This window comes from Streptopelia decaocto (assembly GCF_964273445.1).
Source record: "Streptopelia decaocto genome assembly, chromosome: 9".
Taxonomy (NCBI): domain Eukaryota; kingdom Metazoa; phylum Chordata; class Aves; order Columbiformes; family Columbidae; genus Streptopelia; species Streptopelia decaocto.
This window is the reverse complement of record NC_138664.1, coordinates 5,448,562-5,518,572: the sequence shown is the minus strand read 5'-3', so window position 1 is coordinate 5,518,572 and position 70,011 is coordinate 5,448,562. Positions and strand designations below refer to the sequence as shown.

The 70,011-nt window shown below is 50.3% G+C and overlaps 3 protein-coding genes across 4 annotated transcripts; 1 reads left to right on the top strand and 2 right to left on the bottom strand.

The window, feature by feature from the left end:
- Window positions 1-31,513: 31,513 nt before the first annotated feature.
- Window positions 31,514-34,733, bottom strand: MRPL46 (mitochondrial ribosomal protein L46). The gene is made up of 4 exons (XM_082060531.1): window positions 34,542-34,733; window positions 33,461-33,650; window positions 32,675-32,848; window positions 31,514-31,998 (listed from the first exon to the last, which is right to left on the bottom strand). Exons 1-4 carry the CDS (start codon window positions 34,704-34,706, stop codon window positions 31,748-31,750), a joined length of 780 nt encoding a protein of 259 aa, XP_081916657.1. The 5' UTR covers window positions 34,707-34,733; the 3' UTR covers window positions 31,514-31,747.
- A 13-nt stretch (window positions 34,734-34,746) lies between these two features.
- Window positions 34,747-38,492, top strand: MRPS11 (mitochondrial ribosomal protein S11). Its single transcript, XM_082060532.1, has 6 exons — window positions 34,747-34,836; window positions 35,020-35,127; window positions 35,348-35,437; window positions 36,192-36,321; window positions 37,626-37,691; window positions 38,137-38,492. Exons 1-6 carry the CDS (start codon window positions 34,796-34,798, stop codon window positions 38,242-38,244), a joined length of 543 nt encoding a protein of 180 aa, XP_081916658.1. The 5' UTR covers window positions 34,747-34,795; the 3' UTR covers window positions 38,245-38,492.
- A 9,050-nt stretch (window positions 38,493-47,542) lies between these two features.
- Window positions 47,543-61,625, bottom strand: DET1 (DET1 partner of COP1 E3 ubiquitin ligase). Of its 2 annotated transcripts, none has more exons than XM_082060697.1 (5): window positions 61,508-61,625; window positions 59,679-60,787; window positions 56,510-56,700; window positions 54,679-54,870; window positions 47,543-50,995 (listed from the first exon to the last, which is right to left on the bottom strand). In XM_082060697.1, exons 2-5 carry the CDS (start codon window positions 60,759-60,761, stop codon window positions 50,806-50,808), a joined length of 1,656 nt encoding a protein of 551 aa, XP_081916823.1. In that variant the 5' UTR covers window positions 60,762-60,787; window positions 61,508-61,625; the 3' UTR covers window positions 47,543-50,805. The 2 variants fall into 2 exon arrangements, with proteins under 2 accessions (XP_081916823.1, XP_081916824.1); XM_082060698.1 differs by having other exon boundaries at window positions 61,550-61,600.
- Window positions 61,626-70,011: the final 8,386 nt, after the last annotated feature.

The window sequence follows — 70,011 nt, the reverse complement described above, 5'->3', positions numbered from 1 at the left end:
CAGGCTATGAACAAGATTATATCACACCCCCAGCTCACCAGTCCTTGTCCTGCTGGTTTTCAAAATCTGGCAGCATGGAGGAAGCCCTGGTGCTGCTGAGTTCTCTGCAAGAAATGGTCAAATTGGTCCCCATCCTCTCCGCCCCAGGAGCTGTAGCCCCACCACCCAGGCTTGGAGCAGAGGCTGCTTGCAGGATCAGTTCCTGCTGCATCTGGGAGGGCAAAGAAGGGTTAAATCAGCCTGGTGTGGGTCGGGATGGGACCTTGTGTTTCATATGGGTTTTGTTAATTTGAGTCACAGCAGGTTGGGGAATGGGTGGTCAAGAGTCAAACCTGGAGTTATGCAAATGAACGGCTGGGTCTGACCAAACCCATCTCCCGCATCCCACTGTTCAAAAAACTTGGATAACAATTTCTTAATGAGAATATCATCTGCTCCTTTCTCTAGTCACCTGTGGACCAGAGCCCCTCTGTTCCTTCCAGCAGATAATCCATGCCATATTCTAGGGCAGGCAGAGACCTTAGGCTGAAATTACAGCCTTGCTTACTAATTGCTGCATGTTCTCTCTCCGTAGGTATATCATTGCCAGCAATTAGTGCAAAATCCTTTCCCACTCTTGTTAAGTTCCTGTGCTGCAGTTAAATACTCCCAGATCCCATTTAAATGATTTCAAATGCAATTCATTCTGGCTCATTAAATAATTCCACAGCAGTGTTTGTCGTCTTCTCTCTCTGTTTTCCAACAGCCACTTTCTACAAGAAAGAATACGATGACTGAAGAATAGAGAATGGGGGAAGGGGAAGCAATATAGAAACTGAGAAATTTGGTGTCCATCCTCTGCACTCACATTGTCACTGTTTTTTTCCCCCCTTCTTGTCAGGCTGAAACTTGTCCTGATAGCTGGATTTGGGGATTTTATGTCCCAGGGAGAACAGGTGCCCATGACATGCTGCACCATGTAACCAACACAGGGAGCTGCCTTGTGGTTCGCTCTGTGTTTTCCTGAGTTCAGGGCTGTGGATGGGAAGGGTTGAGGGTCAATGTGACAACAAGCAGCTGCTCAGGGCCAACTCAGGTTGCACTGAGGACAACCTGCCTGTTACACATGTGTTTCTCCCACTTCTAAGTCTTAACGCTCCTTTCCCCATCTTCTTCTCTTTTCCCTCCTGCACCGGCCAGCTTCTGTCCCTGCAAGCCCATGCTGCTGGTCCAGTGCCCCACTGCATTGCCCACCTCACCTAGAAGATGTGACCTTTACCTTTGCTTCCACGTTAGGTGCAGAGGTAGCAGATGGGGGATGGGCTGAGCTTGGTGCCTGCCTGACACCACCATCTGATGTGGCATCCCATGGCATTCATCTGTCACAAGTCACAGGACACAGAGTCCTGCCCTTTGACCAGGGGTGTGCACACCCCTCAAATACAATCCTCATCCTTCCAGACATGGCCATATTACATCATATTTTGGTTTCATCTCCTGGTTGTGCTGCCAAGTCTCACGCGTACACTGCAAACTTCCCAATATTGGATATTGTCCTTAAAGCCCCAGTTCCTGCAGACAAGTGATTCAGCGAGACTCTCAGCTTTCAGTTTATACTGAGAAAAAAAAAAAAAAAAAAAGAAAGAAAAAAAAGTTCTAGTTCTTGTGGCTGGGGGGGAAAATAAATAAAAGCTCTGAGTGTTATTTGAGTGCAGCCTACTGGTTCCAGAGCCAGAAGGCAAGTGGAAAGAAAACAGCATTTAATATCTTTGTTTGAATTTGGAGACCAGGCTGGCGAGCTCTGAGTGTCTGGGGTCAGCGGTACAGCATCTGTTGTGCCTCTGCACTGGAGAGGAGGCGAAGGAGCCTGGCTCGTCTCCTTAGGCAGATCTTTGTGGCTCCACAGCCAGGGCTCTGCTCACCACGAACAGGGACACTGCGGTGGGGAACAGCTCCGCGTCTCCATCAGGATCATCCAAACTCCCACCGCAATTTCAGTAGCTTCTCATTCCCTCCTGTATCTGTGTGAAATGCTGGCGCTTGCTAAATTTGACAGCTAACCCATTCCCACCCAGAGACATTACCCGAAGTGATCTCCATATGCAGCTTGGTAAGTCAGTGGCTTTCAATCTGTAGTCCTTGAGGCCTGGGAGTCCAGCGACTACTTGCAGGGAGCCGTGGAAAGGTTGCAAAGAAAAGCAATTTCCTTTCTGCCATTCAGCGGTTCGCGGCTGCGTTACTGTCGGAAAATTTGTAGTGGTCCTTGAGTTGATGAAGCTGAAAGCCGCTGTGCTAAAAGCATTAAAGATTCTGCGGGATGAAAGGTGGCAGAACAAGAGAGCGCTGTCAACAGGAGGGCAGCTGCCGGACTGCCTGTCGAGGAAGGAGGAGAAGGACACGTGGGCAGAGGGATTCACAGAGCACAAACCCCAACTTTATGTTTACTCCCGCATGCTTTTGTTTGTTTATGCCAGAATGAGTTTGGAGTGAGTTGCATGAACTCCTCAAGCTGCTTTGTTTCCAGGGTGGGAGCCAGCGACATCAAGTGCTCACAGCTAACGATCCTTCCTGAAAGGCCTGGATGGGAAAGATTAGCTTGGTTGGAAGGGAAATAGGGATGCAAGCAAACCAGAAATGTCACTACAGTGTTCACGCAGTAAACTACTTAAAACCAACTTGGCCAGCCACAAACCTCAGGCTGGGATGGCATCTTATTCCCTGGCAGCCATGGCATTGCAAGGATGGTCCAGAAAAACACCCTCTAAAATAAATGGGGCAATGTAAGGGAAATCTCTGCTTGAAAAATGTGTGTCCCCATCTGTTCAACAATATTCAGGTGCTCCCGCATTTATGCTTCCTCCAGATTTATGCAGCAATGGTTTTTAAGGCAGATTGTCTATGAGAAGAACAGATGGAGGGAACAATACTCTCATCCAAGTTTTGCACCAGAACTGAAGAAGTTCATAATCTGTTTTTTGTTTACAGAGCCAAGGCTTCAAATTAAGCCCTCTCTGGTCTGACACACCGGGTAGCTCAGGAACCTATGGCAAAGCCAAGATACTCCTGGTTTTAATAATTATTTTCCGCTGGTGTCTCATCAAGGGCTTTTTTGTGAATGTAACAATGGTGTCAGGGATGTTTTCTGCATAAGCACCCACTGAGGCCGGCACAGGCCAAACATAATGGGGTGGCCAAATCCAAATTTCCTTCTTCACCACAGATAAGGGAGAGAATTTCTTCAGGTGTCCCAGGCTTCATGACCAACTGGTGAGCAAAGTCTCTCCATCACTCTGAACCTTTTCATCAGCACAAAATTTGCTGTAAAATGAGAGAAGTCATTTCATGGAAGCAAAATAATAGTCATATCGGCATCTGAGCTCCTAATCTCTCTGTTTTCTGCATCTCTATCGATGTTCAAAGCAAAACAATGTGATTGTTAATTACAAACTGTTTTGAATGCATGAAAGAAACTGTCTCAGGGCCAGAGCCAGCCGGAGGCAGGAAAGCTGAGAATACATGTGCCGAACTGCTTAAAAGGGCAGAAAGTCCCATTGTAATTAAGGCTGATGCAATCGTTATAAAGACACAAGGTGGAAACAATACCTTCCTTAGTTTCCCACTTGTCTCTTCTCTGCCTGTTGAGTTTTGCTTTGGACTAGGTGGAAAATGCTGAAACATCAGGGGAGTGCTTTGCATTTCAAATAAGTTAATGCTTAAGTGATGTTGCGATTCATTAGTTGTCTATTGATGCGCTGGTGTTCCAGGGTCCATGGATAAATCGGCAGCCCTTATTGATAGCCGGTGCTCCCCTATGCTCATCTTCCACTGCCAGGTCAGAGGTGCACAGGAGAAAAGAGACCAACTCAAGACTGGCAACTCAACTTCGGTGGGAAATAAAATGGAGCTGGACCTTGGTGCAACAGTTAATGCCCAAAACATAGTTGCTTTTCTCTGCTTTATATGATCTTTTTAATCCCTTCATGATCCAGCCAACTGCGGGGAAAGCAATCACAACAAGCTGGTGATGTATAGGATGAAAGAGAAGCACACAGCTGTAAACAGAGAAGGAGCCTGGATGGAGTACATATACAAGGTAAAATATACATACGCATGGAGCGAGGAGCACACAGAACAGCCATGGATACTGGGCAAGGTGGGAACAGGCTCACATGCAGGCACACAGACACGCACTACATAGATATGGAGACAGCAGGTTCCCAGAGGTGCTCCAGATGTGTGGCATGTGGGCTGCTGTGAAGCGGCAGCTCACAGGGGAGGGATGCCCAGGACTGGGCTCCAGGCACAGTGCATTCCTGTGTTGCACACTCCTAGCTCAGTTCCTTGGAGAAGGTCCTACTTGAATAGGGCCACCCTTCTTCAAGCCCATCCGGGGTTGGAGAAAAAGTGATAAAGGGATAGTAGTTCACAGCAGAATGTCTGTGAGGCAGGGGAGAGGGGACAGTGGCTGGAGTATGGGTGGGAGAGAATAAAAAGGATGTAAAAGATAAGCTGTATTAAACACCCAAACTCAAGGAGGCTTTTGGACAGAGTCATGTGGAAGAGCTGTGGGAAGGTCCCGGGATGGCTTGCAGCACCAGTTCAGAGCCACCTGCTCATCACCAGAAAGGGACAGCAGAGACATGTGCTTGTGCCTGCCCAGCCTAGGACAGCCATGTCACTGCCACTTCTGACTCCCCTGGCCCAGCACCACTGCCAGAAATCACCAGGACCCCATAGCCAGAGCTTTTTGCCTGCTGGCTTGCAGTTCCACCCGCCCTGAAAATAGGGCAGCTGCCCTCTTTGCAGTTCAAAGGCAGACTGCCTTCGCTTACCAGTTGGGCTGAGGCTAATTCCTAGGGAAGGAGATAGTGCAAGTCAGTGTCTGTGGTTACTCTCTCCTCTGATCTGCTGCCCACACGCTCTGCGGGGCTGGGAAGCTGCGGGTGGAAGGAGCTGGCGCTCAGGGCTCCACACTCCCCAGCCAAGGCTGCTGCTGCTGGGACCCCTCTTCATGACAGCCAGCCAGGCTGTCTTCTCACTGTCACCTCTTGGAACCTACTCAAAGGAAAATGACCCATTGCTCAACTCTGCTATGCTCCCTTGGAGTCCCCCCACAATGCTCTCAGTCCCCCCATGACTGCCTTTCTCTGCCCCTGCCCTGGTTTCTCACCCACATGAATAAGCCAAACCACCTGGGGTGCTTTGCTCTCCCCTCTCCAGTCCACCATCTCCTCCAGCTTTATCCCTCGCACTCCTTCGCACCCAGTTCCTCCTCCCAAAAAAGGAATGCTCAGAAATGTGGTGGCACCATTGCAGGCGAAATGCTCCGATGGCTCTGCCCCTCTCTCGACCTAGTCCAGCCACATGTCCCCACATCAGCAGCTCCACGCGTGGCCCAGTCTCTTCCCTCCCAGGGGACTGCAGCTCTCCCAGGGTGGTCTTTCTCCTCTGTAGGTGCCCGCAACATACACTTACAGCCCCCAGCCAGGAGCCTGCCTGACCGCAACCTAGCCACACAATTATTTTGTCCCCCTTCAGCCCTGACCGCGAGGAGTGGGACAGTCAGCGGTGACACCACGCCTGTGGCTGTGCCTAGGGCTGTGGTCTTGCTCCACATTGTGGCTCTGCTCCTCCTTCTCTGCTCGCAACCTTCCTCCTACGGAACGGGTGACTAATGCTCATGGCACACGCTCCTCTTGGCGTGCATCATCCCAGCGCGTGGGTGTGTGAGGGTGAGAGAGCGAGCGCATGGAGCACGGTTGTGTGAGACGGGCTGTAGGAGCTTGTGTGTGACACTGGAAAGAGGGGACAGCCCAGGGACCACAAAGGCAGCTGGCCTTGCTGGCTGGGCATAGTGACAGCTGGGGATGTAGAGGGACATCCTGGTGGCACTTTCTAGGAGGACATTGTTCCCAGGGTCTTGCTCACCCAGAGTGAGTGGGGACACGGACCTGAAGGAGCTGGAAGCACTGGGCACACTGGGACTCCTGGGTTTCTCTTACATGAAAAACAGAGCAGGAAGGTAAGCAGAATAGCTGAGATCCTTAGGACAAATCATGCCCCAGCTCCCTGCCTCAGTTTTCCCCAGGTAATGTTAATACTGCCAGAGCCATTATTTTTAAGCGATCTCTCGGGCTGCCATTCTCTCACTGGCACGGTGCAGTGCCAGGACTCATTACAGCACAGCTTGTGATGCACCAAGCCATCAGCAGTGACCGTGAAGGTCAATGTGTAAGAATAGGAAGGAGACAACAGGGTGGCCCAGCATTGCCCGATGTCCCATTCATGGGCTGCTCCATCACCCGTGAGGTGTCAGACCATCAAGAAAAGGAGCAGCTCTGGCACAGACACAGGGGTGCCCTGCCCTTCCCCAGCAATCCCATTTGTCTCCATTTAGCCCCATTCCCTGCTGGTGGCTGCTGGGGGACACAAGGTGCTGAGGGATGCAGGATGCTGAAAGAGGGAGCCTCAGGAAGCCAGATCCATGCAAACTGCCAAGCAGCCACAAAAAAGCACATTGCACTGAGGTCTGTCCTCACCTGCTCTGTCCTGGCCAGCTTTGGGTGCCCATAAGCAATTTAACTGTACATGAGTGTACTCATGGAAGCCTTGGATATTGCTCCCAAAGGCTGCAGGGCTCTAGCCAGGGCTGCTCTTGCTCTGTAGAAGGACTCAGCTGGCTTTTGTGGCCAGGATGCTGCTGTGATCTCAGGCTTTACCTGAAGAATAAATCCCAGCATCCTGTCCATCAGGTACAGTAAAATCCCTAGGGTCTGCTGTCCACTTGGGCTGGTACGTTATATCATTTCTGGCAGCCATGAACTGGAACTGGGGGCTTGTGCCACATCTGCCCACCTTCATTCACTGCACCACACGCCTGCCAGCCGTGCAAAGCCAGGACAGTCAGGAGTGCCCTCATCTCCCCTTGTCATCCCAGGTGCACCTTCTCATCACCCTGCCGCAGGGAGACCAGGCACGGCTCTTAAACAAGACAGTTAACCATGCCTCTGTTTTCCAGGCACACAGGCATGTGGTTTGTTGTTTTACAAGCCTACTTAAGAGGGGAGGAAGGGGCGATCTGCCGGCTGCCGTGCCGGCATCCCAGCGGGCTCTGGCGCCCCACGCTGCCAACCACAGCCCGGCAAGCCTGGCGTAATGGCCTAAGGAGCGGCGGAGAAAGCCAGAGCAGCCTGCTAATGAGAGCAGAAGAGACAGAGCTACTCACGGGCTCCTCGCCCCCCTCCTCCTCCCTTCGTCAGAGCCCTGCCCAGATGGGGAGCCTGGGGAGGCTGGTTTTCTCCCTCCCTCAAGGAGACCCCTCGTCCTGAGACCCCCAATGGGGCTGGGAGAGGACCCAGGATCGATGAGGCTGGGGAAGCCTCTCCTCCCACCCTGTATCCCCTGGGGGATGCTCTGACATGGCTTCTCGCTCCCCTGCCCTTGCCCTGCCAGCTCCATCCCAGCTGGGCTGAGGGACATGATGTCCTGGAGCAGCAAGGAGAGCAGCAGGATCAGACCTCCACAGCCAGCTTGAGGGCTGGGAGCTGTCTAATTAACTGAGGGTCTTAATTACCTGTGCACTGAATAGAGCTCAAAGGGAAAAGAGTGATGGGCAGGCAGCTGGACTAGCAGGTAAAAGTCATCGCTGAAGATTTGGGTAGCGATATTATGAAGCGAGTGCCACTGAAAGTGCATCTAACAGGCCCTGTTCTGCAGGTGTGAGCCATCAGATGGGACCTTCTTGCACCTTCTCTTCTGCAAAGATCCCCAAACACACCGTACATGGGGCTGGAAATGCCACCTCATCCTGGCAGATATTCTGAGTCTTTAAAGACTGGATGGGAATGCTGGAAGGAGCAGCTCAGTGACAGGTAACCTGGGCAGGAGAGGAGAAATCTGTTTCCTTCCAAACAAGCAGAAATGAGTGGCAGCTCTTGGCAGCTGAGGGCAGGATGGACCAAGTCCACCTTACCAAGTAGGAGGCGGATTCAATGGTCACAGCCTTGGCCCTTCCATTTATCAGAAGTGTGTTGTCTTCCAAGGAAATGCGGATTGATCCAGAGCACAGAGAGCAGAGGTGGAGATCCGTCACCCAGATCCTGCCCGGATCTCACCAGAAATGTTCTATGGGACAAAAAGAACAGTTTTAGGGATGCTGAAGGTGTTCAAGCCTCTGTTTGCAGAGTTTCAATGTGCAACAGTCAGCAAATGTCAAGGCAGCAGTTCAGCATCAACATTGACTTAGAGGATCTCTCAAGACCTAAAGAATCTTCTCAAAATCTCAAGCCCCATCATCAACCCCATGACCACCAGCAGCAAGTTTCACTACCTGGTGACAGTGATGATTTGTCACAGAAACCTTGCTCATTAGCAGCAGGACGGAGCCGCAACCAGGAGATTTCATGGTGGATCCTGAGCAGTTTCTGGCACCTCCAATTTGGATCAGAAAAACAGTCCCCACAGGCACCTCCAATCACAAAAACAGACAGGAGAGTGTCCAAATAACAAACAACAAGTGTTCCTCAATCTTTGGCATAAAAGCACTCATAAAGGAGAAAGAAGATCACCTCAGTCCAGGTGGCAAGGACTGAGCATCTCCCAGCCCAGCCCCAGAGTCCTGCAGTACAGGTCCCCATGTCCCCACGACCCATCCTCCAGCATGTCCCATCCCCAGCTCCCCCACAACATCCATCCACAGCACTGGGAACATATTTCCAAACTATCCCTCATCCGGAAGAACCTAAAGACTTTTAGCAGCTGCCAAAAGCATTTTCCCGGCTTCTACGTGAACATCTCCATTCCAGGAGAGCCCGTAAACACCCGGCAGCGGTTTCAGCATCAGGGTAGACACGGGCTGGAAGATGCTCCTGCCAATTCAGCGGTGCTGCGCACGAACGCCTCAGAGGGGTCTGCTGCAAGCAGAACGCTGCCCAAATCCTGCTTATCAGATGGGATCTACCAATATCCCTGCTCACAGCGGTATGACTGCAGGGTTTTTTGTCAGCTGATGATATGAGGCTGAAATGAAGATAAATGAGAGCAAGGAGAAAAAAAAGAGAGAAATCCCTCATCAAAACACATTTGAACTCAGGATAAAAAGCAACTTGGTGACAAGGGTTGCTATTTTTTTTCCTACTCACCAAACTTTGGGAACTCAGATGTGGGTGGGAATATCACTTTAAGGATTTATAAAATGACACATGGCCTCACCTGTCAGCATGCCAAAATCTGAATGTCGGTTTTAATTACACCGAATATTTTACTTTCTTATGCAGAGGCATAATCAATTATCTTATTTAAAGGCATTACGATAATGTGTGTGTAAAATGGAGCCATTCCCTGTATTGCATTAGATTCTCTAATTATAGGAGAATGTTTGGAGCTAAAATGTCAGCCTGTCATCTGGCGGGTGTGTAATTCATGATCTGCATTCGCCGGCGCGGATGGAGCTGACAAAAATTGCTTCATTCTCTTCCACTGCTTTGGCCTCAAATTTGCCTGGTCTGGAGGTGACAAATCCTACCCCATCTCCCTTCCCAGAGCACAGTAGATCCATCCCATCCTGTCCTGGGTGGATGATGCCAAGGGCAGTGGAGTTTGACAGAGTGTTTTCTGTTGGTGGGTGTTTCTCAGTTAAACCTTGGCGTGCCTAGAGATCGAGTGTGGGAATAGATATCAAGCTCTCGGACAGCATGGAGCTGTTAGGATGTGGTCATGGGCTCAGCAAACATCTTCCTCTGGGTCCTGCCCGGTGGGAGGAGACCCAGGCGTGAGCAGATCTGGAGGCAGAAGACAAAACCCACCAGGGACTATTCAAAACACCCTCATCTGAATTATGAACAATGAAAGCCCTCCAACTCTCAGTTATTAAAGCAGAGGGATTAGATAAAAATAGTGTGCTTGTTTCTCAGGAGCCTAGTCCTTTTTCTAAGAGTTACCCAAGTGAGAGCAGCCTGGATGGCTTCACTGACAGTATTTTGCAGGATGGTTCATGATCACATCCATGTTGTTACTTCTAGGTGGGCAATTAGACAGAGCAGCTAGAGAGAGAAACACCTTTGATTTGGAGTGGGAGGAAAGAGGAATATGGGTTTTTTTTGAAGTCATGAAACTTTGTCAGTAAAGGAGAAACACTCGAGGGGGGTTGCACATACACACCACCCCCTCCCCGCCAAACAAACAAGCAAGCAAACACCAAAGCAAACAAACAAAAAAACCCCACCAGCAATCCTGAACCCCACAGAGTGAGGGGCAGCGAGAAGCATCACCCTGGAGGTGACACCTCGGCAACACCATCGCAAAGGGGATGGTCCCAATGAGGAAAACGCAGCAGCTGGCTTTGCCATTGACTAAAGAGACAAATCACACAGGGAAGTGCCATTTCTTTGTCCAGCTCTGGGTGATGCTGCTCCTTGGACAGTAACTACTCAGTCACTCTGAAAACAGACACTGTAGGACCAGACACGTCACACCACGCAATGCCACCGGCTGTGAACAGTGCAGTCTCCTGGCCTGTCTCTGTGTCCCAGCTTTCAGACCAGGTCACCTTCATGATTTTCTGCAGTGACCTGGATCCTTGCAGCAGAGCAGAACTCAGGTCCTCCCCGACGCTTTCCGCATCACCTCCCCAACCCTCCAGTTTCCCACACCGCCTTCCCTGCACGCGGGTATCCTAACTCAGGCATCCTCCCAAAGCTGCCAAGGATCCACACAATGCCATTAAGAGGCTTATTAAAAAGTGATGCTCCAATTTTACACCTATTAGCCAGCACAGCGCCCTTTAGCAGTGCGGGAGAACCTGCAAATGGAAGCCTGGGCTCCCAGCAGAACCCTAAGTGGCTGAGTTTAACTTTATGGCTCCAATTAGAGGAACACTAAAGCAGCACCAGCGCTGCAGATTTATTAATACTCATCCCATTCCCATACCACTGCTGGCCAATGCTAGCAGCAGGCACAAGCGGGTGCCACAGCAATGCTCCATTCACCCCAAGGGGAGGTTTTGGGGAGCTTCTAGGAAAGGGAAAAGGAAAAGGAATTGGGGAACTTCTAGGAAAGGGAAGGCGTCAAACGAAAGGGTATCGGGGGAGCAGAAGCTGAACCCATCCTGGCAGTTGCTGCGATTTTAGTTTCCTATTTTAGAGGGATGCCACCAGCTGGTGGGCTGTTAAGGCAAAGCAGGGAAAAGTCTCTCTGGATCCCAGTTCTTGCCTCAGTTTGGATGAGCGGGGCAAGAACGGGAGGGAGAGCAGCCACCTTCCTGCGCAATCTGGAGTTGTTTAAAAAGCCTGTTTGTTCCAGGAGGTTTATAGGCCGCCTTTGCCTAATAAAGTAATTTTTTTAGCATCTCACATCACCCTAATTACTTGTCACGGTAATGAGAGACAGCTCTCGCGTGCTGTGCTGGCTGGCCTGGCCAGGGGCAGGCACAGCCAGCAGGACACAGCGGGATGCACAAGTCTACGGGGAGGACAGAGATGTGGCATCTTGCAGTCCCACCCCTCAGCCCCAGTATTTGAGGTCATTTCCCTGCGCACCTGCTGTTTCCCTTTTCCCCAGCACAGCCCCCCAGTGCAATGGCTCAAACACCTCACAAAGGGCCCCTCTTGCTCAGGTCGCGTTGCCGGCGGGACCATGCTGGCAGCCCTTGGCTTTGCCAGCTGCAGGGATGAGAGCAGCATTTCAGCATCACTACTGCTGCTCCGGGACCACAAACATCCTCTCCCTGGGACAGAGGGATGTCCCCAGCCCTGAGCCACTCATGCCTGCTAAGGAGAGCCAGGGGTGAGGCAGGACAGCAGGACCAAGCAGGTCCTATTGTGGCCTCTCCATCAGCACATCGTCCCCCATGCAAACATCCCATGGGGCTGCGGTCACCCCACCAGCTCCTACATGCCCCAAAGAGCAGCTGCTGCCCGCACCAGCAGCGCGGGCAGGGAAGATCCCACCTCTCCATCTCTCCCACCTTTCCCAGGCTGCCCAGGAAGGATTTAATCCCTGCAATTTTCTCCCCATCCCCACTGCTGGCTCATTATCCTGCTGTCATTTCCTTGCCGTGAACAACATCTAACAGCTCTTTTTCCCCCTTCTTCATTCAGACAAACAAACAAACCAACCATTCCAGGCCTTCGCAACCAGAGGAAAATTAGTAGCAGGTGAAAGCAGATTTTAATGAGACCAAACTGTTCCTAATGTAGCCCAGGAACAGCATTTATTTTCCCTCCCTTTTGCTGTTCTGTGGTTTGAGTGAATAAAAAGCAAATTAGCATGGGGAACACTTAAGCTTTTCCTGAGCAAAGTACAGGTCTAACAGAGAACTTGTCCCAGGCATCTGCGTCCCCACTTGCTCCCTGTGGGGACCCCCCCATCATCCATCCTCTGCCTGTCCTCCACAGGCAAATCCAGGCCCTATTTTTGTGTGACACTCCGCAAAGTGGGAATTTTTCAGTCCAAAAACCAAAAAACCTCATTGCAATTCAACATGAAATGTTTAATTTCATTCTTGCATCACTTGACTTGTTTTTTCAAGCCTTTTTTTTAAAAAAAAAAAATAAAAATAAAAAGAAAAAAGGAGAATCAACAGCAAACCCCAAGATTTCGGAACAAAATGTCCCAAGTTTGGGTTCCAGAGAGGCTAATGAATTGCCTGCATGTGGTCACGCATTCCCCAAGAAACACCACATCTTTGAACCAAATCAGGGTGTTTGACTCAAATTCATTAGTACCTTTTGTTCCTCCCACCACTATTTTCTCTGTATTTATTTGCACGAAGAAAATCCCTCCCCCTTTCCATTCCCCAGCTCTCACATATTAGAGGAACATTATGGGATATTTATAGCTCAGCTAAGCTTGCTAAATGCCTTCTTTCTAGGAAAACAGTTCATCAAACTATTTTGACTTTTTCTTTAATCTCTCTTGCCCATCTGTTCCTGCTGCCATTGCTGGAAGCCCAGTCATGCAACGATGGGCACGGGTGCTTGGTTCAGTTTGGGGACATCACCTGGGTTTAGCGGGGACAAGCAAGTGTGAACCCCAGGCATGCTGCTGGCGTTGGGGACATCCCTTCAAAGTCTTTACACAGCAAAATGTCCTCAGTGCCACTGCACAGAAAAACACTTTTGCTGCCACTGCATACCTGCAGCTGGGCTGGGCACAATGGGGAGCTAAACCAGCCCCTAAATGTCCCATCACTGGGGTTTTGGGTGGCCATGGGGAAGTCCAGATGGCAATAAAAGGGCTTGCAGACAAGTTTGCCTTGCTCTGAGGGAAATCCCAGTCACTTGGAGCAGTTCTGGCTGAAGGAGAGATGATGCACTATCTCTGCAGGAGGGGAGAGCAACTTTTAACTGGCTGCACCCATTTACCATGGGCTGGTAATGCAGAAATGGATCCCTCAGGGCACATACATCAATGTGTATTCTCACCCAGCTGGGAAGGAACATCCAGGCACAGGGCACTTCACTGCACACCTCCATGTTCATGGAAAGTCTCACAAACTTGACAAACTGCAGAAAAATCCTTATGCCCACAGGCTACCTTAACATTTGCAAATCAGGGAGAGGGATGCCTCTGAGAATCCCACAGTGGCACAAGAGGAACAGCCCAATGCAGGAAACCTCCACTTTTTTCCACCAGAGATTTGGATAATTTCAGGAAGGTGCCAGAAGTGCCAGCCAGGGTAGGTCCAACGCCACATCTGTACCAGCACATCTGGCTGGTGCCCCTCAGAGCAAAAGTTTTTTCTCACTACCTGTGGACACAACCCTGAGGCATCTCCCTAATCCCCCCACATCCCACTTACAACTGTGCAGCCAAAAGCTCCTCAGCTCCTCTTTCTCCTAATATATAGGAGGGAAACATCTGAGATCACTGTGGTTTTATTGTCAGATTTGGCAGCCTTTTCATATTTGCTTGGATTGAGATATAAATTGAATTTGGTTTTCTCCCGCTGACTCAGTTATTTGTTATAGGAATAAGCATGTGGTAATGGATTAGACAGCGGAAGAGATTCCTCTTTCAAGCACGAGGTGGGATTTGCCATGCCCTGTCCCATGTTTTCCTGGTGTGGCTTTGCATCACCGATGACTTTGCATCACCGATGACTTTACAAACTCCTTCCCCTCGCCGTCCAACCACAGCTGGAGATGGGATTTTTTTCATGGCAAACTTGTGCTTCTTTCCCCAGACTCTGCAACGTTTTATTGTGAAGAAAATTTAACCAAAAGTGGAATAATTTTCTAAACCTGCTCCCTACCAGTTTCCTTCCCCGACTCAGTCCTTGTCAGTCACTTTGTTTGGAACAGTGCAAAGCATTTCTGGGGCTCCTCGCTGTGCCTGCAGTGATATGCCTTCACCCTTCTATCTTCCATTTCTACAAACCAGGAGTAGTACATGATGCTCTCCGCATCCCAGCCACATCCTTCCCACCTCCTTGCTCACAGTGGGAATGCACTGCAGGGACTGTGGCTGGGGAGGAGGGCAGCACATGTGGCATCAACCCCTGGATCTGTTCACCAGCTCTGGCATTTCCACGCTCCCCATCCCAGCATTGCACCTCCATCCGCCCTGAGCTTCCTCCAGGGCCCCCAGCCCACCCGGGGGCAAACAGAGCCCCTCAAATCCCCAGGCATGCTGCAGGCAGCAGAGGCCAGCTCTGGCTCCCCAGCATCCCTCCTCCATCACACCTGCAGGGAGTTTTCATGGAAAACCCACCAAACCCTCCCATCCCCGGCACTTGACAGGGCTGCGGGTTCACAGCATCCCTGAAACCACAGCACACTCTGCAGGCACTCGTACCGCAGCACCCACCCCAAACCCAACACTGAGTCCAGCCCCACAAGTGGTACCTCCCCAAGGCCCAGCCAACCAATGCACCCCCGTGGATGGTGGCACTGGGTTGCAGTAGAGTCTGTGCCCACTGCCCTGCCTGGGACCAAACAGAGGCCACATCTGCAGGCACTAATGGGGAAGTAAAGGCATCAAACAGATCCCATCACATCGGCCTCCCACCTGCCCCTGCAGCTCTACCTCCCCACTGCAACCCTATTTGCAAACCACAGAGCTCTTTCTGCCTACAGCTCCCCCACAGGGCTTTGCCCCTTCCAATGCTCATCCCAGCTGCAGGGCTCCAGTACAGCCCAGCAATGGCTCCACTAATTGTATCAGCATAAAAATGGTTTATAGCACTGCTGCTGCTCTGTGTCAGCTTTCCTAAATCACTCCTTGCATGGTCACCATCCCTCACAAGGGCACCAGTCCCTCTCCCAACCCTCCACTGAGGTTAGAGGTGTTGGGAGATCCCTCCCAGCAGCAAACAGCATTAAAGGAAAGTTTGCAAAGGGATGTCTGGCAGGGATGGGGCAGGCAGGAGGCACCACAAGCAGCCTCCAGCAAGGAAACCTCCTCATCAGCTGAGGAGCACATCATCCCCTTCACACCCCTGGTGCTGGGGGTCACTCAAAGCATGTCCTGCAAGAGGTCACACATGGGAGAAAAAACAAACAAACAACACACCAACCATAAAACCCACAACACAAAAGCCCCAAGAAAAAATAAAGGAGGAGCTACACACCTCCGTCAAGATGAGGAAAAAAAAAAATAGAACAGGCACAACCCATTATTCTCAATAATCGTTGTAAGCCCCTTCCAACTCAGGACATTCTACAAACCCACTTCCAACCCAGCTGCTTTCACCCAGGACTTTTTATACCCTTCCCAGCTCCCCCAAGACACATCCAATACCTGCTCCCAGCCCCTAAGAGCAAACACCCCTCCATTTAACAAGCCCACATCAAGCTGCATATGGAGCAGCTGGCCCTCACACCAGACCTAAAAAACCCTCACATCAGTGGTTTCACCTGAAGAAACCATCTGGCCCCAGCTCTTGGGCATCTCCCTGTCTCAATACCACGCTCCCTGGTGCAGGGAAGGAGGCCAGAGCTTGCCAGAAAGCAGCAGCACTTCTGAGCAGAGCCCTTGCAAAATCCCCATCCTTTCCCGCACGATGCGCAGCAGAAGCAGCCGCAGCGTTCCCACCTCAGAGGAAAGGAGCCACGAGGCAGACGGAGCCTCTCGGCAATGAAGTGCCGTGGTGGAGGCTGCCAGGAGCTGGCCGCGATGCTCCTAAAAAGCATCCGGCAAACCTCAATAATGTGAATCTGCTGCCAAAGCCCCACGAGGTGGCAAAGCCCTTGGCTGCGGTTCTTACTGGGGAACCCATCTGATGGGGGCTGTCCCAAGGCTGGACTGTTCCCATGGATGGCTGCTGTGGGGTGTCCCTTGAACTTGGTGTAGGCTCCCCCCGCAAAATGTGCAGGTCATCCCTGGAGACAATAAGGGTGATGAGAACTCTTGGGAGATGGGCACTGGGGAAAACTGGCTCCAGCAAGTCCACACGCAGCCAAGGGGATGTGTGGGATGCCAGCTTGCTGCCTGCAGCGCCGGAGCCTCCAGAGATGCACGCGTGGGGGCCAAAATGTGCTGCTAAGTCTGAACTTGCTGTAAGGGATGGTGGGTCCCCTGGGCTGCTGCATCCTCCCCGCTGGGGATACACATTGTGTGGGGAGGGGGAGCTCAGCATCCCTCCCGGGGGTACCCCCATCGCAGCCTGCATCCCCTAGAGTCTGGCATCTTCAGGGCACCGTGCCCAAAGTTGGTCCCAGATGTGAAAAACTGAACAGATAATGCAGCACTTTTTGGTCCCTTAGGGACTTTGTTGCTAAAGCTGCCAGGCAGCAGCAGGGCCGCTCGGCTGGCCCTGTCCACCACTCATGTCTCAGCTGGGCTGAGCCGCCGTTCAGGCACGTGTGCCTCTCACAGGTATTTAAAAATAGAAATAATAACAACCTTCTTCCCTCTTTCCTGCCTGGTTGGAGAAATAGCTTAATTAGTTAATAAGGGGTTTAATTTGTTGTGTAGCTGTATGAAGACTTGCAGAGGGTGAGCTGAGTCAATAAGTCAAAGCAATAAGACTTAGAGTAGGCTGGGGAGGGTGTCCCCACCGTGACCAGCCGTATCCCGTAGGGACACCTGGCTCTGCCTCCAGCCTCAGCAAGGACTCCCAGGCCAGGCCCAAGGAGCTTCTCTTGGTGGTGAAAAGATTGTGTCCCAGCAGAAAAGGTGGAGCAAATCAACGTTTTGTGTTTTGCCAAACGATTTCTACCTACTTGAGTAGGGCATGTAGGTCTCAACCAAGATGCCCTGGTCCCAGACATGGGGTCTCCTCTTTCCTTTCGCCTTCCCCACACTGGGATCTGGGGTTCTCAACAGCCCCACAGCACTGGGGAAAGGCAGAGAGATGACCAAAGGACGCTTCTTTATTCCTACACACTCAAACCAGGTGGCAACAAAGGTGCTGAGTCCTTAATACATATTTCAAAGGCTTTATCTCCAAGTGCGCTGGGCTCGCACACCCAGGGAGACCTCCTGTACCCCTGTCCCAGCTGTAGCAGCAGCACCTGGTCTCTCAACACCCAGTCCCTTTAGCCAGCTTGGCCAGTGAGCAACTGGCCAGGACATGCACTGTCACAGCAAACTCCTACCAGAACAACCTAGCAATTAGCTAAACCTTGTTAAGGGTGAGCTCTTAGACAGAGGTGAGCAAGGTAGAAGAGAAAGACTGAGACCTGATCTAGCCTTTGGCACAGGCTGTTTTGGCCAGGCTGCTGATGAAGCTGGAGGAGCTGTTGGGGTCCACCAAGAACCACACTGGGAGATGCTGGAGGAGCCAAAGGTTTCTCCTCTGCAAGCCAAGGCAAAACCACGGCAAACTTGTCTGTCTTCCCACATGGCAGCTCTCCGTGTCCATTTGGGTGTGTTATAGGTAATTCCCTGCTTGGTGCCTTGTCAGAGGTGGGGGAGGGAGGCATCATTTCAAGAAAAGACAAAAGGGCTCTTTCTTCATCAGCATTAACCTCAGGCAGCTCTCGAGAAAAATTCTGGGCAATTAGCGGAGCACAAGAAGATTTATAATTGAAATCTAGTTTGTAGCACTAGAGGCGGCTCCCTCGGAAGACATTTCTCAGAGACAAAAAAAGAAAAGGAGAGAAGAATACAGAGAGACAGAGGGGGAGAGGGAACTAGTTAAAGAGTTTTAAAATCTCGCTGAAAACTCCATTTAGTTTAACATTGCATGATAGCTTTCATAATTCAGAACAAAGTGCAAAGCTCTTTAATGAGGCCATTAATGACCCTTTAATTTACTCCACCAGGGCTGAATTCATAAAATATTTATGTTCCATTTACAGAGGATTTTCCTGAGACTCTTCGGGGCAAGTCACCATCACAGAGCAGGTGGGATGAAACAGAGGGCTCTTTTCTTCTGTTCCCTCTCTTCTTCACTCTGGTGCTGATGTTCCACGTGTCTTTTAATTCTCCTGGAGAAGCTGCAGGGACCCTGGAGGGAGAAGAGCCATTTTTGACCCTTCTGCACAGTAAACAGATGCAGAGCACACTCTTACATTTATGCCCTAGGAACAATGAAACTCTTTTTAAGATCTAGTTGGGACACTGACAGCCAGCCTTAAAAAACTTGGGGTTTTTTTTAAGATGCTAACAGCCCAGCTTGCTTGCATAGTGGGAGAGCTCTTTACTATCAGATTTGCTCTTCAGAGCATGTGTCCCACCAGATCTCCAGGCTGGTCTCCCTCGCTTTGGGCGGTGATGGAGGAAAGGATGGAGAAGGCTCAGAGGATGCAGGTACATATGCTGGTGCTGAGGCGGTAGCTGAGATTGTCTCTTGACATCTCAATATCTCCTGTTCTTGCAGCAGTAGGAAGCTCAGACCTGTCAAAGCACATGGGGAGCAGCATCCTGCAGTGAGATTGGAGCTGGTTCATCACCCCCATTCAGCATCCTGTGAAGGTCACGCCTGAGTTGCAGGTGATGGTCCAGTCTGGTTGTCCCTTGACCCAAACTAAGCTATTTGTTTCCCAAGGGTTTTTCCTCTGATACAGATCACAAACAGGGAGAGACACTCAGGAATGTGTAATACCTTGTATTGGCTGAACCACCATGAAAAACAAACCAACAAAAAACAACCAACCAGAAAACTCTTCCTAGTTTATTCATAGAATCATGGAATAGTTTGGGTTGGAAGGGACTCTCAAACCTCACCTAGTCCAATCCCCCTGCAATGAGCAAGGACACCTTGAACAAGAACAGGTTGCTCAGAGCCCTGTCCAGCCTGGCCTGCGATGTTTCCAGGGATGGGGCATCCACCACCTCTCTGGGCAACCTGGGTCAGTGTTTTACCACCCTAATAAAAAGTTTCTTCCCCACATCTAGTCTGAAAGACCAAAGACTTCACTCTTGTTTCTTCAGAAAATGCCAGTTTCTAAGCATCTTCAGAGAAAAAGAGCCATTAATCATTACAAATGAGTTCACAGCATCTTAAGTTTGCTTTTACCAGCTTTCTCATCTGATTTCTCAGCTTCAGGACTGTTTAAGCACTTCTGGTCTGCTTGTGTCCCTCTAAGGAGGGTTTCTTCCACCAACAGACACAACATTCCTGGCAAATACAGGAGGACAGAGGTGACAGCCCACAAGAATCAGTCCCCCAAAAGCTTCTGCAGAGACAGGGAAGAAGCTCTCAGGCTATCGGCAGAGGAGGAAAACATGTCACTGGTCAGTGTTTCCAATATCTATAAATGAGAGAAACCATTCATGCCAAAGGTCTGCAGAGCTGGGTCTCCCTGCAGCATGTGTCTGGTGACTGGGGACAGTCTCAGAGAGAGTTGCATTTTCCACACCACTTGCCCTCTCCCCCTCAAATTCAGGTTGGGTTGTCATTCTCATTTCCTTCTTCACCCCTGATTTTGCTGACGCAGGTTAGAAACCTGATGGACCATCAAGGTACTGACACCGCTTGCGTCTGTATGGTTCGTGAGTCATCCTCCTCGTTTCACAGCTAACAGGACTGCTGACGCTGATGCCCTCAGAAAGGACACATCAGAGGAGCATCAAAACATTCAAAACCATGTCAGTGCTCAGCAGCAGAGGGCTACGTGCACACTGGTTTGTTATTGTAGGGTCTCCTGTGTGCAGCAGGTTCTACACATGGAGTTTGTGTTTGTAGAGTCATTTTTTACTCGAGGGGAAGGAACCAGAAAGGAAGATTGCTTGACCTACCGGGTTCATTCATGCAGAACTGCTTTGCAGCATAGGGTCAAGTTTGTCAGAACACTTACATCACAAAAAGAAACTGCAGCCAAAAGAAATTTTAAACATGGACAAGGAAAAAATAACACAAACCCCACAGATACACACTCCAATGGAGAGAAAAAAAGAGACATCATTTTTCAAAGATTCCAAGTGATTTTGGAATCCGACACTCAAAAGTGATCTAAGCGCTAAAAGCACCAGGACCCTGATAGGATAAATAGTGTAACCAGTCCCAGTTCAAGCCCAAAGTGCCCGGTGTCAGCAACACAAGTGGTGTTGCAGGAGATCAGTGAATGAGGGGTGGGGAGGGAACCTGCAGCAAGAGGACAAGGCAAAATGGAAGCGGCTGCCCGAGGAACCAGCACAGCCTGCTCTGCCTGCCCTACGGGGATGCTCTGCATCCCAGTGCAGGGATGGGATGCACCTCTCTGGATACCTCTGGCCTTTGAGGACCACAGAGGCAGAAGAAGCCAAATTTCCTTCCTGAAATCATCCCCAAAGGAAGAGGCAGAAGATATGAGAGCACTGACACTAAGGGGACCCCATGGACAGAGCTGACTGTCCCTGGCGCTGGGGTCATTCCTGGGACACTGTCTTGTACAGTGATGGTTGATTGACAGAGAGAAGGGAAAGTAGCCAGGTCTGAGCGGCACAGGGACCTCCCGCTATCACACAGAGCTGCCTGGGGGCCGGGATGCACCGGGGGTTCTCACTACCTTTGACTCCAGCTGCAAACAGCTCTGGGCAGCTCCAGGAACAAGTTGACTTCGCTCGATTGTCATTTAATTTCCAGAAACATTGGTGCAGGGATCCTGTCCAAACCGGACCCTGGATTGTTTACTAAGCACAGGCTGCTATTTAGTTAGAAACACATGGGCTCTTATTATTACACTTCCCTGGGAAAAATTAAAAAAAAAAAAAAAAAAAGGTTTAAATTAAAGAGGAAAATATTTGGTAAAAATCAAAACTTGCACTCACACACATAGGGGCTCTGATGTTTCACAACCACTCAATTCCCTGCTCCTCCATCCCATTTTCCTGCTCAGCACATCTCTACAGACCATCTCCAGGGAAGCCTGCACCCGATGGCTTCACTTTGCTCAGGGTACCCACGCTGAGTCAAGATCAAGACTCGCAGCCTGTGAAGCACAGGCAGGCTCTGGAAGCTGCTGAATTCTGCACCAATTTCTTAATGTTTCCAGGTAGCTCATACACCTCAGGGGCTCCAAGATCTGAGACCTCGCAGATACTGCCCTTGAGGGCATGCAGCCAGCAGACACATCACCTTTATGAGGATCTTTTTGTACTTCAGCCAAGACTAGAAATGCACAGTCTTGGCCACAGTGAAAGACCCCTGCACATACATCCACAAGTGACCCAGGGTCCTCTGAGCAGTCCAAGATTTCTCTCTGCTACTATAATTGAGCATACAGACAACTGAGGATCCTCATGCACCCACTTCCCTTCTCCTGCGTTAAAACCCCCAAGAGAGGGCAGCTGAAACAGTTAAAGTCTCACTTCAGTCACTTCGATGGGAGATCAAAATCCTTCGGGAGGTGAGCCAGTGCTCAAAAGGTGTCTGTCCTACTGGTGGTGTTGATGCTGCTTGAAAAATTGAAATTTCACAGCCAAACCATAAGCTACGAACAGGAGAGGCTCAGCAGGCCAGAGGGAAAGCCCTGTTTTCCTTAGTACAGCTGCTGGATCTTATAATCAAGACTATCTGATACACTGATGTCATGCTAGTAATGGTATAACTCCATATCAGCCTAATGGCACAATGGGTTTACAAAAGGAGCAGTATATGCAAAAATAAGCATTCATGCTTGCTAATCCCTCATAAGCCTGTAATCCCGATTCTTTCCTTTCCAAATAATAAGTGCCAATCTATTAAGACCCTATCACTAGCTGCATGCTAAATTCCCTTCTTCCTGTCTGAAACCTGCTGCGTTACCCTACACATCATGGGGCTGGGGGAGACACCATCCCCGGCAGCCCCCTGCGATAACCACTGTGATGGTTTGTGCTTGAAAATCCTACCCTGCGGGTTTGTCCCTCACCTGTACCAGAGGAAGAACATGGAAGCAGCCACTGCTTCACTACCAGTTCCTTTCTGGAGCATCTGAGGATGCCTTCTAGAGGGCATTTCTGCATCAAAATGAAACATGTTTACTCACAGGCATGCACACAAGCAAGGGGATACAGAGTTTTTCACCCCATTTCTTGCTGGCTGTGTCCCAGCACTGCCAAATCCCAATGTCCACCAGCATCCCCAGCCACAGACAGCTGCTTCCAGGGAGTCTTGGTATCAAACACCATTTTATAACCATTTCCCAGCCACTGCATACATACAACCTGGAAATCACCCTTCCAGGAGTGACAAAGTAATAGTCACTAATTACACAATTAATTTATTCTTTGGCTCTAATTAAAAAAAAAAAGAAAAAGAAAAAAGAAAAAGAATTTGTGTTACAAAGGAAAAGAGAAAAAATCTAAGGATTTGTTTAATTAAAACTACAATGTATTGAAAACCCAAGTAATTATGATGATACGGACAATGCTGCGATTGTATGATTAGTAATTCACTACCTCCAGAAATGACATTTTCCTGTCTTTAAAGCTATACATTTTTATTTTTCTTTTTAAATCTTGCATGTGACTGTCTTCAGGGCACACAAATCATGGGAGAGAATTGCAGCGTGGTGCATCAGCTGCCAACCTGGCTCTATGTGCAATTCTTTACCTGCAGGCTGAGGTGCCGCGTCCTCACCTCTTGCATCCTGATCCTCACCGAGAAGCAACCACAGACGTCTCTCCCCAGCCTCTCTCTGCCCCAACAGCCGCTCTCTGCACTGAGAGCCGAGCAAAAGCAGCAGTGGTGCAAATTGTGACTCCAGCCACAAAAAGCTCCTGGGACAGAGCTGACAGGCAGAACAGCTACAGCTTCTGTAGAGGGAGTCGAGGAACAGACTGTTAGACCAGTGCTATATATATATTATGCTTATATGTTCTGATGTTAATCAATGTTATATATACATTTTAAGTATTCATGTATTCATAGCTATAAAGGCCTTTTCTCTGCTTGAGCTAAATTGTATAACTGTGACCTATTGTCCCAGAAGGCTTTTTATTCATGTTAAATGAGTGCTGATATTACAGTGCTCCTTGGTAGTAGGTGCAGAAGCATTCTGAAGGAGACAGGAGAAGATGGATAGTCCTATCGAGGCTCAGCAAAGAAACCAAGAACATGAGAACCAAGCAGCTCTGCAGCACCGCTGGCTTCACATCTGAAAAATCAGCTCTGGGGTTGGCTCACTCCCAGGAGAAGGACGGGTGTCACCCCACCTTGTCCCCTCCCCAGCGAGATGCTAACTGTACCCACAGAGTGGGGACACAAGCACCCAACAGCACAGCCCTCTCACACTCGCATGTCCCCAATTCTGGTGGCTCCAGCTTCCCATGGTGGTCACTGACGGCAACGCTTCACAAGTGCTCCATGTCTGATGTCCTCTTCCACCCTGCCCTGCTCCTTGTGGATGTGTGCCTGCTTGTGTTGTCCCCTGTGAAACCAAGCAATTCGTCACTGGCTCCCCGGTAACCACAGGAGCCTCCAGCCCTGTCACAGAGCCCAGATGCACCCTGGCAGCTCCCAATTAGTATTCACGGGGAAGTACAACCTCCTTGGAAAAAGCTCTGCATCAGCATCCTGCAAAGAGCTCCTGTGCCCTCGCGCCTCCCTGCCCAGGCAGGAGATCACTGCAAATCACGTTAGTGAGATTGGCAGGTCCCCTCCTCACATCTTCACCTTTATCTGAGGCCTGAGGACCCCTCTGGCTGCTCGATTTGAGTGTCATGGTCATACAGACACAAGCAGGGAGATGCTCCCAGCACATCCGCTTATTCCCAGTGCACACCAAGGAGAGCCCCTAGTTCTTCAGAGATGTGTTACCTTCTCACTGTCTTGGGAAGAAGTCAGGAGAAAGCTGGCCCGAGTGCTGGTGCCAGGACACACGGTGGTGGCCATGGACGCTGGTGTCCCCTTGTCCCCTCAGTGGCTCTGACACTACAGTCATTCCAACACAGTCAGGGTGGAAGCAGCAGTAAGCTGGATGCTGGCTGTTATGCTGGTGCCAGATGGTGGATGAGATTAAAAGAATTTGATTTTCAAATAATCCATAAACCTGGCTGAGCTAATGTCATTTCATATGCATTATCTTGTAATCCCAGGGAAGAGAACGTTTCAGAGCAAAGAGCCTTATTCTCCCTCCCTGCAAAGACTCTAACAAGCTATAGATAATCCCCTTTTTGTTGGAAGGTGCTTACAGGGGACCTACAACACCCAGAGCATGGCATGGGGACTGTGGTTCTGCAACTATGCCTGGAGGACAACCAGGCCCCCAGCACTGCAGGGACTGTCTTGCCCTTAGTTTCATAGCAGGGAACAGCACATAGCAGGTCCCAAGGACACCTTGAACTCAGACCCCTGGCTGATAAAGGAGGGATTTTGCCACTCCTGCCCTCTAACAGTGCATGGGAGCCCATGCTGCATCACTGGGGTAGCAGAGGGAGAGACAGCCCCTCTTCTTGTTAAACCCACTTTTGGGGATAAACCCCAAAAGCCCAACCCAAGTAAATCAAGGGCTGGCTGTGCCACCCCAGGGAGAGGATCAGGCCCTCTCTGGTGACTGAACTTCACAGCCGGGGCCTGGTGACCACACTCCCTCTCACAAGGTGAGGGACAGCACGCAGCCAAAACCTGGACACTGCTGGAAACACCTTCACTGCCCTCTCCCAATGCAACTGCTGCACAACCAGGCCATAAAAAAGTCATACTCAGGGATTTATCTTCATCCTCATGGACTTCGCATCTTCTCCTTACCTGTGTCAAACACCTGCAACCTCTTTTTTGCCTCTACCTCTACCCCATAGGGATGCACTCCTCCTGCATCTCCATCCTTCCTCACCCCTGCACAGCACCCCGGGCTGCCCTCAGCACCCACCTGCCACGCACCCTCCTTCCCCTGGTGCTGCTTGCCTGCTCCCTGCCCCTTTTCTCTGTCCTGCAGCCTCCTTTGAGGCTTTGGTTACTTGTCGAGCCTCCATGGAGCAAAGACGACCCTGTGCCAGTCACTGGGACCCTTTCAGGCACCAAGCTGGGGCATAATTTTTAAAAACTGGTGATACTTAGCCCATGCTCCACGTTCCCACGCTGGAGCATGTGAGAGTTGAAGCAGGAGGTGATTTTAAGGGGAAAGGAAAGGAAAGCTCCACGATAGGATTTCCTGGTCACTGCCTGCCACCTAGTGCCTGGCACTGAGCTGTGTCACAGGCAGCAAGTGACATCTGCCTCCTTCCTTGGGGGAATTTAGCTCTTAAATTAGGGCCAGCAACATTTACTCATCGGGCTCCCAGCACTGGGGTGTTTCCCGTCATCCTCTTCACTCTTGGCCATGGCCAGGGAGAGGGTTTTGGAGTCAAACAGCTGAAATCCAGGTAGGACCTGCCAGGGAAAACAGCCCAGGAGCGAGGGGAGGTGATGTTGTGTGCCCATCTGGGTTGCAAATGTGATGCTCATCTACAACAAGCTGCCTAAATACAACACATCTCGCTTCACCGCATGCTGTTACCTTCAAGGTCGTGTCATCATCGTCAGCAGCTCCGATCAAAGTGGTGCACACAGGCATTGTGCGAGGAATGCCACAGTCAGGCTAAAAATAGGGAGGCAAATGCAAGCGTGAGGGAAAGGGGCAAACAGTGAGGTTTGTCAGCTGTGCAGGAGACTGAAAACCTACAGGAAAACAGGAAACAAAGGAAAACAATCAAGAGACATCGACTTTGTGATTCAGATATTCCAGCACTTGGAGACACTGCTACAGTTTCCCACCCAGTTCAGTCCATGGGCAACCATTTCAGCAGGAACACAATCTCTACAAGCCACTGGAAACCTTTGGGTCAGCACCAACAGCAGGTGATTTGGAAGGTTTTACAAGGCGACTGGGGGGGCTGATGCTGTCCCTTCCCTTCAGTAGGGGTATATTTGTGCTTACTTTCGAGCTGATCATCTGGCAGCTTCTTGTCTTCCTGAAATGGCTCTGATACCTACCTACATACAAAGGCATGAGAGGGCACTCAAGACAGCTACAGCTCACCACAACTCTCTTTCCAGGCAGAGAAAATTAAGGGATATGAAACCTGGAAGGGTTTGTGATAGGGCAACATCTGTCCTGCTCGCTGCCTCCAACCCTGTAGGGGCCGATCATTTGGAAAAGGCGGGCAGGGCATGGCAGCAGCTCACAAACACGCAGGACCAGATTTACTGATTAGCACAGGGCTCTGATTTCCTCCAGTGCTTCCAGAAAAAGCAATAGGTGATATTAACAAAATGGTTACTCAGAATTCAAAAGTAGATGGGATTTGTGACCCATCATATTAACCAGGGAATGGGGAAAGCTCTACAGAGAGAGAACACTGTCAGCAGGTCACCAAACTAATTATTAAGAGCTCACAGATCACGAATCTAGATATATACACCCATCAAGATAAATTTCTATTTGCCTGCAGAAGCAGGACACTGGCTGAGCCACCCTCCCAACTCAGTGTACATTTTCTATGTGCCCATTAAACTTGGATTATATCTAGTTACTTTCCCCAATAACTCACTTCCCCCACAGGTTTAATGCCTGTGGAATAACATTTGGGAGGGTAAAGCCTGAAAGAAGAAATGTAATGGGCGCAATTACTTTGATAGATGGGAGAGAGCAGAAAGCAGGCAGGCAGCAGGTGGTGGGAGCAGGCCAGCAGCTCACACGCTCACCCCTGACACTGCTCACTGTCCTCCCAGCACCAGCGCTGGCCCCTGCCCTGATGTCCCCATGTCCCCAGGTTCCCTCTGCCCAGATGCCTGAGAGGCAGAGCAGCCCTTAGACACAAGATAATCTGCCTCCAACATCAGTTCTCACCTTAATCTCCAGCAGAAATCAGTTTAAGCTGCAAATTGTTAGCTATCAAAATCTTTACCTAAACGTTTTCCTCGGTTAATTGTGAGATGCGATGTTCATGGTAGCACCCTGCCCTGCTTCTGAAGTAAGCGAGTCCTAAAGACTTGTAGACGCTGCATAAAGGCTTTGTTGCCTTGCTTGGGTTTGGAAGAAGGTTCAGTTTAACGTTGCTCAATAATCCTTTATATTTCGATTGAGAAATGCCCCTGGGTCTCCGAGCATTGTCTGTGAAGTCCTGCCAAAGAATTTTATACCCCCCAAAATCTGTTTGGGAAAAGCAGCCTTGACAGCAAAGCTGCAACTAGAACTACCTGAAGGGGCTTCCTGCTGTCAGCATTTTGTACTTACCTCACAAATTCCTGGCTTTGCTTTGTGAGGGCTTGGTGTTAAGGACAGGGTATTATCAACAAAGCTTCTGGAGTAATTTTACTCTGAGTTCAAGTTTCCCAGTAGCCTCCCCTTCTCTTATATTTGTTCTTACCTTTGCAGAGATTCACCCAAGTGCTGCCTTCTGCCTGCCCCACTCTGCACCCTTCCAGCGTGCTGGTTGTGCCAAAACACAGGCATGATTTCACAAGAAAAGGGAGAAAAATGTGTCCTCAAAGCAGAAGGATGAGACCTAATCTACTCATATCACTGGTGATCTCAACCAGTTTCCCACACCATTTTCTTCTGGGTCTCTGGGCTGCCACAAGCAGATCTTCCCACACTGTTTGTCCCACGGGCTGCTGGGCACAGCAGGAACAGGCAGCACTCGCAGATAACCCAGGCACTGCCAGAGAAACTCCCTCCAAAGATGCAGATCCCTTCCAACACAAGCACAGAGGCTTGAACAGAACAAAAGCAATGTGACTGATGCTGCTGGAGATGCCTTATCCTCCAGGACAGGGTGTGAGGCCACAAGCTGCCCCAGCTGGGACTAACCAGCTCCCACCCTTCCTGAGCCAGCCCACCCCATGCCTGGGCTGGGAGAGGTGCCACAGGATGCTCCCTCCACCCAAGCAGCTCTCCCTGTTCTAACAAGCTCAAATCTGTATTTGGGAGCAACAGCATTGCTCCTCTACAGGTTCACAGAGAGCAGTGTAGCCCATGGCTTCAAACGCCTCTCCTGACTCTGCAGGTACTTACCTTCCAAATGTTGAAGCCTTTGGTTGCTCAGAGCCAGCCAGGAGGAGCAGCAAACAGCAGCTTCCTATTACGTGAAAAAGCGTGCAGTTCTGAACAGTCTGCAGTGTATCACAAAACATATGAGCAGGGCTCTGCTGAGAAAGCACCAATCACCAACACTCCCACAGACAGGGAAGGATATTGGGGAGGAAGGTATTTTGCGGGGGAAGTAGAGGAAAGCTGTATCGGTGAAGGTGAAAAGTGGTTTTATTAGGACTCGTTACCTCTCCTTCGCTGGAGGGGAGTGCAAGCATCAATTTGTCACAATGAAAACAATCTCTCTTCTAACATGGTGGTTTAAGCGATAGCTTAGATGCTGGTGTTTTAGACTGCAACTGATCCTTCCATTTGTCTTTGCTCCTGGAGGCTTTCATTATAGCAACAGTTGCTGGACTGCATCGCGCCATGAAAAGGTGATCCCAATTTGCCTCCTTCCTCCTTGGAGTGGGCGAAGGATCTGGCTTTTGGGTATCACCCTCATGAATGGAAGCGTCCTGTGCTGAAAACAGCTTTGAGAAGCAGTCTCCGCAGCCTGACTGCTCTCCAGCCCCAAGGTAACACTCAGACACTGGCCCTGGCAGCCACAGCACTGATCTTGTGTCAGACTTTAGATGAACCCCACGTTGCTGCTCTCAAAGCCAGAAGTCATAGGTCCTTTCCAAAACACCCCTCTCCAGTGCATGTTTCCCAGCAGAGCTCTTCAACTGACCTGACCGTGCCTTGCACTGAGGAGCCACAGCAAACTCGGTGCCCTCTCAAGTATTTGCTGCAGCTCCAGGTTCTAGTAGAAAGATCTTGTGTGAGGAAACCTTTGCCAAGGCGAGAAAAACCCTCCAGGCCTTGGGTGCAAACAACCTCCAGACTCCCTCAACACCCAGGCAAACAATCACGCAGCTCTCCATCACACTTGCAGGGGGAGTTTTTTATTTCATGCTCAACACCAACGAAATGCTCCCCCTGCTTTGTGCTGGACCCCAGGAGGCACAGCACAGCTGCAGCAGCTCTCCCAGCCATGACTCCACAGGTTTCATCTGTTCCAGGAGAAAAGCGCTCCCAGAAAAGGTTTTCAGGCTTTGTGCTATCCTTTCAATAGTTACCAGCCAAATACCACCAACCTGCCTTATCAGGCTTACGCAACTCTGCGAGGAGTACAGGTACAGGTTTGCACTGAATGGGAAAGAGCCTGAAGCCACCAAGTTCTCAAAAGGCAATAACAGCCTTTGTGATCTACTGCAGGACCTCTGGGAGCAGAGAGATGAGAAGATACAAACCATCCCCTCTGCTGCACGATATCCTTCTGCCTTCCCTCTCACTGAGGCTGGAGAGGCAGGGAACAGGCCACACAGAAGAACTGAGCAAAAGCTCTCAAGTTGCAGGATCTGGGATTGTTTAAAGCAACTGGTTGAGCTTTTTTTAAATGAAATAAAATGCAGAGGAGAAAGAAAAAAAAAAAAGATAGCTTTTCCCATGCAGGCTGTGAGCAGGAATTTGCAGTTTAGGTGATGAGAAAACAACAATTTCAGCTGCTAGAAAAAAACAAGCTTCTCACATACCTGCTGCTTAATAAGAACAAAGGCCTGAGCCTAAGGAAAAGAATTAAAAAAAAATAAAAAGGAGGCTGTTGATTCTGACCTTTCCATCACAGCAGGGAGCTACACCTCTCAGCACAGACAATGCCCAAAGACTGGTACCTTGAACAAGCCAGAGAATAAGAACTGCCTGGGTTTGAAGATCAGCAAGATTTCAGTACAGCCTTTTTTTCCTCTTTTGTGCTGCTGGTTTTGAGAATAAATAAGCACCAATTAAACAGCATTTTATATGCTTTGGAAATTTTTTCCAGCAACACATAACATGTCTTCGGTATGGCAAATGCAGCAAAGACCTTGGCACAGGGCATGCCCTAAACCTGTGCTGAGCTGAGCCTAAGCAGTTGGTGGGGCAAAGACCGAGAGGAAGGAGTCGCCTATCCCCTCTGAAGGACCTTTGAGTGCTGGAGAAGGCACCAGTCTCCCCTTCACCTGCGCTGACCTCAGGCAGCAGCCAAAAAACATGCATTTTTCAGGCATGTATTCTGTTCCACATTGATTTCCTCTTTGCCAGCACTCTCTGTTGCAGACACAGCCTCCCTGGCAGGCCTGTAAGGGTGCTGCAAGAAACCAAGTTTTGTTTTGTTGGTAATTTATGACAAGCCCACAGCTCCCAAACTGCCCAGTGTTAGAAAATAGAAGGCTGCTGTGCTACCCCTTCACCCCAATGGCTTGTGGAGTGATTAAGGATTGCTTTAATTTGAGGCCTGCAGCTCAACAACTCCCAAAGGATTGATAAAATAGATATAGCAATCTCCAGTTCCACCTCTGGAGGCTGAAATCTCTCTCAATGATTAACGACAGCTATTTCCTCCCTCTCTCCCTGCCACTGAAGAGGGTGATTCTCTGCAAGGTCCAGCCAGCACTGGCCCCACACTCTGACTATCAAACAGCAACATTTACAACCAGAAAAAAAAACCTCCAAGAAACAGGACTGGTCCCAGAGTGGTGAAAGCAGCCCAGAATAGATCTTCTAATAAAGAAATTCAGGTAATAGGATCAGGCTACCAGAACCAGCTGCACTGGGACCCTAATGCACTGGGAATGGGAGCCCAGGACTCCCCAAAGCCACCTCACAGGCTGCTCCCAGGAGGCAACAACACCACAGCAGCTTCCCCGTCAGGAAAAACGAGCCTCGCAGCCCAGAGAGCTGCTGCTCAAGTACTCCCCTCCTTCAGTGGCTGCTGCTATAGCCTGAGGCTCAAGGGGAGGGCAGCGCGGGTGGGAAAGCAGAACTCATATAAAGAGCGAGCTGCTGCCTGTTCCTCATGCGTCTGTGTCCTACACGTACCACAGACTCTAGGCCAGAGACAGCTCTAATACAGATTAAATGTAAATAAACTGTGAATATCCCAGCTTCCAGCTCCCCAGAAACCCACCTTTCCCAGCCTTGTATCCAGAAGGTTCTGTTCCCACCTACACATACAGACAACCCTCCAGTGTTGCTCTCATCAAAGAGCAGGTGCCAGAGACAAGGATTAGCCATTGCTTAGAAGAAACCAGTTGAGCTCTAGACTATGGCAGGAGTCTGGTGAGGAGAGCAAGGCTCCAAGCGCCCACAGCCCCAGGGAACTGAACACTTGGGAGAGGAAAAGATCACAACATGCATTTCCAGAACAGGTGGAGGAGGATTCAACAAGAGCAAAGAACTCCCTGAGGAGAGCTTCACTTCCTAGTGTAAGTTTTAATATTTATTTAGTACAAGCCTGGTGAAGAGAACTGGAAAATAAGGCAAAGGCAAATTATTCTCCAGAGCCCAAGTGAACATCTCATACACACAGACCACGCGAAGCAGCAGCTCTGCTCCTCCCTGGAGTCACGTCCCACATCTTCCCCAGCTGCTGGAGCACAGCCTATCGTCTATAAGTCCAGAAGGAATCCATTGACTTTTTTCAGGTATTCTGGCTTCAAGTAATCTCCCAGCTCATCCTTTGTGACCCACAGGTAGTCTTTTTTCAGCTCTGCCTGGGACAAATCGCTGCTTTGGAGGAAGGCTTTGAAGAAGAATACTTTGGCTCCCAAGTTATCCTCAGTCCTGATGGCCCTGGGGAATTTATACTTGTAAATCCCAGATGGTGCATTCCCCAGGATTTTGGCTTGAACGTGATCTCCTGCAAGACCCCAGCAATGCAAGAGAAAGAAAACAGAAAACAAGATGTAAGAACACAGAGCAACAGCAACTGCTCTCCTGTAGTAACAGAAAGGACAGCATAAGTCACTTCTTCTATCTGGTTCAGACCAACTGTTCCTTCTTAGCAGAAGTAATGCAAATTATAACCATTTTCTCATGAAATAAAACCAACTTGTCCTCGAGTCCAGCAAGTGGAGTGAGAGAGTTTTACCAGCTCACACAGAAAAGCAACAACGTGTGGGTTTGCCATCGCCCATCTGCCACAAAAGCTGCTACAGGGTGACAAGCGGGAAGGAGAAGCCGCACACCTGGAGCGAGCTGAGACCATTCAGAGGGGTGTCTGGTGATGCTCCAACATGCTCCCCCGAGGGCCAGACCTGGCACCACAGCTGCTGGCAGCCAGAGACCCCAACTCACCCCTTGCCAGCCTAGTTGGCCCCCCACGTGCTGCAGTTGCTCTGTGAAAGTGCACAGTCACAGAGCCAATTACCCAGTGTCACAGCTCTTGACAGAGAGCCCACATTTCACTTCTGCTCCATTTCTCTTCCATGAAATGCCTTTTCCCAGCAGATGACAAATATCCCTCAGGTAGGGCATGTGAAAAAGACCACTGGGACAAAAAGGAGGGAGGCCCAGGCAAACAGCAAACTACACACCCAAAAACGTAGCCATGGCTCTCTCAGCTGTGCTTCGCAGTGTCTCTCCAGGCTGCCATTCTGCTTGAGGCAGAAGCCACAACTCCTGATTACCAATTTTCTGTTTGACCAGGAGCATCAGGTTACTGTCCAGCCTTCTGTTCAACGATGTTCGATTGTTGTTTTTATCAGCATCTGCCAAAAACCAGCACATGATGGAAACAAAGCCTCCTGGTAGCACTGGTCTGATCCCCATGATTCATCACCCCTCTCCATTTCACATCCTTCCAGCAGTGACACACAAACATGGATACACAGAACAAAATAAAAATCTAGATGGAAATGCTCTCAGTTGCTCTGGAAGCCAATGCAAGATTCAACTGGAAACCACTGTTTCATTTCCAGGAGGAATTTATAGCAAGCTTCCTGGATCTCCAGCTTGACAAAAATCAACAAGAGAACCAGGTGGAGCTTGGGAACCAAGCAACCAAACATTCCTCTTGTCTGGAAACAACATCTATTTTTCTCATTTTGCTCTGGTAAGGTTGAACATGCACATCATTGCAGCACAGAAACACTCATTCCCTGGGCAGACAGTTAATTCCTTGTGTGCTAAAAGTGCTGCCACAGAGTAAAGACCCTCTTTAAAACAAACAACAAAAAAAAAAGACTTAGCAAATGCCTTCACTGAACTGCACTCATCTGTGTAAAAAAGACTGAGCAAATGCCTCCCCCTACTGAACTGCCTTCAGTTGTGTCTGCAGACAACCGGGGATGTTCCCGCCAACCACAAACTTCACCCCCTACCTGTTATCCGTGGAGCAGCCTTGAATCGCAGTAACTTCTGTTCCCACTTCTCCTCCAGGTCTTGAGCCATGATGACTGTTTTGCCAGTTGTTTCATCATCATACAGGCTTTCTTTCCTCTTCCTGAGCTGCTCCTCCTCCTCCAGCTTGCGGATTTCATGGTCTGAATATTGGCTTTTCTCTAGCTCGATCTAAAAGGGCAACGCAGAGAACTGGTCAGGCACCAGCAATACGGGCTGGACTCGGCAAGCAGAATTAAATTATTTCTACCTCAGTGAATGGAAGATGATGAGAATTTACCCCAAACTTGAGCAGGGCTTCCCTGCCTGCACCACGAGCCTCTATCAGGGACACCTGCAGTGCTGAGGAAGACTAAGGGAACACTACTAAGACCTTCATTACCTGGTGCAGGCCAATACCAAAAAGTTGGCAAAAAGACCGCTTAACAGTGCTTTGAAAGTGTTAAAAAGCCGGCACTTCTATTGCAGCGCGCTGGACACTCCAAGGATTTTTCCTCTAATGGAATATGCGCATGCCTCACACTTCTTAGTATTTATTACACATAACAATTGCATATTCACTTGTTTCTACCACTTATTTCACGCATTAAATGTAGACTGTTTCCACAATCACACCATTTGTCAGAAAGTCCTTTTTTTGGTATTCAAGCGTCCTCATCTGGGGTCTCTAGCGGATCCCGCTGTTTTTGCAGCCTGGTGCCCCCTCGGATTACAAGTGTCCTCTCTTTCACCTGATTTCTTGAGCTTGCACGTTGTCATTTTGTGCTATTACATGGCAAATATCACGTAGATTTTTCTTCATCTAGTGGAACATCCTGCTTGCAAACCAAGCTTCGCATCATCTCTGGTGTCTATATAGCTGTTGTTTCTCCATGAGGTTCCCGTTACGTTAGGCCTAGTCGTGTTTCTAAGACTTCTGCTCCTCTTATCAAGGCAGCAAACCATACACACAGCACCCGGCCCTGCTCCATGGCGGGGAGCGACACCACCCCGAGCCACCAGCTCCCCCCAGGCCTGAGGCGGCTATTTTCCCGCCAGCAACCCCACAGAGCCCCCTTCTACCTGCCCCATGAGGGCCGCCATCTCTTCCTCCTCCTTCTCCAGGGGCTGTGTGATGCGGGGCAGCCGCAACAGACACATGGCCCCGAACAGCCGCCAGGGCCGAGGCGCAGGAGCCGTACAAACCCACCGGCCCCGTCCCACCACTCGCTGCACGGCCGCCGCCATGACGCCCGGCCGCGGCCCACAATGCACCGCGGCGCCGTGAGTCCTCCTCGCTCCCGTCGTGCATTGCGGCGGCCGCAGCGGCAGCCGCCATGAGCGCGGTCGCCTGGCAACGGCTCGGAGCGGCCTGGGGGTGAGCGGCGGGGACGGGCCCCGGCGGGTGGCGGGGGGACGGGGGGTTCGGGCCGGACCCCGCTCGCTCCGGGCTGGCCGCTTCCAGCCCCGCCGTGGCGGCCGGCACGGGAGCTCCGCCGGGCCCGATCCGCCCCCCACCCCGGGTAGGCCCCGGTGTCCTGACGCCGTTTCTTCCCCGCAGGGCCCGAATCGCCGGCCTGTGCCGGGGCCTCCGCACCAGCCCCCGGAGCCTGCAGGACGTGGCGGGGGCGGCGAAGGAGGCGGAGGATCGGAGCGCGACCGACCTGAGGTGAGGCGGGCGGGGGGCTCCGCCATGTGCCTCTTGCTGGGAGGTTTTATCGCTTTCGGTGGTTTTTCAGCCAAGGGAGCGAAAACAAGTGACTTGACTCAATCACAAACGCAGCTTGTGTCTTTCAGAGGCTCGACCCCTTCTTTCTTTCCCAATATGGAATAAAACACTGCAAAATTTAAAGAGCAACTGCCTGATCGCTGTTTTTTTTGCTCCGCAGCCCTTTAATCCTGCAGAGGAACTCCATGAGATGGGATGGAAAGGTCTATGAAGAGATCCCAATAGCTCACATCAAAGCTACGTACAACAAGTAAGCAAATGAGCTGCTCCGTTCCTGCTCTCATGCAAAATGAAAGCTCATACCTGGGCTCTGGCCAGTCTGTGTTTTGATCAAAAGGATCAAAGGAAAAGAGCCAGGGGAGTGGTGTTCATGACTGGGAAGATAATAATACTGAGTTCAAACTTCAGTGCTGTTCAGGAAGCATAACTGTCCTTATAGTGTTGTTAATAGCAATAAGACTGTTATTACACATTTTGACTAGGGTCTGATATTAACAATTAGAGGCTGGAGGCTTTAATGGAAGGTTAACCCAGCTCTAGCACTACTGCTGTACAGCTTTTAAAATAATTATCATATTTTCCATGAGAGAGTGTTGTGTTTCATTAGTGATCCCTAGTGTGATATTTTACTGTTTCTTAAAGCTCTTTCAAGTTCTAGAAGTGTTTCATGCAGGTTTTTTTTTAATAACTGTAAGAGCTGTTAGGCTCACAGTGAGAGGTGGGTCTGAAAGGGCAGAGGAATACCTGGATAAAGTACACCTTACCCAGAAAGGTTTTGCCACCTCACCCAGATTCTCTAGGGTGACACAGAGGGTTACTGCTGCGAGGTCTCTACAGCTGGTTTGTGTAAGGGGGATACCTCAAAAGAGAGTGCAGAGTTAAAGTGTTTTGGAGAAGAAAAATGGGAGTTCCATGGTAAGCCATGCCAGTAAACTGAGCAAAAAGAAACAAGAATAAAGCTCTGTTCTAACTTGCTTCTTTCTTTTGCCCCTCTCTTTCTGTAGCACCCACATCCAAGTGGTCAGCTTTGACAACCGGCCCTTAGCCCGTACGTCCTGTGGCACAGAAGGCTTCCAGAATGCCAAGAAGGGAACTGCCATTGCAGCACAGACCGCGGCCATGGCGGCAGCAGCAGTGAGCCCACGCTGGTTATTCGCACCTTCCCCCTGCCTGGGTACACAGCTCACAGGCAGCACTGTAGAGCTCTGCACCTCAGCGCTCAATCAATAATCTGCTGTTTGCTGACAGTTTCTGTACCTTCCTCTGACACAGCACGCATCTTCACACAGGCAAACTGTGTTCCAAACAGCAGCTGGAAATGCCCAGAGGGTGAACTCAGCTGTGGAGGTTGTGACTGGGAAATGTAACTTGTAGCCTCTCTTTTCTAGCTCCAGTTTGCACAGCTTCTTTTTTCTAAGCGAACATCTCTCAGCCACTTTTGGAAATGTAGCCCTTGAATCAGCAGCAGTTCAATTTTTGCACTGTGGGGGACTGAGAAACTGCTGTAATTACTGGCTGAATGTTTTATATTTGCTCTCCTCCATAGGAGAGCTGAGCTGCTGCCAGCAGTTCCAGTCAGAGAGGGTGATGTCCTTACACTTGTAGTTTCCAGCTGCATACAGTTTACTGTAATTGTTCCTAAAAACCCATGTGGGTGTCCAGGTGGCAGGAGAAGATGAGGCTGGCTGTGTCATGGGCCTCATTACAGCAAAATGAGGCAAAGTTAAAGTGAAAATCCTCATCCTAAATTAGGCAGAACTCTCTCCAGCCTTTCATGTCAGAGGTGTTTTCAGTGCCACTGCTGGCCAACAGCTTATTGTGGTTGACTCAGAGGAATATAAGAATATCTCCACTATTAATCTGTGCTCATTGGAGCCTCACAATAGCTGCATAGCTGTGCTTGGCCAGATTTATTCTATCACTGTTCAAGTTAGTAGATTAATTGCACCAGAACACTGAGAGACCCAGAGGAGCTCCATCCACTTGATGGCAGCACCGTTTTGCTTTACAGCAGGTGGTTTTCATTTTCAGTTTGCAAGCCTCTAGTATTTTTTGCACAGAGGGCCCAGACACCTGCACAGCAAATACAAATCTCACCTGCTTTTCTCATTTACCCTCCAGAAGGAATCCACTGATCACAGGAGAGAAGTCGCTGTGTCACAGAAGGGAAAACAGCCTTGACTTAGTCCTTGTTAGTCCTTGCCAGTTCAGTCACATATCTGTGGATATGTCATTTGCTCCCATGGCTTTAGGTCACAGATGGTTTGATCGTAAAGCTTGCTCTGTATACGGAGTTGACAGCACAGAAGCTCTCTTGAATCTGCCATGGCTGTATCCAGGCCTCCTTTACTCCTGCAGTCTTTGTGCAATAATACACATATTTGTCTTCTGTATCCATTTCTACCTACCTGTATACTAACCAGTTGTTCTTTTCTCAGAAAGCACGTGGGAAGGGTGTATTACATGTACGAGTCATGGTGAAAGGACTGGGGCCAGGACGCAAAGTAGGTGTCAAAAATTTCTTTCAGTATTTTTCTCTCTCAGGCATCATTCAGGTTTTTTAAATTCAGGTTGGTCTCATGACTATACCTATTAACTTGTTTTTTCTGAAAGTGATGTAAAGAATTGATCACTCAAGTACCTAGTAATGAAATTTTAGAATAATTAGAATTTTAGAGTAATTTCATTTTGGAGGCAGAATAAAAGCTGTTTCTCGGACTTCCAACTAAAGTAGGAAAATTAATGAGAACTCTGAAAGGACTGTACCAGACAGGTTTAAACTGGGTTTTCTGATACAAGTTACTTATTTTTAAGATAATTACAAAGTAGAACCATTAGAACAAATAGGTGATTAGACGAGGGACCAAACTATTTTCCCCTGAGCTTTTCCCCTTCTCTGCTGTTCAATGTGTTGATAACAGCGTGTCATCTGCTGTCTTCTTCTTCCAGGCTGCCATCAAGGGTTTGACTATGGGAGGTCTAGAGGTCATCTCCATCACCGACAACACCCCGGTTCCACACAACGGCTGCCGCCCACGGAAAGCCAGGCGAATGTGAGAGGAGAGTGAAAGACACGCTGCGTTCAACAGCAGTTCATGCAACCAGGACTGGGTTGAATGTTGCTCCTGTGACACATTCTGGAATCTATCTTCCCTGGAAATGCTTCCTGAGGGAAGATTGAAGAGGAGACACCATCGTGGGCCTTAAAAGCCCAGGGGGTAGAAGTAGGAATACATGTACTCCCTTAGTGGGATGCCTCTTGTGTACAAAATCTGTTGATTAAAATGTTGGTCTTTTGACAGCCATTTCCTGCTGTGTTCCCTGAAGTATTTTGGGTTATTATTGCCTCTCGACTGCTCCCTTCCTTTAACCACTGTATGTGGCCCTTGTCTAGCGCTTGGTGCTATTATTGCCCTTGTTACGTGGAAGGGCAGCCTGAGGTCTGTAAGGTTACATAATTTTCCTTCCCTCTTTCTCTGCACACATTTGGGAACAAGTTGTGGGGTAACTTCCCCTTCCTCCCAGCTTGCAGAGCTCTGTGTGCCGTGCAAGAGGCAACGCTCCCTCTCCAGCACGGAGCAGCACAGCCTGGATCTGTTACTGGCACAGACCTGTTGCGGTGCTTTGTCTCACCCAAGCTGTAGCCAGCCTGCCAGCGCTCCTAGCAAATAGAAAATGCCAGTCCTGAGGGGCTGGGATCTTGATGGGCTTGATGCTTGTCATCTCTTTAGTCCCACCTTGTGCACCACAAACGGGATTTTCTGAGGTCCTGGGTAAAACAAGCAGGGGGTAGTCAGCCTGAGGAACAATGAAATGCTGCCAAGGAGATCTAAAATGCTCAAGTTTTGAACTGTATCTTCTGTACATCCACAGGCAGCATGAGCTTGTCATGGCTCTCTGATACATTATTGCTGTTTGGCTCCATACAGAGAGAATTTCTGCCAAGCAAATATGTCTGAGGCTCTCTGGAGCATTAACCAAGGAAAACAACAGCAGTAAGTGACCACAGGAGCGATGCCCTGGCTGGCAGAGGCACAGTGCCCGGGAAAGGGCAGCTCCTGGAAATCCACGCTGCCAGAGAAGCGCTGGCCATATACAGCGTATGCTGGGCAAATATTTCACCAGTAAACAGAATGAATTTTGGTGCAACCAGCAGTTCTATCACAAACCCAGAATCTTCCTTTCTATTATTTCTCTTTCTGTCGTTCCTCCTTAGTTTCTTAAATTGCATAATTAACTATTCTCTTCCTCTTCAGAGAAAGGGTACCATGGCAACAAGGCAGTGAACCTCCTTCATGGGGCTGAATGGTACACGGCAGGTTTAGAAAGAAATCAGTCTGCTTAGAAGAGCCTGTTGAGTTGCATTTGACAGAAGAGAACAAGATGCAGATGAATCCCCTACCTTACTCCGTCTGAATTTGACTAGAGGGTAGGTTATCTTAAAGGGAAGTTCCTTGAGCTGTCACAGATTTGACAGCAAGGAAGAGAGGTTCTTCCATAGGTGTTTGACACACTAAAAGAGCTTCCCCCTCACTCCAGAAATAGGGCTGAGCTTCTAGTAATGTCATATTCCTCTTTTTAAGAAGATACCAGGTCAGATATTGACTGCAAAGATTATCTCTCTGAGAATGCAGGCAGATAGTTGTGTGTCAACACCGATGTGCCTCACAGCAAGTCTGGACGGGTTTCTGTGCCGAGCACAGTGACCAGCCCTGAGAGAGGAGGAGCAGCAGTCTGCACTGGCAGGCTTGTCAGCGATGTATTGTCTAACACACCGAGAAAAACGTAACACTGCCGTTCTCTGCCACAAGCTGGTTGTCACATCGATGCAGCAGAAGTGCCCATGTCAGATAAAGGTGATAGAACAAACAGAAAAATAAAATTGGGAAGAGATCTGCGGTCCTTCCGAAATTCAGGGAAGAGTAGGTGGATGACTTGGGAGTCAGAGAGCAATGAGAAGTAATCTTTGTCTCATCCAGGCTTAGAATCAAGGCTGTACCCTTTGTAAAGGCCACTCTTTAGTGCTCTCGGTTGCTGAGCATCTGTGAACGTTTTATGAAGTTTACCAATGCACTGCCACTGCTGACACAGTTGGCAGTTTTATTTCCCTGTCTACCCTGCCTAGTTCTGCTACCTACCCCTACTTCTTCCTCCAGCTAATGTTTAAACAGCACTTTCCGGCCTGGACAGAAGAGGCTGATGCTATTTTCCATGTTTCAGTGGCTGGTTCTGTACAATATAATGCAATATCTGTCTCCCAAACCCCCAGCTCTGCATACCCTCCCTGAGCTTTCCGTCACGGTGCTTCAGTTGTGCAGAAGTCACACTTTCCACCCACCTTCTCCCTGATGGAGCACCCCAAAGCCACATCTTACCTAAACGCTCAGGCTGAGCTGTTTATTCTGCAGCTGATCCCAGGGCTCCGGGGCAGCCGGCAGCACAGCAGGAGAGCACAGCTGCACAAACCAAGATCTCCCACCTTGTGCAGGGTTCGGTTGCTCCTTCCTGCACACGCTGTATGGTAAAAGAAGTCTTAAAACTCTGTTGTTGTTCATTTTGCAGGGAATTAATAGACACCAATAGCACTTAATGATTTCCTTACCCCTCAGACGAAACTATTAATTAAGGGCCTGATTTCTAGTCAGCCACTGGTGTTTACCAGTTCTAATTGCTTTTCTTGGTGCCTGGGTGGAAGGAATACTGTTTTCTGCTGGCTCACATTCCTCCTGAGCAGCAATTACTTCACATTAGCACCCTCATTAGGGTCACATCCACTCCCTCTGGGATTCCCCATTGCTTTGGGACATTTTTCTCTCCACTCTCTCCTAACTTTTGATTCCCTGCTGTCAAAGAAGCCTTTTTCCATGAAACAAGCTCAGAAACCGCTTCTGATCACAGCACTTCATCCTGGTTCAACCCTGGCCTTTCTGGGGCTTTGCCCTCCACTTCAAAATACAACCTGGACCATTCTCCACCATATAGGGGGTGAAACACAAACCAGTGTTCTGACTGACAGATAAAATGCTGCCTGAGGTCTGTTTACCCCTTAATGAGTGCCGTACCACCTTTGGGAGTTAGTCTAACTCAGTTACCCTTCCCCTGTACAGGGATGGCACCTAGTGGCTTGGAAAAATAGCCCCCAGCCTTCTCCCTAATAGTATATTATTCTGCAAAGAGGAATTATTTCCCTATCCTCAACAACAAGGACGTTCTACCTAGAGCTGCAGCTTTATCTGCTGAATTGCTGATTTACTATGTCTTACGTGAGCATCTCAGTGACAGGAGTCAGGCAGACAATTTTGATCCCTTTGAGAGATTCAATTAAACCATTAATTAAGTGATGTCAGTGTCCTTTAACAGCTGACTGTCTACACAAGCAAGGAGAAGGGGACAGACCCTGCAGTGCTAATAAGCTGTAGCAGCAGGGGTGGCTCAGCACAGCCCAGCTGCAGCTGTTAGGGAACATCTGTGCAGCCTTTGCTGGCTTTTCCTCTGCTGCAGGAATACCTGGCTGAGGATGTGCACAAAGCGAGTCGGTGAGTAGGTGTTTATAACCCTAAAGCACCCCTTGGGAGCCTTTCAGAAGTAACAGTTCAAGCCAGGTTATGTTTTTGCTCTCTGACTTTTGGCAGATAATCATGGTGCTGCTTTCGTACCTGGTGTCCCTATCTGGCCCCTCTTTCCCTCCCAGCTGGCCCTCCAACCTCAGCCCATGACCTCTCAAACGAACAAAGGAGAGATCAAGGACCCTCAGATTGTTTTTGTACTTTTCCAATGTTCTCCTCTGCCCTCAAGAGGCATTAATGGGTACTCCAGGGCAGTGGGAACTGCTCAGAGGTTTTGCTAATGAACTGCTTAATAGCATCCAAGCTCCCGTGCTGATGGTGAAGCAGGGCTGCAGGGTCCTCTTGGGACATGCAGAGGGGAGCCAAGCCTCCATGCTATTCCCTTTTTTTTGGAAACCATTTGCGCTTTCCAAGCTCCCCCTGCTCTAGTGTCACTTAGCAGGGTCCTTTCCTTTCTCTGGGTTCATAATTCTCTTCCTCTGCACACATCTACTGAGAGTTGGAGGCTGCAAACAGATCCAGGACCTGGACCTGAACCTCTCAACAGCTACAGCGCCCCAGCAGCTGCTCCTTGGCGCAGCTGCTCCCAGGAGCAGTGTCACAGCTTGTTTTTCTAGAGGAAGGAGGTGGAGAGGTGGGTGCAAGGGGCTGAATGCTCACTGAGGATGTGTGCAACAAAAAGGTGGGTCAGGAAAGAGAGAACACAGAGGATAAAATGCAGGAAAATACAACATTAAAAAACACCTTTTCTAATGCTAAAATCCATCTGTCCAAGAGCCAGCACAGATTAGAAGGATGCAGGGGAGGGCTCTCCCACAGCAGCTGTGCTTCAGGACCAGGCTGGATGCACCCCCTTTGCTGTTCTCCCAGTCAGAGCTCCACATCAGCAGCACAGGGTGGCCTTGCTCAGGAGCCCTCCCTGTCAGCATGACCAACCACTCTTTGGGCCTTTCACTTCACCCTTTTGAAGAAGGCACAAAGACCATCCCAAATCTGTATTTAGAAACTGTGCCAAAGCCTCTCCAAGCGGCAACAACAGTCCTCAAAACCTTCCTTCCCCTTCCAAACTCCTCCAAAATCCCTCCTCTGTGCTTCACCACTTAACGATTCATTTTGCAAAGCCAAACTCTAAGCTGGAGTGGCTGGTGTTGATGTCCACCGTGCCTCCCAGTCACATTGCTAGACTCCAGCTTTTGGCCCTTCCTCGCTCCGCTTGCTCCCTTGTGCAGGAACAGGCAAGGCTTCCTACCACATGAAGGACTCCAGGTAACAAACACAACCTGGGGCCCCAGGAAGGAGAAAGACACATATTTCATCGCCCAGCTACTCATCTCCAGCTCCTTCAGCAGGTCCCAAGATGAAGTGGTGAAGTGTGACCCTCCTCTCTTCGTACACCAGCCTGCAGGCAAACAACTTGCTCTCCTAATTGCCCACCATGGCTAGATGCTGCTTTTCATTTTGCTCCTGCTGAATCCACAGAAATAAGTCATCCATTCCTGAGCTGCCAGGGTGGAACTGAGGAAGGAATGCAAATGACTTTAGACCTGCCAGTCCTCCGGGCTTTTCTGTAATGCCAACAGCCAGGAAGCAGCCTGCTCTAGTGCTGGGAGATGCTCCAAAACGATCTGCCCTTGGACACGGTTGTAAAACGAGTCCTGTTTACCAAAATCCCTGCAGGAGAAGCAGATCAGCTGGCTGGGGAGACCCCCTGATCCTGCAGCCAAGAGCGGTAGCATTGTCACCAAAGGGCCACTGTAAAACTGGGACTAATCCTGCTGGGTCTCAGCCACATGGCAGAGCTGCTCCCTCCAGCCCTTCTCAGAGCCAGTGGGTCAGCACCAACATCTGCTTCAAATCCAGCCCCTCTCTGGGTAAGATGGTGAGGGCAGAGCCATTGTCTGGGGGTACAAGGGGCAGGAGGCAGGATGAGGAGAGATTAGCTCCAGACTTTGCTGCCTGAAGCCAGACAGGCTGCACTGCACAATGGCACTGTCAACACGATGTTTGTCTGCCCTGTGTTACAGGAGACCTTGTTTGGCTGCCAGCTGCCCCTTTTCCCTTACAAAGGGGGATTTTACCAGCATTAGAGACTCACCAGTCAGGGCTGAATCAGACGTGGCTACACTGCTGCAGGTATCAGCACAACTAATCAGGACCTTACCCTGACCTCAAGACCAGCCCCAGAAAAATAGGGAAGCAGCAGCAATGAAAACCATCCTTCACAGCTGGAGATGAGCAAGTGCGCACTGGTTCTGTGATGGGGGCAATGCCAGTGTTTTGGGAGGGGTGTCCCACTGTGGGGACGGTGCCGACACCAGAACATCCCACAGGATGTCGGTTCATCCCAACAGCATAGGCCAGGGCTACCCACTGGCTGCTGCAGGGGTGCCCGTGCCCCTCACCTCTCCAAACTCACCATTTGAACCATTTTCCCCTCAAATTGGTTGCTGGGTCCAGCAAGGCCGTTTCCATGCGGACGGCTGGTTCTCCCTGTTGCCATGGCAACAGCGCTGGGTGCCATCAGGCTGAGGACCGTATCATCTGGTGCTCTCCAAGGGCAGCAGGTACATCTAATCCAGCATCGCTCCATTTTACGCCTTTGTGGAGCACCGAGGAGCTATCAAATGACCAGCTCAGTGGCAGCAAGCAGGTGCTCGGAGGGATGCGACACTGCCTGCTGCTCTTATTTACACGCTAAAATCACGTCAAACAGTGGCTGGATGGCTCTGGCAGGGCTTCCCTGCCACCTGCCTGCCTCTCACCACTCTCAGGCCCCTCGCACAGCCAGTCCCACACATTCCCTGGCCCCAGCACGCCCAGGGCTGGGCTGTCCCCTCTGGCAGGACTCAGGCCTGGGGCTGGATGCGCCGCCAGCGCATCCTCACCAGCCTCTTGCAAGATAACCAGAAGCTGCTGCCCAGTTTATCAGGCACTGAAATGGAGACAGCATACCGGGCCACCCAGCTCTCCCTTGTACTGCTCTGCCTCCCTACCTGGGGCTGTCACAAAGCACCTGGATGGAGGAAGGACACGGGAAGATGAGAACACAAACACGTTCAAGAGCAGCTTTCAGAGCAGGATGGTGCACTGCCAAGAGCAGGGGCTCAGGGAGTCCTTTGGGCAAAGCCAGGGCTGCTTCGGATCACACCTGGCATGTTGCAAAGCTTCTGGGGAGAAAGAAAAAGGAAGACAGCCATGGAGAATAGAAATAGTGTGTTCCTGGCTTTAAAAAAGCTGAATTCAAACTAGTTCTGTCACCCACAGAAAATAAACTCCTCCAAAGACTCCAGTTCATACCTGGACAAAACAGAATTCAGAAAATGCTGGGGCCTTCGTAGTGTTACCCACAACTTTCCATTGCCTTGTTGCAGTTTCTATAGGATTTTCTCCCCCAGAGGCCAAGCGCTGTGCGGTTCTTTCTCAGGGAAAGCTCCCCTGGGAGGCACCTGTGGTTCCTCCTCCCCTGGCCAGCCAAGGGCCCTGGGCACCCACTGAGCACCTCCCTGCCACACTCCTCTAAAACTGCCCTCGAATTTTCAGGTGCCTTTGGTATCCTTGCAAATCCAAGAACAGACAGTAATCACCCCATTAGCAAACTGCAACAGCTAGAAGGTGCCCTAGGAAAGGATTTGACATCTGGGAGGGAAGAAACAAAGAGACATGGTAAAAAAACTACCAAATGCAGCAAAGCCTGTGGGTTCCTCCAGCATCCTCCACCCTTTGTTAACTGAGCAAGATACCCCAATGCTGCAGCACAGCTCCGAGCGGTTGGGACTAGGGGCACTCTGCCCCTTTTCAGCTCTCCTCATACATACAACCACAGCAGTCGCCCACAAATTACTGATTTCCAGATTGCTAGTCTAAAACTGGTGCGGTATTTTTATGTCAAAACATCAGAAAAAGAATGTGCAATTCAGGGTTTTTCCCACACGGGTGTTTTTCTGAGAACTCATTTCCTTACGCAGTAAGTACAGCTCTTCCCCAAGAGAAACAAAGGCAAATCAGACGGCAGGCAAGGGCTCTCACAGGGGACGCTGCTCCTGACGAGCAGTTAGTCTGGTGGGCAGGTACTGCCAGGCTGTTACTGCTACAATGACAGACTTCGCACAGCTCAGCCCACGTCCCCCGCAGCCCTGGAGCAAGGACAAAAAAAAAACCCAAAAATAAAAAATAAAATAAAAGTCCTTTCACCATTTGCTCCTCCTGAGGAGTATTTGGCCAGAAAAGCTTTTACAACCCTATAACAAGACAGGGAGGCACAAGGATTCAGGCACATCAACAATCTGGACTCTGAAACTTGGAAAGCGAGACGAAAGCAAACTCACAAAATCCAGTCGCGTTGCTTGCCCCCAGGAACATCTATTTGCTCTGCAGCACGCACCTCTCCGATAAAGGCTCAAAGGAGGACAAAAGCTGTCAGAAGCACGTGTCCCATGCGCCATCCAGCCTCTACCATTTCTCTGCCCACAGCCCTGAGAGGTCCTGCAGGAAAAGCTGGCAGAAAAGCGGCACCACAGAGGACACAAATAAGGACAAAGAGCCTTCTTAAAGCATCGGAAATCTGATTCTCCAGCTGGGTCAAAAGGACCAAGGGAAGCATAATAGACATCAGTACCTGAGTGAAAGGGAGGTTCTGTGAATACAGCGAGAACATCAGGGAACTAAATCAGAGCCAGCCGCTCAGAGCTGGAAGGTTAATGGAAAGGAGTCTTTAGCAGGGACTTTAGCAGGATACACGGGTTTGATTCTAACAAGATTTCTATGGCTCACTGCCTAATGCAGTTTATATAAGAAATACTGCAAGTGTTCTGCTTTTACTACTCTTTAAATAAAAAAAAGCAAAGGCAGCACAAGAAGTAACAAAAGATGGGATTCTGCTGCCAGTCAACCATGGTTTCCAAGTCAAGCATCTCCTCATCACTTAGTGACTCTGTGAAAAGCCACAGGCTCAAGAGCTTTCTGATACACTCAAGGTCTCCAAAGGAATGTATCAGAGAACTGCACGCATGAAAACAGAGGAAAGGTTCAAAGAGAAGTGGCTTTTCTGGCCAAGATGCAAATACTTGGAGGAACTGACACAAACAGGGGTGCTGCTGCTGGGTTGTTACCAAGCAGCAGTGGATTACGAGATCTCAGACTTTGGGAAGGTCCCATCCGCATGTTCCCAGCCACAATGCTCTGCAAAGCTGCATCGCTGCTGGGAGCAACACTCAGTAGAAAATCCAAGTGCTTTAGCCCAACCTAAAAGCAGCAGGCAGGTGATGGCTCTTCTGCCAAGCAAAGTGCATGTGGCTTTCGTCTCTTGATCGTGGACAATCAGCAGAAAATGGCCACGTGGCTAGACAAACATTATAAATGGAATAGAGGAACAGCCTCTGAGTACAAGTTGGGCTAGTAATAATATATAAAGGGGAAAACATAACTGAAGGCCAAGAATTCCTCGCCCAGCATTAGTTCATGTAGACAAGAATCTGAGAAATTTGCAGTAACTACAGAAATGCCTCAGGCAGGAACATCCGAGAGGACGCTGGTGCTCCAAATGCCAGGAAGAGGCAGCAGCTCACATGCAGTATTGCCTGCGTAGTCCAAGGCACACCCTGCCATCTCTTCTCAGAAAAGGGATTCCCACCCGCACCACTACGGTATTTGGAAGAAAAAGACAATAAATCAGGCTTTTAAAGCAAATTCCATTTATTCCACGTTTATCTTGTGTTGCTAACAAATCTTCATCCAAGCCTAAGAAAAATATCAGGTAGAAAATATCTCCCCTTTGCTCCCACCCTCCCCACCACACACACACTTTTCGTTTCTTAAATAAAAGAATCAAAATTTCAAGCATGAGAGACTTTTCTTTCAATACATTTCTGTAATAAAACTAATTCTGTTGTAGATATAAAATGCATCAGCCAAGACCAGAGGATCTGCTATGGTACTCCAAGGCAATTAGTACACAGAATGATCAATCAGTTTGTCTGCAAACATAATAAGAAAATACTTAGCACTTATCCTGCACTTTTTATCCATGAATCTCAAAGTGTTTTACAAAAGCTGAAAATATGTTTTTGGCCTCATTTACAGAGAAGAAAACACCAGCTGGAACAGGAAGAGATTTGCCCCCAGTCACAGAACAATTTAATAGCAGAGCTAAGAACAGATCTCTGGTCTCTCAGCCCCAAGCCCAACAATTTGTGCCACACTCTGCTTCACACAGGACTGCAAAAAGCAAAATCTCTGACTGCAGAAATGCTACATGGTTTATATTTTTGTCACCAGAAAAAAAAAAAAAAAATCTAAATAGAGATCTGACAGCTATTTTAGTAAGGACTGACCTCCCAGGCTGTGATGCCAAGGAGTAAACCCAGTCTTGGATGGAGCTGCTGAGAGCTTTGGAAAAGAAAAAACATCTCATACTGGAAGTGTGAACAAATGCGAGAGCAGTGCAGAAGGAGGCAAATCCATGATCTACAATGTGCAAATGATCCTCCACTTGGAGGTTTAACTGAATGTTTGAGGAACGGATCACAGGATAAAAACCTAAAACCTTGACAAATAGTGTTATTAGACGGAGAAGAACCTGGAGCTAAAGCACGCATTGCCTGACACTCCTCTATTAGCAGTCGTCTGACCTGAAGTCACTTCTGACAGAGCTGAGAAACTAACAGTGCAAACACCAGGAAAGAAGCAGTGAAATACACCTTACCCTGGAAATATGTTTAGCAACGCCAGGAGAGGAGAGATGAGACAGAGAGTAAACGCAGATGCAAGGACCCCAGGGCACCCTGCATTATGCTACAAGCAGGTACCAACAACCCACACAGTTATTTTCCTATGCATTACCATGCAAAATGAACGCATGGCTGCAGTACTGCTCTTCACAGGCGTGTGGCCACAACACATCACCCAGAGCTCATTTTGGTCCAACAAGACACCCACAGGGTCCTATAAAGTAGAGGGTCTCCCATGTATAAGCACCAATTTTCTAATGCCCCTCTGTACCTCCCATGGGAAAGGGATGACAGCAGGTTCCAGCTTCCAACGGAGCAGGCCATGACGCTGGGATGGCCACACCACCTGGCGGCACAGCCCTAAACCAGCCTGCGTGCAGAAAAACCCAAAATGTGGCCTACAACCAAAAACTCCACGTTTTAAGAGAGAAGGGCCAGCATCCTCATCAGTCCACAGTGGCACGTAATATCATACCCAATAAAATAATACTGGCAGCACAAACACCGCAGTGGTCCAGGCAGCACTGCCACACCAGCCAGCTGTGCTGATGCCCAGAACAGCAAATCTGGTTCTCACAGAGAACAGCACATCAAACAAGCAACCTAAGTCAATAAGCCCACCTCATAACTGCAAACCTGCAGCAACGCACATTAGTTCAGGTCTCCTCACCCCTTTCCAGGGAAACCCAAATGTTATTAATACTCCAACACACAGGAGGGTGCCAGCAGCTGGGTCTCCCTTCCTCTCAGCAGCAGAACCTGCAGATGGTTGTGAGGATTCACCCCCACGCTGCAGGAAAGTCCGTCTGATGTGAGCAAGGAGCTCCTGTTGCTCCCCTCACCCTTCCCAGCCATCCTCCTTCTGTACCCACCTCCTTGTGTGCTAGTGACACAGGCAGCTGCCCTGGCTGTCTGGTTTTAACACACCACCTTTCACAGATACTAAGGCACAAAGATTAAGTGACTTGCATATGAGTCAGGAACGCACCTCATGTCTCTCAATTGCAGTGATTTCTCACCCCCCCCTTTTTTTTTTTCCTGACCTCTTGCATATTAAAATCACACAAGTAGATTGTGTGGATGAGAAAAGGATTTCATTTCCACAGTAATACTCAAGATAAAAACAGGTATTTTCAAGCCCTCCCCATGGTTTCCTATCCACTCCCTCTACAATAGGCTGTTTGTCTCAACAAGGTAGAAAAGCACCATTGCAAAATGGAGCACTCCACAAATGTGTTGCAAAGCTCCATCTTTGCCATCCTAATCATAGAACAGTTTGGGTTGGAAGGGACCTCCTCATCTAGTCCAACTCCCCTGCAATGAACAGGGACATCTTCACCCAGATCACGTTGCTCAGAGCCTTGTCCAGCCTGGCTTGGAATGTTTCCAGGGATTGGGCATCCAGCACCTCTCTGAGCAACCTGTACCAGTATTTCACCACCCTCACTGCAAAAATTTCTTCCTCATGTCTAGTCTGAACCTAGTTCTTTAAGTTTAAAACCATCACACCTTGTCCTATCACAACAGATCCTGCTAAAAAGTCTGTCTCCTTCTCTCTTATAGGCCCCTTTTAAGTGCTGAAAGACTGCAATAAGGTCTCCCCAGGGCCTTCTCTCCCCAGGCCTTGCTGAACCTCATGAGGTTCACATGGGCCCACTTCTCAAACTTGTCCAGGATGGGATCCCGTCCCTCAGGCCTGTCAGCTGCACCACTCAGCTTGGTGTCATCCGCAAACTTGCTGAGTGCACTCGATCCCATGGTCTGTATCAGTGCTGAAGATACTAAACAGTGCTGACCCCAATAGGGACCCCCGAGGGACACTGCTCACCACTCACTTCCATCTGGACATGGAGCCATTGACCACTACCCCCTGGATGTGACCATCCAGCCAATTCCTCATCCAGCCAACAGCCCGCCCACGTGCCTTAGCATAGCTGGTAGGAGGCTCTGTTCCATGATCTTCCCAGACAGAGAGGTGAGCCTGACCCACAACAGGAGAGAAAAGAGAGACATCTCTGGGAAACCAGGAAAGGAGTTTCAGTTATACTTTGTTCATCAACAGGAGTAGGGAACGACAGCAGCACTTAATGCAGCAGGACCTCCACAGTACAAACAGGGTCAGAAGAAACATTCACAGTCCTAACTTGACCAGATCAGCTTTCCACAGCTGAGGGGCCTCTGAGATGCTGGCTGGTAGGAGCTCCCAGGTCAGGTTTCTTGACATGAGTGATGGTTTGGTTTCCTAGAAGGTGCAAGTGTCTGGCTTTGGTGCGTCTGGAGCAGAGGCCCAGACTCAAGGACAGTGGCCGCCCCAGCTACGTGTCACACTACGTGCAGCTGTGCCTCATGTGGAAGTTAACCACGTACTCTGCGTTAGTGCGCTGCACCGAGATGGCAAAGGGCTCGAAGGGGTGGAAGGTGAACGCAACCAGGCGTCGCACTGTGTGATTGATGGGTCGCCCCAGGAGTCCCGCCTGGATCTCAAACTTCAGGAGGCCAGAATCACGAGCGTAAAATCTGAAACGAAAAGAAAGTCAATTATGGCTGTTCCTGACTATTGACTTTGCCATCTGGGCTCTTCACACACAGAGACAAGTGCCTTGCTCAATGTCTGGTACTCTGTCAGGCGCAGGAGGTCCTCAGCTGGGTGTCTGGTTCTTGGCTACGCAGGAAAATCCCTCCCAAGGCAGCTCATTTTCCACTGTCTAGAAAACATTCACTTCATTTTAGTATCATCAGTGAGAGAACTCTGCCTGTCATTTTGGTGACTGTAGCTGACTTCACAATAAGGACAAAGTTCTGTGCAGACCCCACTTGTGCTGACTCTCCATCCTCTCTTACTGCAAGCTGCTCCCCTTGATCCCTAAGGCAGATGTACCTACAGAACTGAGCTCACTTCCCTTAGCAACAGTCTCACTCTGGGTGCAAGGCCACCCCTGTCCTCTCCTGCCAGGTAGGTTTTATGCTGCTGTGTTTGTGCTTCACTACATCCCTATTCGGTCAAGGAAGGTGAATAGCTGGATCCAGTTCTGCACAAGGGCATCAAGTTGTACTTCACAGTTCAAGCAAGGCTTTCCATCAGAAAAAGCATTAACAAGATAGGCTGTGCGGGAAGGACCTGCTGGATAACATTCAACAATCACCGCAAGAGCAGAGGTCAAGGAAAGCCTCGTGTCCTGCTGTCACCCACAAGCCTGCCTGTGGGTCAAGCTCATTTGTGTCTCCAAACAGGTGAGCTCCGGAACACACACAGCTTCAGCACAACCCAAACGCTGCCGAGGGGATGAGGCAAACTGCTGAAGAGACAGGCGAGTCTAGAAAATTCTTTGCTTCTTTAACCTTCTGTGTGTACTCTGTGTAACTGACACAAGCCCAGGTAACACCACTACCCTGTGCTGCTGCAGGAACAGGGGACTGTGCAATGACACCACGTTTCCCCAAGGTTTCGGTGGAGGTTTTGGGATATGGTACCTTCAGGAAGCAGCTGGCCTCTAACTCAAGTCCTCGCTCTTCAGTTGTCTCAGCTCCTTAGACCATTCTGTCTGTTCTTTCTACTTTTGGGCACAGAATTGCCATTTTGTCTCCCAGTTGTTTCCTTGTACACCATCATTTAGTACATGTGGGTATTTTGCATTTTCCTCTGGTTTTAACTCAGAGAATGCTTTTAATATCAGAGCCCATTTCCCCCCTGCCAGCAATACGATGCACTCAGCTCTCAGCCTGGAAGAATGGGTGATGACAGATACAGGCAACGCTGTTTCAGGAGCAGACATACTCCACATTTTAACAACACAGCCTATTGAGAATCTCATGTTCTTCCTGGAGGGCCACTCTCCTCTCCCGTCCTCTGAATCAAAGTGCCAGCCAGCCCTGCCTGAAAATTGCACACAAGAATCCAGCAAGAGAGTCACAATCTTGGTATTTGGCTTTTCAAAAAGCCCTTTCCCTCCTACACAAGGCTGGGTATGCAGAGGGTCATTCTTTAAATAAAGCACAGTCCCCCATCTGCTCCTCACCCTTCCCAATTCACAATAATTTACTACTCCAGATGAAGCTCCCTGTAATCTCAAAGATGTGCTCAGTTTGGTATTTTTAAATCTATTTTTAAAAGTGCTCTGCAATCAGAGGCCATTTCCATGGGCTCTCACTCTGCAGATAAATTAGGCACTGCAATACAAAATTGTATGTCAACAGAAACAGCAAGACCAGTCTTTTCAAACTGTATGAAAATGGAAGATTTATCTGCAGACCCATTTTTTGGTTAAATGGCTCCTTATTAACCATCTAGACGGATTTTAGAGACCCCCTGCTATAGGTAAGGCTGTGTTAGCGCCTCTTCCTCACAAGTGCCATCATTTCACCCAGTGAGTGCCTCTTCAAGCTTCCTGAAAAGATACTGGAAGATGGCAGTGATGAGGAACCTAAAATCCTTCCCTCCTGAGAGCAAACAACTGCTGGTCTCTCAAGTAGCCAGAGAGTTGAACCCTCTGGGATGCAGAAAGGCACTAAGGGTTAAAAGGACACGGCGCACAAAGCCACGCTGGACCCATGTGCAGAAGGTACAGAGTTGTCCGTATCTCATACGTGGTGCCATGAAACTGCACAGATTATAACACCTTTTGTTGCTGAGGGGTTTTGCACTCCAGCCAATTATAGGATGTATATTACACATCCTGTGGCCCCTCATTTCCAAGCCCTCTAACCACAACAGGCAGCAGCATTATTTTATTAATCACTTTGTTTTGCATGTGAGAAAAACAGCAGCACTACTGCAGCCACTGAATGGTTAAGGTTAGTGCCTCATCTTCTGCTTACTCTCCAAAAAAAAAAACAGGAGCCCCACTGCTCTGAGACCCTATTCATGTCCTAATTGACTCTACACAGCTTTAAGCTTTAAAAGCTCTGGCTCTGAAATGCTGGTTTGCTCAGGGGAGGGAGGGAAGGTGGCACTTTGCTTTGTTTACTACAAAGAGGTAACTGCAGCAAATGACTGCGGTTTTGCTCCCTTTTGTCTGCGGGAGCCACTGGCAGGTTGGCGCTGGCAGACAACTGCCGCCCTGCAAGTTTTCCCAACGTCAAGCATGACAAGGGGGAAAGGGCAGGCTTTTCTCTGCAGATAACATGGGAGCTGGAGATCAAACCAAATCATACAGGCAGAAAAACCAATTAAATATACGTAATTTGGGAATTGAGAGCAGAGGTTCCCTGACACCTGAGTCAGGGCCAGGGGAGACAGGAAACCATTTTTTGAGAATGCATTGATGAAAATAAAGTTGGGAAACTGGCCAGAATGGTCTCTCTAGGCTGCCTGAGCCCCCAGGATGTGTGCAGTTACTAAACAAAGTACTTAGGCTTTGAAGGATCTCTTTGTTTTCAGAGCACTAGTTTGATTTTGCAGTACTGTAAGTGGAAAGACTATTCTGTCTGGGGATCTCAGCCTCTTTGAGCCTTTCAGGCCAGAGATGTTGGATTTTTAAACACTAGTACTTGCAGCCATGGATGCAGCCAACAAAAAGAAATAACCAGTCCTGGTGTTTCTGCAATAAGTATGGCAAATCTAATTATTCCAAAACTTGCGCTTATTCTTTCTGCCAGCATTGAAGACTCAGGCAGAAGAGGCACAGAACAGCCTTTACACCTGGTTAAAACTCCTACTACAGAAGCAAATTTCCTGCAGACCAAAGAAAGAACAGGGGTATGAAGAGTACAGCTCCCAGGGTGAGAACTGTAAACAAGAAGTCTGAAAATAGCTAAATCAATACCAGAATAACACCTAACCCAGCTGCTATTTTATTCACAGGACAAACCAGATCATCCTTGCCAGCTAAGCCCACGTGCTCAGAAGGGATCTTTCCAGCAGAGCAAAACAGGCATCCAGAACCACATCACTCTGAGGCCAGAACATAAAGGCAAGACTGCAAGAAGAGGAGGAGGAACAAGAGCATTCATACGGAAAAAGCTCTGACTTTCCTCAGGGCAGTTCAGCAAGAAGAGCTGTGAAGGGCCCTCCCACACACACAAAAGTTATCACAAGGAGAGAGGCCAAGCTTTGTGGGACTGCTGAAATAAACCCGCTGGTGAAAGGATGTCATAAGAGAAAGGCCTTAATCTACTCCCTTTTCTGCACATGATGCCACATGGCAGGTTTAGAGTTACTCTCACACTGTTTCCTCACTACGGCTTCTTGTCCTGTTCCATACCTTATCGGGTGATCACCGCAGGTCTTGGGCCGCTCCATGACAGACACCCACTTGTCATCATAGCTGAAAAGGGAGAGGTCGAGGTAGGGGCTGCCACTGTACGACTGGGCGCTGATGGGGAGCTGGCCCAGCAGCCTCCGCACGGCCTCCGTATGCCCTCCGTACTTGGCATTCACAATAGTGTCTTTGAACCTGCAGCGAACCAAAACCGGGTTTTACTCACAAAGGCCACAGGTGAACAGCACATCCTAAACAAATTAAGGAGGAGAACTGATAGGGAAAGAAAAGTAGCAGCAGCATAAGAACTAAAACAGCTCATTTCCAAAAATGTATCACAGTGATTCAAGCATCAACCAGTTCTGGTGACCTTTTTATTGTCCCTCATCATTACTGTTTCTGCTCTGAAAGTGCAAACTGCCAGAAGGACAAGCCTGTGCCTACCCACAAGGTCTGGCCCCAGCTGCTCTGCAGCACAGGAAATGAACAGGATCAGAAACAGGGAGAGACGGATTAGCAGCTTATCAGTCAATCCAAGCTTTACTATGAAGCCTGGAAACAGCATAAGCAAAAGCCAGAGGTTTTCACAGTAACAGTTGAGCCCTTATTGTTGACTTGAGAATCCCCCTCTCTCTAGGCACTTTGTTTGAAATGCATAAAGGGAGAAACTTTAAATGAGGAAGAACCTTGACAAGAAGCCTAATGCTCTCCAGAAACTACAGTAAGCTAAAAGTTCTTCCTGGTGGAGAGATTAACACAGGCTGGATTTCTCTTTCCAGGTAAAATTTGAGCTTTCCATGTGCAAGAACACTCAGATCAGCTGCATGGACGTCATACATCAAGGAAGGTAAAACATCTCCATTTGACCCGAAACACTCAGCCAAAAGCAGCTCGCTGTGGATTATGCTCTATTATACTTTGATATATAAGTTAAACACTCCTGTTACAGGCCCTTGTAGGCAAGAGAATGAAAAGATTCTCCTCTCTCCTTGAATACAAGGCAGGAGTTGTTCTTTGGGTGTCTGCAGTGAGCTCTCTCAGTCTCTCTCCCACTAAGCATTATGGATTTCCTGACAGGCAGCTCTTTCTAAACACCATCAACTTCCCCCTGCTTATGTGACGTCAACCTAAAAATCAACAGAAGCTTCATGCCCAGAAGTGATTGCCAAGTACTCTGGATGATGTGAAACAAGTCACTAGAAGAACAAAACACCCTGAGTCACATAAAAAGATATTCCAAGAGAAATAACACACTCTGCCTCATTAAAACCGCATTTGACTGTTAAAGCACATTCTAGAAACCCAGGTTATTTTCCTGTTTTGCTCAGCTTTCACAATTGGTCTAGGCAGATAAGTTTTCTTTCTCCTAGTACAGTCTGACAAGAACCACTGATGTTGGAGAAAAGGCTACAGAACAGAACCCAGTTTGATGCACATTAAATTCAGAGAAAGCCACTTAGCAAAGTACATCCAAGTAGATGACACCAGCATCTTGAAAAAATCTTATCTTCAGGGGCCTAAGCTACTGGGCAGTAACACATTAATAGCCTCCAGAAGAGTTACTGCTCAAGGAGAGCCCTCAAAATTCCTTTTCCTTCTTCTAAGCACTGGATTGCCACTGCTTTGTTCCTTCCTGCAACAAGACAGATGCTGTCGAATATAAAATCAGATGCGTGAGGCTGCAAGATTAACATGTACAAGCCAGACCCCTGTATCACCCAACAACTAAAAGAACTGGTTTTCTCAGGGTTGCCGTCATTACTTGATACTGGCCTTTAGCTGATGGGGGCGAGCGTGTGGGTATACGGTACAAAACATGCTCCCAATGGCTCACCGGCGCTGGATCTGCCTGGCAAAGTTGTTGCTGGAAGCCGAGCAGGGGAACTGGACTGCCTCGCTGTGCAGGGTGGCATTCCTGAAGAGGTCACAGAAGTTCTCAAACAGCTCCAGCAGCTCATCGGACGTATTCTCAAACACGGCGATAACCTCTGTGGTCACCATGTTGTATACGACGAAGAATGAAGGCTGGGGAGAGAGGCAGAGGCATGGGTTACCCAGGAGAGCAGAGGTGAGGAAGCTGCCCCTTCCTTCTCTCCACATAACACCACAGACTCCATCCAAATTTCTCTGCAGCACAGGAGAATCCCACATCCTCACACTAATCCATTCTGCTATTCAAATGCCTCAACAGGTACTCAATTATCCAGCTCTTAACTGTGATTATTTACGAGGAAAACTTAATGGGCTTCCAATTTTTCAGCTCAAACTGGATGTCAACACTTCTGTTTTCTCTTCCTCTCTACACTCCACCAAATCCAAAATGCTTTCTAAAATGCCAAATTTAATTTTCATTCCTGCTGACAAAATGATTTTAAATCCAGTACTAGCTGGCCAAAAGTCATTTTTTTCCTTTGCACAGAGACATTATTTTCTTCCCTTTCTTAATATTTCAGTCACACAGAGATGAGCCTTTTTTGTGTACTCTGTGCTACACCACCGCCCACAAAAAGTTGTGCCCTCCAGGGACCCTGCCAGCACAGAAACGAGAACCTGAAAGCCATTAATGACTTCTTTTTAAAGCCGACATTCTTGTGCAAGAAGGCCCATGATCCATGCTGTGGATTGGCAATGGCAGCATTTCATGGCATGACCGAGCAAGAAATTGGGGAAAAAGGTGACACTCTGTCAGTGCAGCTACAAAGGCAGACAATGTTCCCACCCCGTAGGGAAAAAGTGGATTTCATCCTCAGTCAAAAGCAGTTTTTGTTAGAGATGCGAGCGCTAACACCCCAGCACCCCAAAGTTAGAACCTGCCTCTGCTTCAAAGGCAACTAATTCCCCTGCTATATGCACTTATCTGGTTAAATCTTTTGTCAAAAAAAGGCAATTTCTAAATGCTTCACCTCACGCTTCCAAACAATGCTCAGGGATGACGGCAGGCACTCTGCCCATCCCACCCACCTGCAAATATCACAAGGTTTGTTTGTTTTACAGCCCCCAAAATAAATTGTGATAATACAATCCAGCCCACACATGTCAAAACGATGCGTGCTAGATGAGGTTACTCACTAGATTACCGCCTAAGGGAAGGGAAGCCCTTCTGAAAAGCAGGGTTGGAGCAGAGAGAAAATAAAAGGAGACAGCAGAACGAAAAACTATTTACATCATTGGAGATTGCAGGCAGTATCCTCCAACATAAAAAAAGAGTTTCTCTACCAGGTTAACACGCAGACACATCTACACGATGCCCTTGACCAGAGAAATTGCCCTTACTGCTTTTTAGCAGCGCCTGTAACACAGACAAAACACCGTCACCGCACAGGTGGCAGAGTCGAGTGTCACAGAAATCATGAAGCAAAGCTGCCAAGTCCATCAACACAAGCCTAAAACAACAACAAATCCCAAGCTACATATACACAACACATAATTAAAAACCTTGAAAAATTAAGTGCAGGCCCTGACAATCTACAAGCACAAGCATGAACTGTGACTTCCTCAACCTTCTTGGCACAGAAGGCAGCAAGAAGAGAGGAGCCTGAAACTGGATGAAACCTCATGTTCCTCCCTGACAGCCAAAAGAAAAAATCAGAGCTTTAGGTATTTTGTGAGCCAAGATTTCTTCAGGAAGCCTTAACACAGCGACTGTTCCACATCTGGAATTATCTCCTGAAAAAAAAGAGAAATAAGATGCTTTTCCTCCAGCAGAAAACACATAGCCTGAGGAACACCACAAACAAACCACAACCTGCATCTTAAAGTAACCCTCGGGTGAAGAGAGTCAAGAGGATGCTGCAGCAAACCAGGCACAAAAGCCTTGGTAACCGCAGCAGAGAGTGGAGCCGAGCCTACCACGAACATTCACATCAGGGTCAGGAGCACCATTCCAGATACCAGCAAGGAGCAGAACTCATCGTGCAGATGACTTCCACAAAGCTTTATATATTTGAGACAGCTGCTCAGTTTTACATAAATGGGTAAAATTGATGAGATTAAGCTTCACCTATTTCCTCCAAAAGCAACTCCCTCAACCACCACATATGAGGAAAATAAAACAAACCAGTTATCTTCTATAAGAATTAGACTAAGACAACACACAAAGAACTACCGCCTGTTTCATCTAGAATTTAAGTCCTGGGTCTGGCAAAGAGGGAAGGGAAAGGGAAAGGGAAAAACAAACATCTAGTGAACAATGAGACCTTCAAGCAGCACTGGAGATTTATCACAAAATCTTGATAAATACTTTCAACACAATAAAACCCAAGTGGATCAAAGAAACAGGACAGGTTAAAAAAAGATCGTTCTCAGTTTCACAGAGCACAAAACTTGACCACCACTCTGACAGTGGCAAAAAGAAATGATCCACCTGTGGAATGGTGAGCCATCTGGAGGGACCCAGCACTGACAGAGCTACATTTGCTCTAATTCAGCTTCTTTAGTACTGAACTGAAAGGAGAAGCAATTGGCACATTAGCTAAAACTAAGAGCTGCTACCCCAGTTTGGAGAGATCTTAAATATTCTCTCTCACAGAAGCTCAAAAATGTATGTGGGAAGAATGTAAAACGTAATTCTACTGGGGAAAAATTAAGACTATTATATTTGAAAAACATGCTCGAAGGTACATGAGAAAAGGGAGACACTACCTCTGCAATATGCGTACTACATGAAATAGCAGCTAAAAAAGAATTTAAAAATACAAGTGGGTATTTGGGAGGGGAAAAGGGTTGTATAGCACCTAGGAACACAGGGAACAATCTCTGGAGAAAGGGGACTCAGTTACCACACCATCACACCACACTTTTAGTTGACAAGGAAGCAATAAAATTATGAGAGCAAAAGATACATCAGTTATTCAATACCAAAGGTGTCAAATGTTCATACGAGAATGAAGTACCAGAGATCCTAACAACTTTCACAGGCTCAGCTAAGAAACACAGCTCACAGCATTGTACCTGCTCGAGCGCTTCCCCCAAAGCAATGAGCAACCTGAGGCGGCAGGTAGTACCTGGGAGGGATCTGTCACCCGCAGCGTGACCACGTCTTCACTAGTGTATTTGATAAACAGATGGTTCTCATCCAAAAGCTGCATCTTCCACATGCGGAGCTGCCTCAACTGATCAAAGTACTGGAAGAACCTTCTTTTTGCTATAGCACTCCCATCCTGCTCAGCCCTTCTCCACAAGTACACCAGCAGCCTGTGCTTCAAAGAGTTTATGAAGGGCTCTTTGTAGGGGTTGGCCATCCCCGTCTGAGTGTCCCGTTGCACCTCAGGATACACCGCAGATAGAGTCAGGAGATCATCCTCGTAGCAGAAGCGGCCGATAGTCCGTACATCAATGAATGTACCCTCTGGTGTTACTTGAAAGACGTGAATAGTCTGTTGCTGCACAGAGAGAATGGCCAAGATGTTCTTATAGAGGTACAGCCCCTGGTTGTGAGACAGGATGACTTTGTCGCATTTGAAAGTCCGCGTGTCGCACAGCCTGCCCGTGTGGAGGTCTATGATGTGCAAGGAATAATCCTCCAAGGGGGAGCGGGGATTTGGGGTGACCGACTCGCTGTTGCGGTAAACCTCAAAGAAGGGGGGATGAGGCTCCTCGGGCAGGTATGCGGCAGAGCCAACGATCACGTAGCGACAGTCATCGGTGAACAAGCTGCACTCACGGTTCAAGTGCTCCCCATTGGAGGCCACGTTGGTGATATGGAGCAGGACAAAGAAGCGCTCAAAGAGCCGTCCCCGGATGTTGACAGATCTTTGGTCATTGCCATTGGCAAGGATCTCTCCCTCGTAGCCTTGCAGGAGATCTTCTGCTGCCTGGCAGCCCTGATACTCATAGATCTCCAGAGAGGTCTGGTCAGAGGAGAAGGCGATGAAGTAGCGGCCATCAGGGGAGAACTTGCGCAAGAAGCAGGGTGGCTTCTCCACATTGACCACGGTGAAGTTGGGGAAGACGTTCTGGTGGAAGACACGGACTTGGTGCCAATGGGTGCCGGCTTTGCCCGAGCTGATCCGGCGGCGCTCCAGGCGGTGGATGACATTCTGGTTCTGGATGCGGCGGGGCCTGATGGTGGGAGCGTCATGGTCCATGGCCAGAGCTCTACTTCATCTTCACCCTGCCGGGGAGAGAGCATACATGTGCCCTGGGACCACACAGAGATGTGGCAGAATTCAGGGTACCAAGAGACCTGCCTATATGGATTGGGTGGGGGAAAGCCCCATAGCACCCAGGGGGTGTCTGAAAGCTATAGATGCACCTATGGCAGGGGGAAAAGAACACACAGGAGGAAAAGAAGGGCCTTGGAGAGAGAGCTCAGTGTGAGGTGCCAGGAAAAAGAGGGAAAACCCCAGTGCGCTGAGGGGATCTGCAAGGTGTCTGCTGAAGAGAGCGATGGGGAGCAACTGGAGGGGATGAGGGAGCCAGGGAGGGCGACAAGCACAGGTGCGCATCAAGGGGACCCGAGATCCCGGGGTGGGGTCCGGGAATAACCCGTAGACCCGCTCGCTGACAAACAGGCACATGGGGGCAGTTTGGAAAGAACTGGACCTGGGATCCGGGGCACTACAAGGGCCACCAGGAGAAAAGGGGCGGCCTACAGGCCTGCCGAGGGGGGCCGCAGGGAGCCCCGGGTACCCGAGGGTTGTGGAAGGACTCTGGGCTCCAGGGGAAGCTCCGGGCCCGCCTGCCACGGGCGCGGGGGCCGCAGCTGCTTTCCCGCCCGCCTGGGATGTGGGGGGACACAGGAACCGGGGGCCACGGCAGCCGAACAAAGGCCTGAGGGAGCCGCGCGGCTGGGCCGGGGGCGGGGCGGGACAGAGGCCGCGGCCGGGCTCACCGCTCGGTCCCAGCGCCAGGTCCCGCCGCCGCCGCCGCTCACTTTATGGCCGCCGCCATCTTTCCGCCACCGCAGGACGCGCCGCTACGGCGGGAAGGAGTCACCCCCCCACTTCCGCTTCCGGCCAGAGATGCGGGGGGGAGGAGGGGGGGTGGAGTCGGGCTAGACTGTCAACAGACCAGAGGTGCCCGCTCCCCCTAGCGGGTGGAGGGAGCGCTGCGGGGTGTGCCCGGGTACCCCCTGCACCTCCCGAAACCTGCACTTAACCCAGCACCCATCCTGCACCCGCTCTGCACCATCCTGCATCCCCTGAAACCCTGCACTCATCCTGCACCATCCTTCACCCCCTGAAACCCTGCACCCACTCTGCAACCATCCTGCACCCCCAGCACCCATCCTTCACCTTCCTCCCTGAACCCTTGCACCCCCTTCACCACCTCGCAGCCCACCCCAAAAAGCCTGCACCCCCATGCAACCACCCTCAAACCCCTTGCATCATTCTGCACCCCCAACCCTGCACCTCAAGCACCCCCTGAGCATCCCCCATGCCTTCAGCATCCCCGACTCTCCATCCCCAGGCACCCCCTGCACCCCAAGACTCCGCACAGGGACACCCCAGGGGACATCCCACCTGCTGCCAGCCAGTGTATTGGGGTGCACCCCAACATCTCAACCTTGGCCCTGGCAGCAGAGATTGGGGTCACCCCCCGGCCACCCCTTTGGGCTTTCCAAGGGGCTTGAAAGCTTTTTGCTCGCCTGGGCTTTTAGGTGCTTCCCTCCTCCCATCCAGTGCATTAGCGGCCGAGGTGGGAGGGCAGCTCCAAGGGGCTCTTGTCCTTCAAAGGGAAGAATGAAGAATGTCAGGGAGCCCTTGAGATCCATTTGCCGCCTCTCGCCAAGGCGCTGGCAGCCACTCCACTGGTGGGATTTGGAGCTGGGAGCAGGAGCCATGGGGCAGGATGCTCAAACCGGGGTGCTGGAGAGCCCACTGGGGCACACCCCCTTCCCATGGGGTGGTGACACCACAGGGATCCTGCAGCGGTACCCAAGACGGAGGGGGGATGCTCCCGCTGCACCAAAGTTCTCGCCATTGAATTTCCTGTGGACCTTCCATCTCTTTTGGGGGATACTTTGGGGTCCCAGCAGCAGGGGGTCCCCACTGTCCCAGTGATGGGACCTGGGTGGCTCCAGCTGCCTTCCCACGGGGATATGGGCAGGCATCCTCCCTGGCACTCTTGTGCAGTGGGCAGGGGACGCTGGGGGACCAGGGGACCCTCGGGGGGACTCTGCTGCACCCCACATGCCCACCCTGTTCCCATCTCCCAGCAGTTTCATGCCCAGTGGCCACATCCCTTGTTCTTTCCCACTTTCCCCATTTGAAGAAAGCACGATGACAAGACTAAAATAAATGGCCCCGGTGTCTCTCTTTGTCTCTCTGCCTCCCGCTAATTAATTGAGATCCACCTTAATAGGATCAAACTAAATACCGAAGAGCATCCAACCACACTGCAGCTGGCAGAAAAACAACCGCCCAGCACACACACACCGAAAGATGGCTCGCTGGACAAAAGAGCCATTAATATGGTAGCAATTAGTGCTTCCGGAGCTAATAACTTCATCACCACAATCTTCCCACGGCTGCAGCCCCCCCACTGCTGAGGAGGGGGTTGAGGGACCCTCACTGGAGCAGTTTCATCCATCGGCAGGATCTGCATCACATGCAATAAATCTCATTGCAGGCATAAGGCTGGGGGCAAAGTTAGTTCCAGCTTAATTTGGCGGGAGATGGGGGGATTCTGGGGCTGGAACCTGCCCCGGCAAAGGGATGCTGGAGGCTCAGAGCTCCTGAGATGTTTAATCTGCTGTGATTTTCCACCTCCTGCAGCATTTCACGCTGCCCCTCAGGGGTCCAGCACTCGTGGGGATGGAGGACATGTGGCTGTCACCATCCTCATCTGCTGGGGGACAGTGGGGATGGGGGGTGTCCATCTGCATATCCCCAGGACAGGATGAGACACTAAACCCCAGCCCAGATCCCAGAGCTCTGGAACGGAGCTTACTGGAGGCTGACATGGGGGTTCCTGGGGACTGGTACATGGGTTACTGGGGGCTGGTATGGATGTTACTGGGATGGGTATGGATGTTACTGGGGGCTGGTTCAGAGGGTTGCTGGGCTCCAGCCTTGCAGAGCAGCTGCAGGTCCAAGGTTTTGCATCTCGTTGGGCTGGTTTTGTTGGCAGAAGTGGTATATACTGAGGAGCCTTGCTGTCCCCAGGTCAGAGCTGGGCAGCTGGGGAGGTCAGATGTGTCTCTTGCCCAATTCATCCCTTGTCCAGCCCTCAGCTCCCTGCTCCAGCTGCTCCCCTCTGCAAATCCCCCTGTCCCACCCCAAATGGCCTCTAGCATGTCTTTTCCTACAGGAATGAATGATTCCTCCCGCCAGGGGAACGGTCCCTTCTGCAGGCTTTAGCAGTGTGCAGAGGAGCGGGATGGTCTGTTCCTCAGCACCAGAGCAGCATCACCAGCCCCACCACTGCCCTGCCAGCACCACATCCATCTCCAGACTTTTCCTCCAGAGCTACCAGGTGGGGTAAAAAAATAAAAATTAAAAATTAAAAAAAAAAAATGTAGCCCATTTAGGCTGGCTTGGATGATTTCTCCCATTCCTGAAGCAAAGACCCTTCTGCTGTTCTTGCTTTGGCTGTTTACTAATAGCTTCCTAGCTCTGGATGCTGCAGCTTCTTTCCCAGGATTAGAGGTGGTGTGTAGGGAGGACAGGGGTGGGGAGATCACAGGGGGGGCTGCTCCACATCCTGCCTCCCCACCAACCAGATACAACCCGCAGCATGAAATCGCTGCAGAGAGAAGCTGGACCATCTCTTTGCAGGGATGCTCACAGAGGAAGAAACCCCTCCAGGTTCTGAGCACAGCCATCCACCTTCCACAGCCACCAAGCCTGGTCACTGTCGACATCCCCATTGTGCCAAGAACAGGAAAAATATAAGGCAATTTTTTTTTTTTCCTTTTTTAAGTACAAAAAAGGGAGGGTGGAGTCTGCACAGGAGCACAGCGTGGGGAAGAATGTTTCAGCCCTGAGCAGTGCCTCATCCTCCCCAAGCCCTGACATGTGTGGCAATGAATCCAGCCTCTGTACAGGAACCAGCTGCCTCTGTGGGGTTTTTACTAGGGTGAAGAATCCTTGCAATGGTAGTGACAAAATTCATCTGGGAAAACTCTTGTAGGTGTGTGAAAAGAGCAGAGGGAGCAGAGGGAGACCTTGGATGTCTCTCATTTTTCCAAGAAAACAAGGATGTAATTCAATATTTAGTTCTTCCCCAGGCCTGGGGAGTGACTTCATTTGTGTTTGTAGAGTTTTGGGCTACCCTTGCATGGGGATCCATCCACACATTTGCACATGGTTTAATAAACGGGATGAAAAGGTCCTGTTCACCATTGTCAGGACTCACGGCTTTCCAGCCCCACCAAACCCCCATGGGGGCTGTGGCCCCTGTCCCCACACTGGGCAGGTCTCACCAGGATTCAAGTCCATCAAAGCCAAATTTGCAAGTTGCAACACCCATGGACCTTCACAGCACTAAGGAAGTCTTTCTTTGCCATCAAGGTGTCCCTTGCTCTGGTTTTAACTGGTGCCAGAATCTCTTTTTGAAGTGGAACTGAGTGTGTTTTGGAGGCTGTTAATGGGATGTGGTCTGTGGGTCTAGGGTCTGTGAGTATGGGACTGGGACTGCCTTTTCTTGCTCCCAGGGTTGTTTTGTCTCTACCTGAAAGCAAGATCTGCTTTAAACACCTTCTGCAACTCTGCTGGTCTTTGCCAAAAGCCCCGTTGCAAGGGCAGAGCCCAGGCTGGACCCCAGGGGCAGGAACTGGGGGCTCACTGGGGTGTCTGGTCCTCTTGGGGTGCCCATGGGGACAGCTGGGTGCCACCACTGGGTAATGGGAATCCCTTAAGTGCAAGGGACAGGCAGGGACCAGCACCCTCCTGAGCAAGGGGGCAGTGGCACCCACTCCTGCAGGGAGGTGTCCAGGCGGGGGGGGCACTTGGCTCTGCCACATCCCCTGGTGACAGCTGGACCTGCAGCCTCACTTAGACCACAGCCTGCGCACAGCGACAGCCCTGTCCCCTCAATGCCACCCATGGGGTGACAGCCCTGCTACCGTACACCCACCACAGGGTGACAGCCCTGTCCCCTCCATGCCATCCATGAGGGTGACAGCACCGTGTCCCCCCCCATGCTTCCCGTGGCGTCACAGACCTGTCCCCCCACCCCGTGTCATCCATGGGGGTGACAGCTCTGTGTCTCCCCCATGCCACCCGTGATATGACAGCCCTCTTCCCCCATGCCACCCGTGGCGTGACAGTCCTGGTCCCCCCCGTGTCACCCAGGGGGGTGCCAGCCCGGCAGCCTCCTCCCGGCTGATGCGCAGTGACATTTGCAATCTGTTGCCATGGGCGCTCGGGGACTTTTGCTGTGGAGGGGAATCGCGTTTCTCCCCCCTCTTCTCCTCCTCCTCCTCCCTTTCCCTCCCTCCCGATGACGTCATGGATGACCACGGTGGTGACAGGGCCACCTGTGGGCTGGTGAGGGGTTTAAAGAGACAGTCTGTAGCTGCAACAGGAGCCCTGGCTATTGTCTCCCGCACCTGACAACAGGGGGGACCTGCAGCCCCCCAGACCACCCACCAACCCATCCATCCATCCCATCCACCCTCCCATCCATCCCGTCCCACCCACCTCACCCGTTCCATCCATCCCATTCTATCCCACCCCATCCCATCCATCCCACCCAATCCCATCCCATCCCATCCATCCCATCTCTGCATCCTCTGTCTCTGTCGCTGCAGCTCTCCTGCGACTGGTCCAGCATCTGTTCCCCGTAGAAGCTCCTCCGAGGTAAGGCTGCGCTTCGTGACCCCTGTCCCACCAGGGACCATGGTGGGTGGCAGCTCTGAACGCCACTGGCAGCATTTGGGGCTGCAGCCTGCCAGGGTCCCCCAGGAATCCAAACCTCAGACAGGGCACCCCCAGATGGGACTGGTCACTTCTGTCCTTCACTGGGATCCTGGCACCTTCCCCACACCTCCAGACAGGACACAGGAATTATTCCAGAAGAGAGGACAATCCCTGGAATAACAGAACCCCCGGGGTGGCAGGTCTCTGCCAGCTTAAAGAGGCTGGGATGCTCCCACCTGGGCTAGCACTGAGGTGTAGGGGTCTACAGGGTCTTCATCCCTTGCCAGCTGGCTTTTCCAGACCACCTTGGAAGATGCCCACCCCTTCTAACCCCTTGGCTGGACACCTGCCTTGCTTTGGGGAGATGTCTTGGGCATCTCCTTGTCCCTGCTGTGGTCCTCATCAAGGGGACCCTCAGAGCCAATACCACGCCGAGCACCTGAAGCCCACCATGGCCAAGCCCTGAGGGGCTTTGGGTGATGCCAGGAGCTGTGGGTGATGCCAGGAGCCATGGTGCATGCTATAGGAGCAGGTGGGGGCAGGGGAAGAGGACCTGCACTCCTCATCTTGGGTTGGGGGCATGAAGGACCATCTCTGCCCAGTCCCCAGGGCTTTGTCCCAACTCCAATGGGGCGAGCGGCAGGCAAATGTCTCTGTTAAGTATCACTCAGATGTGCAGACAGGGAGTAGGGTAGAAAAAAGGTTTGGGACCTGAGAGAGGCTTGGAGAAGAGCAGGGTAGAGATGTGTATGTAGGAACTGGCATGTGCCTTCCTGAAGAGAGGAAGGCTATGATGTTCCTTTCTGCTGGACATACCCCAGCAGTGACCATGCAAGTCACCGAACTCCTCATCAGCTCCCACCGGGCAGCCCTTGTGGGTCTTCTTCTGCAGCTGCCTGCAGATCCAGTTCCACCAGAGCCCATGTGCACTCCCAGCTCCAGAGCTGCTGGTCCTGCAGGGGTGGCTGTGATGGGAGCAAGACAACTGGGGCAAACCTTATGGCTGGTAGCCTGGGCTGGCTCCACATCCTTCCCAGGGGCAGATGGCATGGGGACATGAGGGAGGTGGGGACAGGGACCATGCTCCAGCGACTTTGTGGTCCATCGTTGGGCAAACCCAAGGACACAGCTGCCCCTGGCACCCTGGGAGAGAGGAGCTTGCTGGAGCTGGGCTCTCCACATCCCGCTCCAGCAGTGCTGGGAGCTGAAGGAATAAGCAGTGGCATGGTTCTGCCACCCATCCCTCAAAAGACGGAGAGGACTTGGGCTGGGCCTGTTTTTTGGGTGGAAGAGGGAAAATGCAAATTGTCTGATGGGTGGAAATTTCTGTCTGGGTGTCCTTGGCATTTACCCACCTGGCAGCAGCCACAGCACAGGGGCACAGCCTGTGCCTCCCAGCTCATGGCCTGTGAGATTTGAGAGGAACGCCCATGGTTCACCATGGTGCTTTGCCACCTTTGGTCCCCTCGCTGCCGCAAATGCACCCCGTGAGCACTGCCTGTCAGCTGGGGAGCTCCAGCTGCACCCCAGAACAGCACAGGGCAGCCCTGCCTGTACCCACCTTGCTTTGGGGGGCTGTGGGGAGGCTGAGGCTGCTTCTCTGTGGACAACTCATGTAGGGATGCTCAGAGAGGGGTGCAGGGTCGATGGCAGTGAGCTGTTGGGGAGGGGGGTCATCCCCTCCCTGCACTGTGCATGGGGCAAGGGCTGATTGAGCGGCAGCTACGGAAAGCAGGAGTTAATTTAATTGTGAATGGGCATGAGCAAGGACTGTCGTTCCAGTGGTGCGAAAAGGTGTGAGTCCAGCTGAACAGACCTGGGGCATGGGGGCTGGCTCTGGTCCGTGCAGACGGACACATGGAGCAGACAGGGGATGTACAACACGTGGGAGGAGTTGTGGAGTAGTGGCTGGCTGTGCCCAGTGGTCCAGGCATGTACTGTCTAGCTGATCATCTTTTACTGCTTCAAAATCCTGCCAGAGAATCCATGCCTGTGTGTGAGGGCACCCATATAAACATATATACACACGTGTCATACCCAAATACGTCGCAGCGCTGGGGAACGCCAGCACACGAGCTGGTTACACTTCCACCTTCCCCCATTCCCAAGGGGGAAACACTTGCAATGCTGGGGATGGATAATTCTGCCGGAGCGTGGGCTCCTCTCTTGACCCTCCTTCTGGCAGCATCTGAATTCTCTTTGCTGGCTTTGTAAGCTTCATTTTGAGACGGCGCCTGAGCTCCAGGCTAAGCGCCTCCTTGCTGCTGTCTTAAGCAGGGATGGGGTCTCCAAGAGGGATTTCTCTGGGTGGTGAACAAGGTCAGGACCTTCCTCTGGTGGTGAGGAGCCCAATCCTTTGCCCATGAGAGGCAGTTAAGGTGAAGTGACCAATTCCATCTTCAAAGCTTCTCCCTGGTCTGTATTTTCTTGTCGGGGTCTGAGACCACTCAAGGCTCAGGCTGTTACCATGTGCTAGACTGATGGCTCCCTCTGCTTGAACATCGAGCGGGGATGAAGAGCCCAGCTTTCACATCACCCTCAGCACACTTTAGGCTGGATTGTGCTCAAGCCACATTGGGGACAGCAAGGAACCAATGCCACTGGGCAACAGCCAGCATCCCTCGCCTCCCAGCTTGGGTTGCTGTGTGCTCGCAGCAGGCGCCGGCTCCTCAGCAGCAACACACAAGCTTCCAAGCTCCGCCTCTTAACCCTGCTAATTCCCTTGTTTTCTCTTGCAAGGCTCCCTGCGCCTCTGCCAGGGGGTGGCCCGGAGCCTGCTAATTACACTAGTGATTTGCAATGTGGCTCTCCATCACCAGGGCTGTCATTCTCTGGGGTTGTTTCGGGGCTGCTGGCCCTTGCCCAGCAGTGCAGGACAGGGTGGTATGCTGCAGCACACCTTGCCCCTTCCCCTTCACCATCTCCAGACAAATTATCTTGATTCTGGATGGACTCCCCTGCTCCCAGCTCACACTGATATGGGGTCTCACCAGGGATTAGTGCAGCACTTCTCCCACCCCTTGTTCCCTGTTGGGAGGACTCCAAAGGCATGATGTGAGGAAAAGCTGCCTGAGCTCACCTAAACTGCTCCCAGCCCAAAAGCCCGTGTCTTCAAGGCTGACTTGGAGGTGTCAGAGCTCATCCCTGTGCCTGTCCCCTGCTCTCCTCCCCGACTCATCCAGGGGAGGCTCAGGGTGCCAGGAGCACCCCAGAGTACCCCTCACCTCTCAACTCCCACCTCCCCATCCTCACCTCCCATCCCCAGGCCATCTGGCTATGCTCATCCATGTTAAACAAATGCTAGAGTCTATTATCAGGTCATGCCTCCCCCTTCCCCCCTGGACAGCTGGAGGCTGAGCGCACCCGTAGCCCTGGCCCGCAGCATTCATGTGTGTGAATGAGAAAATTGAATTATTTATGGCCATGCGAATAAGGCTGGCGGCTGCGGAGGCCGAGCGGAAAGGACTCCATTACGTGACAAGTACCTGTTGCTATGGAGCCGGGGCTTCTTTCCCACAGCCCCTCGGTCCCC

Coding starts and splice junctions, on each gene's coding strand:
- MRPS11 (XM_082060532.1), top strand. CDS start 34,796: ATGAGCGCGGTCGCCTGGCAACGGCTCGGAGCGGCCTGGGG. Junction 34,837..35,019: donor CGGCTCGGAGCGGCCTGGGG/GTGAGCGGCGGG, acceptor TCTTCCCCGCAG/GGCCCGAATCGCCGGCCTGT. Junction 36,322..37,625: donor CGGCCATGGCGGCAGCAGCA/GTGAGCCCACGC, acceptor TTCTTTTCTCAG/AAAGCACGTGGGAAGGGTGT.
- DET1 (XM_082060697.1), bottom strand. CDS start 60,761: ATGGACCATGACGCTCCCACCATCAGGCCCCGCCGCATCCAGAACCAG. Junction 56,701..59,678: donor GGGTGACAGATCCCTCCCAG/GTACTACCTGCC, acceptor CTCTCTCCCCAG/CCTTCATTCTTCGTCGTATA. Junction 54,871..56,509: donor GCCAGGCAGATCCAGCGCCG/GTGAGCCATTGG, acceptor GGTTCGCTGCAG/GTTCAAAGACACTATTGTGA.
- MRPL46 (XM_082060531.1), bottom strand. CDS start 34,706: ATGGCGGCGGCCGTGCAGCGAGTGGTGGGACGGGGCCGGTGGGTTTGT. Junction 33,651..34,541: donor TGGCGGCCCTCATGGGGCAG/GTAGAAGGGGGC, acceptor TTGCCCTTTTAG/ATCGAGCTAGAGAAAAGCCA. Junction 31,999..32,674: donor AGCCATGGCTACGTTTTTGG/GTGTGTAGTTTG, acceptor GGGGTCTTGCAG/GAGATCACGTTCAAGCCAAA.